The sequence below is a fragment of the Capsicum annuum genome, chromosome 1, assembly GCF_002878395.1.
Source record: "Capsicum annuum cultivar UCD-10X-F1 chromosome 1, UCD10Xv1.1, whole genome shotgun sequence".
Classification (NCBI taxonomy): Eukaryota; Viridiplantae; Streptophyta; class Magnoliopsida; order Solanales; family Solanaceae; genus Capsicum; species Capsicum annuum.
In genome coordinates this window covers 253,550,532-253,611,383 of record NC_061111.1, presented here as the reverse complement: position 1 = coordinate 253,611,383, position 60,852 = coordinate 253,550,532, and the positions used below count along the sequence as shown (strand labels likewise).

Sequence of the window (60,852 nt, the reverse complement as noted above, 5' to 3'; positions counted from 1 at the left end):
TTCAGGGGGGTAATTGGGTATTTTCTATTACTTTAATTGACAAAGCAAACATATAGAAAGGTAAAGGAGAAATATTTTATTCTTTAGACAAAAATGGAGTAATGACTTTTCCCATTTTATAATATAGTATATGCATTCCCTTGTGAAACATAATTGTATTTTTGTTCTTCTGAAGTAACAAAAGTTGTATCATTCAATAAGATTACCTCCGAGCTTGTTGGTAACACAAGAATCAAAATTAAAATTGTTGCACGCACTTAATTTATCAATTTTAAACTTCATGGAACTCATCGTTACTTGTTTGTCCTTTTCTACTACAAATAGTATTTGAAAATATAGAAAATTAAAGTAATTCTTTCCCAGATTCCCTATGTGGAATTTCAGACTGTGTTGCAACCACAGAGCATAATTAGACAGAACCTTGGCTCTGAAATTAATATTAGTGAAAACGTGGAACAAAGAAAAAAAGGCAAAAGAGTTAACGTCGTTTGAATTTGAATGATCCTACATCCACAAGAGAACAACTGAAAAACTGTTTTTATATTATTAACAAAGAAAGGGGAGAGATTCCAAATAAACCTAAGAGAATTTGTAACACCCCGTATTTCGAGCTAGAACGAAAGTCGTCATTTCTACGTGTAGATGTTCCAAAAGTCATAAATCCTATGAAAATTTGATATGTTAATCAATTATGTAGTGTGGGAACCTATTTGAGCATGAATCGAGATCATAGAGGTCCCCTAACTCAAGGTTAAGTTGAAAGCTTTCCTATCGTTCGAGTTTTAGTGAGCGTCGAAACTTGAGTCAACTACAATCGACCATAACTATTTTTATATGATGAGTTGGGTAGCCTACTATATATCAAATGAAATATCTTTGAATTATCTTTTCAACGATACCAATTTTTCCCAAATCCCATATTAGAGCAAAAAGTTATTGCCATTTTACTCCAGCATATCAGTCTGGCAACTGAGTGACGACAATTTTGACGGCTTGTCACAAATCTGACGACTTATCAGAATATATCATCAGCCTTTGGTAGAAACTCATAAATTTTAGCTCTTAGGTGATGACCTGGGCTGACGGGCTATCATAGATCTGACGGCTTATTAACCTTGGTTATTAGCTGAAAATTTCAGCAACTAGGAAGTGATTTTGTAGGGTATTTTGGTCTTTTCCTCACTCCAAAAACCTTTCACACAAATTAAATCACCCCTTAAGTGTTATTAATTCATATATTATCAGTTTTACAATATCTCAATCCTCTCTACTCTCAAGAATAAGATGGAAACTAGGGTTTCCTCCAAGATTAAGAAATCAAGAAAAATCAATCCTTCAGTTCAAGATTTCCAAGAAAACAAATCAGGATTTAAGTTTCCTTCCCTTCAATGGATCAAAAATTCATCCTCCTAAGTGAAGATGTTCAAGAAACGAATCCAGATCCGGGTTTCATCTATCTAGATCCGGATTCCATCTTTCAAACTAAATAATCTTAGGTACGTGGGGTTTATCCTAAACTACATGGGCTTGTTGAAATATTCAAGTATGATTTAAAGATCTATCAAGCATGAATTTATAAAGGGGTTTTTAGATACATGATTTTATTATGCATTATGAATGTTTAAAGATATTGATGATTTGATCTTTAGGCCTTTCTCCCTTAAATTGATTTACATGTATATGTATATGTATGAAAAAAAATCAGATTTGAAGATTGTTTGAGAGCATAAATTATGAAATCCCTCTCTTGTGATGACTTTAAATTTGTGGTCTTGTTGAGAATGATTTGATATGCATGATTTATGGCTTGAAAATAGTTTACTCAAATACCATAGTATTTTGAGCAAGATTTAGAAGCTTTGAGAGGGAGTTTCTTGATATAAATGTATTTTGTTAAAGAGAGAAAGATTTGTATAAGATTAATGCTTTTTACATGACCACCTTGTATCATTTGAAATGTTGTCAAAGAGAGTTGCATACATGTGTTTACATAAGTAATTAAAGAAAGGGTTCTTCGAACTGATTTATTGATATGGTGGTCCCAAATTTATGTTTTGGAAATAGAGATTCTAATATGCTAATAATGTCTCAGAGATGTGACTTGCAAGTCAATGGTATGACGATACCATAAGTATGTATGCCATAACAGAGTATGTTTTCAGAGTATGTCTTCAGAGAATGTTTTCAGTATATGTTTTCAGAGAATGCATATTTTAAAGAGTTAAAAATGGGCATAAAGAGGGTTAGGTGGTTACTCGAAGAAGGCTTGAGTTCAAGTAACTCTTAGCCTAAAACCGTATTTGCCGATACGGGTAGATTATTATTGTACGTTGGCGACGGCCGTGTGGTGTAGTAGATTCAGAGACTCCGACCCTTGCGGCACACTTGGGTTGGGGGCTTGGCTGCCGAGTTAATGAAAGATTCCATATAACCCGTGGAATTTCAGAGTTGTAGGGTATACCACCTAGCGCAGAAGTAAAACAAAGAGTTTTACAGTGTTCAGATGATTTTTCAGAGTCTTTTAAAAATGCCCATGAGATTTCTTAGTATATGATATATTTATGAACTATTTTAAATTGCTCTCATATATGTTGAATACAAATTACTATTTTGGATTTGCTCTGCGTACCAGTACATCTGTATTGACCCTCCTTACCTCTCAGGTTCTGAGGCTCAGTCTAGGGGTCCCGATAAGCAGTAGATAATTCAGACAGCAGATTAGATTGTGCAGTGGTAAGCCTTCTCTATTGCAGAAGGCATGTCCTTTCAAATTATGTCATCTATTACAGTTTTGCCCTACTGGGGGCCTTGTCCCAGTTTTCAGAGAGTTGTTAGATTTTCATGTAGTAAAGATTTTGCAGAAGGTTCTAGATGTTGTTAATGATTTTCGGAATTCATTCCTTATTGTTAAACTTAATACAGAGTATGACCATTTTTCCGTATTAGATCGTAAATTCCGCATTTTATTTTATTATACGAATGTTGTGCATGACTACCAGAAAGAGTAGGATGTCCGCGCCTTCATGGTTCGGGATGTCCGTCATGGCCAGGCACTAGTTCGGGTCGTGACAGAATTGCTTGCTCAACTCCCTAACTCTTACAATATACTTAACTATGGATTTTTGTGATGGTTTTACAATGAAGAATGTCCATCCTTTTATAGATTACAAAAACTTGAGCACCGAGTAATAAAACTTGGCCTCTAAGCACAAAAATAAGAAAAGGAAAATAAATACAAAATTTGTCCTCCACAAATTTTGCTTGCTCTCCAAATTTACTTCCGGACCAAGTAATTTGACATATGAGATTTCTTCCACATGGATTTGATCCCACAAAGAAACCAAACCAACTCTTTCACTTTCAAAGGTATCATTAGTTTGAAGCAACGCCTCTTTCAACATTTCCAGACTAAAGACCTTGGCAGACTGAATTATTATTTAGGTATTCAAGTTGCTCAGTCCAAATCAGGTATTGTTATTTTGCAATGCAAGTATGCCTTAGACATTCTAAAGGAGACGGGTATGATGGGATGTAAGCCTATTGACACTCCCATGGATCAAAATACTAAAATCCTTCATATTGAGGAACTAATGGAGATTTTCTTGTCGCATCGTATTAGTTAAACATAGGAAATGGGTAGATAAACTTGGAGGCACTAACAAGGACATAAGGATAACTGTGATTTATAAAACTTTCTTGAAGAACTACTTCCACACCATGCTAGCCCTCTGAGTTACAATAGCTAACATCTCCGGCGTACAATCAATTGGCTTGATTTCTCCAAATGTTTTCAGACGAACATCCTTCAATGCCGCTTCCAATAAGTTTTTTCTTTTTTCTTCCCTTAATGCCTTTAGATTATAATTGTATTATACTTGTTCACATCAACTTGTCATATGGAGGATACTGTCATATGAAAACATTCTTATGTTTTGATTGCGGAAAGCTTATAGCCGGTTTGTCTATGCTATCATGAGAACAAAGACATAGAAAATCAAGTGCATGTTCTAAATTTTGAATGTACAACTTAAGAATGCTTTAAAATGTTTAAACACCGAAGCAATACCAGTCTATTACAAACAAACAAGATGATCACACAACTCAAATGAAACAAGAAATTACTTGGTGTACAGTCAAGCCATCCAAATATCGGACCCAGGAAGCAGGGATAGTACAAACAAGGAACAATTATCGGCAGAAAAAACTTAAGACATCTGACAGGAAAATACATCACAGCAAAGCGCACCAATTAACTTTAGCTCGAAGCTTTATGTCCTGGTGCAGGAAGTTCCTTCCTCCGCTTTTTAAAATCCCTGAATGAAACAACAAAAAGTGAAGCTCAATACACCAGTTAACATTTGATTGATAACCCAATTACGCTAGTGTTATTAACAATGTTCAAATTTCTTTTTTGTAAAAGCATATGTTTTCACGGGGAGGTAAATGACTTAATTATAATAATGTAATTAAGAAGAATGTTTGTAATATGTATTAACAAACTATGTTAAAGTTGCAATAAGGAGATTACATGTCACATCACCTGAGATGCAGCAGAAATAACGTTAACTTTGATCCTTCTATCATCAAGTTTACGTTTCTTTGTAACAACTCTCTAAATTTGACTTGAAGTTGTCATCATCCCATTCCAGTTGACTCCATCATTCTGATTTTCCTTCTATTATTTTGATATTTTTGGAGGTTTGAATAGAGAGAGGCAACTTCCTTAATCCGTCACAAGCGATCACCTTGAGTTCCTCCAAGTGTTCCCACATACTCTGTGGCTCCCCCAACATTCCTAGTTCTGGTAAGCGATACAACTTTAACTTCCGAACCCTTGGAATTTCTGTGTTGACAAGTGCTACCTGATCACTTGAGTTGCATTGCACATACAACTCTACCAGCTGAAGGCAAACGTTAATTGTAATTTCTTCCAAGTTCTTGGGTACAGAACAAGCTCCACCATCGTTAAAAAGACATGTTAAACTTGCACATTGAGAGATATCCAGTTGGCGTAATTTAGAAAATCTTAGACCCAAATGTTGACCGAAATCAGAAACACTCTTTAAATTATGTACATAACAGAGGTCGAGATATTCCAGATTTGGTCGAATTGTCCACTTCCTCCTTGCACTGGTCCGAAAGAAAAAAGAACAGTCTGAGAGTGCTCCGTTACTGAAGCATTAAAAGTGTTGTATGCAATCAACTTCCTGAGACCCCTGCATTTTTCCAAGTACAAATCTGAAGCAAGCTGCAACATGCCTGAGAGCTCTCCGTTACTGAAAATATCACCCTTTTTGACTTGTTTTATGGTACATATAGTGAATATTCCCCAACTCTAATGTGAAATCCTTTCAATCTAGTCATCCAGGTCCAGGTGTAATCTCTATTGAAACATGATGAGCTATCCACTCTAATAAAAAGATATGTCAGATTGTGTAGAGATGATATCTCATCAAAAGAGGTCGCTCCAAGACAGCTACGCCACATATTTAACATGTCAATGCTAGGAAATTTGAGGAAAAATCCTTTGCTGATGCTCTTCATATTAGAAACAGGCATACTTTTCCCTAAAAAGTATTATAACTTACAGTAGTTAAAAACTTTAAATATCTGCAAAAAAATAACTAATTTGTTATATATTTCTAAAAAAATACGTAAAAAATATATTAATCACAATAATTAACAGCTTAAAATTTTTTTAAAATTATAAAATATTTGATTGACTCTCGAAATTTTATGGGTATCATATTAAAAATTTAAAATATTCTTATACAAATTTCATTAATCTAAATATAATAATATTAGATAATGAAGGGCCTGTTTACGAGCCCAATATTACAGTTTTAAATGTATTTATAAGTATTTAGTTATCTTATCAGAAACAAAAAATTAATCTAATGAATATTATGCATGTAGTTTTTTTTTCGTTTCTTGTAAAATATTTATAGACTAATTTAATAATATTTTTTGTAAAATTATTTGATAATGAATAAAAATATCTTTAAATAGGCTAACAACTTTAAATTTTAACCCATCAAGTTCATGTGTGACAGTATTTTTTGGACAAAGACTAAAATATTAAAAATTTGGAGTATTGAAAATTTTGACAATGTTAGAATTTTCACTTAGAAAGTTTAAACTATAACAAAATAAATATATGAAGAAAAAAATTCAACATTTACCACATAAAAATAAAAAATAATTTTGATTCTATATAAATAGTCTAATATTTCGTGAAAGGAGATTCAAATTATAAATTTATATTTATTTAAAATATTACTTCGTAAATAATGTGGTTAAATAAGTTGGAACTTGTAAGTGAAAATGTTGTTAGCCTCATAAAGGACCCAGTTAGAAAATATAGACAAATAACCTAGAAAAAAAGTGGCTAATGGAGTTCTTTATTGATATGACTATTGACTAATGATTGTACAATTTAAATGTGAAATGACAAATATATCCTTGGTCGTCCTCTAATTCACTTTCTATATAATAAAAAAATAAATACTACTAGATAATGAAGGGCCCGTTTACAGGACCAATATTATAATTTTAAATATATTTATAGTTATTTAATTAATTTTTTTTAAAAAATAATTATTAGTATTTTAAAATAAACATAATGGGAAATGTAAGTAGACATCACACTATGTAATAAAAATATAACTTCTTATTTTTATAAAATAAAATAATAGCTTATAACTTATCAAATAATAGCTTATAACTAATGCTTTAACATTATAAATATATATTTATTAACATTTTTTATAAAATCATACGAAGCAATAAAGGATACTAATCCATACATAAATTAATTTTAAATACATTTAAATTCATTTTATGGGTGTTTAACAAACGAAAATAAGGACTTATTAGACGAACATTTTAATGCATCAAAATGTTAAAGAATTGTCTTTATGTCTTGTCTTACATAAGTCAAAAATAGGAGACTAATTTAATATAATAAGCAAGAAATTTCTTTTAAAGTGATTTGTCTACCTGATGAAAAAATTTACTACCTCAAAGAGAACCAAAAGAATCTACAAAAATTAACATGATATATATTGTAATAATTTAATACGAGGTAGTTAATATTACATTTTAAATTAGTTGTTTAAAATAATTTTAACAGGTGATTAGTAAATAATTATCTTTTCATAAATTATATGTATTGTAAATCTTTGTAATGACATGTATCATGTGAAGTTTTGGAATTATGATGAAATATCTTATTGTGTTTGATAGATAAACACCTATTCAATATTTATGAGTTTTTTTTTACTATTTTACTATAATATAGTAAAAACTTTATGAATGTATGGCCACAATTAATTTCACTTTTTCATCTTTGGGTATTTGCATATCCTTGTATAAACTACGTCTTCCTTATTTCAATTTATATCATTTTGATTAAACATCAAATTTAAGATACATGAAAAAACTTCGCAATGTCTTAAATTAGCCAAATTAATAAACTTTAAATAGAAGAGTATACATTTGTGGACTTTTTGACAAATAAATCAAATTCAACATGAATAAAATATTGATAATCTTATAAAATACTAACCAAATAAAAAATGTCAATTCTTTTTAGAACTGATTAAAAAATATATTTATTATTTGAATTCAGACATAGGATCTATTACAATAGACAATATATTTAATTTTTTTTGCTACATATTAAAATAGAGTTATAGTTGAGGTGTGTGCGATCTATGTGATAGATTACGTCCTTGGTGACATTGAAAAGATTCGATGATATAACTAGTATTCTTCCTCCGTTTTATTTTATGTGACTTATTTTGACCAGACATGAAGATTAAAAATAAGAAAAGAATTGGAGATGTTTACCAAATTATCCTTTATTAAAAATATATATACTATTATCTTTAATTAAGTGAGATCAATAAGGATAAAAGTGTAATTGTCTCTTTAAATGATTACCAAATAAGAAAAGGTGACAATCTCTTTGGGACCTACCAAAAAGAAAATGGCGACTGAGACGGAAGAAGTATCCATTTTTTCATTTAAAATAGAGTTGTGTTAGGGTCCACAATAAAATTATACGAAAATATTAGAAAAATTATGAAAAAAATATTAATACCCTTGGTTATATTTGTAAATGTTAACTTAAACATAAATTAATTATTAATAATTTTAGGCTAAAATAATAAAATATAATAATGAATGTTATACTCAAAAGTAACTTGTTTATTGCGTGAATTAAGTTAAGAGAAAAGAAACCTCGTCTGAACACCATAATTGAAAAAATTATTTAAATGAAACAAACTTTAAATATAATTTCTCTTTAAATTTAAAATTATTCTTCTCATTTGAATCAAGTATATTATTTAAATTTACATTTAAGAAAAAGATTGTGACAAATTCTTCTATATCATAATAAAGTATGAAGAAAACTCATGACTTAAATTACTTTTTAAGATTTAACATATTATATTTTAAAATTATTTAGATATTATGAAAAAGTTCAACTTGAAATTATTTTAGAATGATGTGAACTATATGCATAGATAAATGGCTTCTGTTTTGAAATGGGCCGTTTGGCCCTATTTTGATTTGTACAGATTTTAACTTTTCTTTTCTAATAACTTCAATAATTCGAGGCAAAGCAAAAATTACAATTAATACCTTATCATCTTCCAATATTCGTAGGAGTTCGTTGAGATTCCTTGTTGCAGCTGGCTGGCCTTCTATTGATGATCCCGGGATGTGCGCAACTTTTTTCATCCGGTAAATTTCTACCACCAAATTGGATCCAAAGTTTTCTCCGACCTTTATAAATCTGCATTGTTGATCCCGGATGTTCTTTGCTTGAGCGGAGACTTCCGAGCGAAGGCTGCATTTTGGACACCATTTATATGTAAGTGTCTTATCCGCTGCAATGCTTTCTTGCATAGCTTCCCATTCATTCTCGAGCTTCTAAACATCTTCGATCCACTTAACAACATCTGGTTTTGGCTTATAGCCTTCTCGCACCGCTACTTCCACCTTTGCTTTGACGTCGTCTCTAAACCTTGCTAGCTCCTCCATTTCCTTCCTTAGATTTTCAATTTTTGACGAGAAACGGATGATATTTTCAATCTTAGGATAGATGCATTTACATACAAACTTTTCCACCTCAACAATAATGTCACCTAGTACATTCAAAAGTATATCCATCGAATTAACTCTTAAGGTAAGGAAAAGCAATATGTTTTTGATTAGAGTATTATATATGATGCTCTCAAAGATGATTATTAAACTAATCTTTTCTTCATTATTTATAGCAGAATTTTGAGAGCAAATAGAATAAGAAATGTTCACACCCAATTTTGTCTGTCATCTCTTACATTTGTACTACTCTATTGTTACTATCACCGAACCCACAATATTGACTTGTCACTTATGGTACTATAACATGGACCTGTCACCAATTAACTTTTAATTGATACTACCTCTGTTTTTACTCTCACCCTCCCCACATGACCTTAAGTTGGGTGATTTTGATAGTTTTAAAAAATTGGACGTATAAAATTATATTTTATAAAGTCATTCCGAAAGGCTAAAAAAAAAAAATTAAAAAAAACATGACTAAACATAACTCCAACTTCAAAAAATTTTAGTTTTCAGGGTCAAACGCGTACTTGGTACTACTCTAGTATTACTCTCACAGTCTCACTCACCCCATAATGTGGACTTGTTGCCTCTTAATTGATTCCTGTTTGGCCATAAAAGATTTTCATTTTTTTTTCAAAAAATTATTTCACTTTAATGAAAATTGGAGTGTTTGGCCATGAGAATTTCAAATACTTTTTCCCAACTTGAATTATTGTTGACCCCATTATTTTTATTTATGTTGCTGAAACTATTAATTTTATTCAACAATAGAGTTAATGTCAAACTACCACATCGTCCATTTCTTCCTACTTTCATTGATAAAATACCTCAAAATTAAAGATAACTTCAATCAAAGACCTCAAAATGTTACTGATCAAAATTTAAAAAAAAAAATACTTTTTTTCAAAAAAAATTAAAGAACATGTAAAGAAAAATGTGACGCTTAATATGAAATAAAAAAAATATTATTGTAATTCTATGATGACTTAGAATTAAGCAATCAATCAAACATTAAAACTTATCCTTTCACATTTCATTTCAATGTTGGTCGTCTGGGCAAATTAATTATATAGTACTTGGGTAGGTGAAAGACAATTAAAGTCACTTTAATTATTTTGTCGAAGTTCATGTACTATTTGCTTATACTGTAAGATCAAAAGTTTGGTCGAGAATTATCGAAGGAGGTAATATATACTTTTTCTAGATTCATTTTATGCATTGTTATTTTTTTATCTGTTCATAAAAGAATATCATATTTTTTTATTTTATAACTATTTTAAAAATATAATTTTACTTTAATTTTTATTCACCCAACCCATTTAAAGATAGTAATAGTACATTTTTAATAAATGACAACTAATATATTTCTTAAATTTTATATCTTATCGAAATATATCATTCACGTGGTTCCATCATGACAAGTGTCGGAGTGAAAATGTATAGTCTTATAACGTTCATCAGTACAAATAGAGAGTTAGGTGCAAAAATTGACTCATATAATAGAAGAAATTGATAATACCAATAACCATTTGTCCTTTCAACGATTAGTTTGGTTCTTTAATATACACATATGGTTCTGTAACATATCCCGCGCTTTCGGATTAAAGTTGAATCATTTTTTCTATGTTTATAGATCCGAGCCCAATGATTTATACTTAAATATAAGTGTGAATGAAACTTTCTTAGTGTGGAAATATCCTTGAAGATGAATATACACCATAAGAATCTCCTAGCTCAAAAATTAAGTTGAACACTTTCCTATCGATTAATTTTTAGTTGACAATTTTTCTTGAATCAACTTTCAGTGACTATTTCTCCTAGGATATAAAGAGTCATGTGGCCTACTATGTATCAAATTGAAGCTCTTTGAGTTTTCTTTTCAACACTTCTGACCATTCATCAATCTGAATTTGTAGAAACAAGTTATGAGTATTTGAATGAGGCACTGTCTAGGCTATGCGATCGGGCTTGCGTCGCCTACTTAAGGCCTATGTCATAGGCTGTGCGTCGCACACCTTGGACTGTACCATGGGCTGCGCGCCGCATGGCTAAGGCAAAGTGGCATAAATGCTCCGTTTTTATATTATTTTGAGGGTAATAAGGTCCTTTCACGTCCCATAACCGTCCTTAAACACTTATAGATGGAATTAAAGTCCTTATACATGATTTATCACTCACCGAATCCCTAATTCATCATCTTTAAGCTAAAGAAGGGAAAACAACCTAGGGTTTGAACTCTTAAGCTTCAAAGATAAATTTCTCCACGTTTTCGTCATTGCTAAGGTATGCGGGGCTATCCTAAATCTCATAGGCATAGGTTTTATGATTTTTACAAGCTTTAAAGTTATATATGTACTATATATTTGTAATGAGTTTTGAGAAATTATTTTAAAAGCATGCATCATGAACCCAATTCGATAAAAGTATGTATTTGCCATCGTTTTTTTTTTTTTTTTTTGCATAAAATTGATTTATAATCTCGTTTTGAGTTCCAAAAATGATTTATGAATGTGATTTGTGAAATTTCCTATAATGAAATTATGGTCTTTGCATGACATGAATTGTGAATTGTTTTGAGTGCATGACTTAAGAGTCCCTTTTTAAATCATGAGATTTATGTATAACTAAATGTTAGGGCTGCTTTACGAATGATTATATTTCTCAAGTTATAAATGCTTCTTTATCAGTTATACTTTGTTATTTTACATATTTTCAAAGAGGTTATTCTTATTCCAAAGGATCTTGTGTCCTAATGAAGCAATTGCATGTGATTAAATGATTGAAATGGTCACCGCATGTTTAAGTCTCGAGAAAAGAGTGTGTTTGCATAAGATTTCATGTGTTTTTGAAATGAGAACTCTCTTGTGATGTTATAAATCTTTTGGTGGTCATTTGCATGTTTGAATGAGAAGAGTTGTCGATTTGATATGACAAGAATAACTTGCAAGTCTGGGTATGACGATACCCTGTGATGATATGCCCTTTACAGAATAAGTACTAAATGTTTTTAGCATAAAGTATGATTTAAAAGCACAAAAATTGAGCTTAAAGAGAGTTAGATGGTTACCCGAAGAAGGCTTGAGTTCAGATAACTCGTATCCCGAAATCATGTTTTGCCGATGCGAGACTTATAACATGTTATCCTACATGAGAGGATAATTAGGACATCTCACATGGGTGATTCCTAAGGTATGCTCACATGGGGGTATTACCGATTTTATGAACTCTAATCCTTGAGGAAAACTTGAATTGGGGGCTTGGTCCTCGAGTTAAGGGTGAATTTCATATTGTCCGTAGGATATTAGAAATGTAGGGTGTACCATCTAACTCAGAAGTAAAATAAAGAGTTGAGTCATGATTTCTAGAGGATGTTTTGAAGCCCATTAAATTATGTCCATGTGTTTTCAATTGTTTTATTATGACGTGCTATTCTGAAATGCTCTCACCTATATTGTATAAAAATATATTTTGTTTTTGAATTGTTCTACGTACCAGTACCTTGGTGTATTGACCCCCCTATATTTCAGGTTATGCGGTATAGTCTCATGCTCTATCACATCAGTAGAATACTTAAGATTTGACAGAATTGGTGAGCCATCCATCTTTCGGAAGGCATTTATTTATATGTTGAGTCTTTCAGTATATGGTCCAGCCGAGGGCTTGTCCCGGCCTAGACAATCAGTATCAGTAGAGACTTCATAGACGGTAGTTGAGGTTTCTATTGTCATATCTTGTTGACACATTTCTAATTATAAGTTTTCAATGAACACTGTTATATCTTTCGTACTTTGATTCATGTATGGATTTTTCTTATGATAGTATGATAAGGGTCTCTCGGACCTTCGAGGTTCGGGATACCCGTCGCGACCAGGGCCTCGATCAGGTCATGACAAACTTGGTATCAGAGCACAGGTCATGATCTCAGGGTGTCTACGAAGCCGTGTCTAACAGAGTCTTGCTTATGGGTGTGTTGTGTACCACACTTATAAGCAGGAGGCTACCGGGCATTTAGAAGTTGTTTTTCATTCTTTCATACTCTAGTTCGTGTTATAGCATCGTCCATACGAAAGTTATCCAAATCCCTTCCTTTCTCTAATTTGATGAGAAACAAACAACATTTTCAATCTTAGAATAAATGCATTTCGATACAAACTTTCCCACCACAACAATAATGCCACCTACAACATTAAAATGTATATCCATTGACTAATTCTTAAGGTAAAGAAAATAGATGACTATATATGATGCTCTCAAAGATGATTATTGAACTGATCTTTTCTTCATTATTTATAGCAGAATTTTGAGAGCAAAGTAAGTAGTAAAAAAGAAGGCAAATAGAATAAGTAATATTGGCATCTAATTGTGACTCTCCATGCTTAAAATTAACGTTTTCAGGCTTCCTGATCGCTAAAGAGCACAAAATATAATTTTCACATCTTTTTTGCAATTCTTGATAAATTATTGATAATCATCCTTACTTTAGGATTTTATCAATTTGTTGTCTTATTTTTTATTTTCATAATTTATTGGTAATTCTCTATACATTAGTATTTTTATCAATTCATTATTATTTTAAATATTTTTCACAATCATCTGCACACGTTCATGACATGACATTACAATTCTTCCAAATTAATTACATTTTTCATTCTTTATATCATTCTGTAATTACAAATCAATTTCTACACTTTGCACATTCTGTAAATGCTAATTCAAATCAATTATTTTTACACGATGTAATAATTTAGTGTCTTGTTACATCCCATAAGACTACACAATAATGTCTTATCACATCTGACAACGACCACTCAATGACACTATCCTTTAGATAATAACTTTATCTATTGGTGAAAAGAATGAAACATTTTCATAGTCAAACGGGAGCCAAATAAAAGGCGACAAGTCCATGTTGTGGGGTGGGTGGAAATAATAATAGAGGTAGTACGAGATATTCATGCTTCAACTAAGAAAAAGATTATTTTATTTTCTTCACTTTTTATATTTTCAACTATAATTTAATTATTATGATATATTGTACCAACAAAGACAATAAATCTTAATGAAATAATTGATAATAATGTAATCGAAAATGGGAGAAATATACCACAAACTGTGAAATACAATAATGCTCGAAAACATTATTAATTATTGTGGTACTGTTCTATTATTACTCTCACTCATCCCACAACATGCACTGCATCTCTTAAATTGGTATACTACTCTATTGTTACAATCACCCACCCCACAACATTGACTTGTCACTTCTTATGGTACTATAAAATGTACTTGTCAAAAACTAAATCTTAATTGGTACTACCTCAATTATTACTCTCTCCCATCCCCACAATATGCACCTGTCACCTCTTAATTAGTTTCGATTTGGCTATAGGGATTTTACTCTCTTTTTTTTAAAAAAATTATTTCACTTCACTTTAGTGAATTTATACAACACCAACAGCAAAGACAACATTATTGTCTCCTCTCACATTTGATTGTATCTTATAGATAAATTAGTTAAGTTGAGTGATTTTGATAGTTTTTAAAACTGGAGGTATAAAATTATATTCAGAAAAGGGTCAGAAATACCTTTCAACTATTGAAATTGGTTCAAGAATACCCTTCGTTTATTTATTGGACCAAAAATACTCCTCTATCCACCTTTTTGGCTCAAATATACCCTCACAGTTAACAAAAAAAATTTAAACCATAATTAGAAGTCATATTAAACAAGTGTCGACTTTTTGTTGATTATAAATTAAATTAATTAAAATTTCTATACAAAAACACATAGGAAACATCAGTAATAATTCAAAGTACAACAACTATAGCCTGCAGGTCAAATAGACAACTCAGACAACACATGCATAAATGCCTCTTTGGTTGAGCTAGAACCATCAAGTTTATCTCCAAGAATATAATCACAGACATAAGTTGTCTGCATCAAGGGAAAATTGCCATAGGATAAGCAAGATGAGATTCCGACTCATTATTTCAAGAACAGAATACTTATCGTATGAGGTTGACAAACGCTGAAGGTACAGAAGAACCTGAAAAATATTTTGGTCAGGTAACAGAGAATTAGAAAGTTTTTCCCCTTTGTGAACGAAACTCTAATTGTAGGAAAGAACTACATTGTTAGTTAGTTCCCCTACCCCACCAACCCCCAAACATGTAGTAGCCAAGCTACTTGTATTCTTGGTTAAAGTAGTAACTGGAGTCCACATACCGATTACCGTAACCCAATACAAGGAAGATAGATGTAATTTCTCATACGAGCAGCAACAGCAACGTAACCAGTGTAATTCCACAAGTGGGGTCTAGGGAGAAGAGCAGGTACTATGATATTGTTAAACTAGAAGGGAGGCAAGCAATATCTTGACGCACCTTTGCCAAGTCCCCTCTCAATCATGTCACAATTTAATATAGAAATATCTGGTATGTCCCAATGCAGCTCTTATGTTAAGTCTTACTGTAGCTTTCCCAACATTTGTTGAGAGCATCCAGAGAGACATCTCATAACAACTCAAACTTTACGACATCAACACAATTATGTAACATTATCAGAGGTGCAATTGATTGTTAAATTGATTCCTTCTACCATGTTTAGTTGATGAAATTTTCACTCAAATCCAGAATTTCAAATCCAGCTGTAGCATTCTATAAGGACACGTTATAAAGAGTGCCTATAAAATAATACAAAACCATGAGAAGAGATGTACAAACACTATTTATCTTCTATTCATGCCAGTTAAAAAGAAGCTGAATTAAAGCATTATCTGTTAGAAACTTAAGTAGTCGAAACAAAATACAATCTCATGAGACCAATAGAAGACATACAGGTATATTATGTGAATATGGCGACAGCGACACTTGAAGTGAAACATAGCACAGAAACACCAGCCAAGCCTGCAACCTTCATTTGACAAAAATATAGTAATGAAAATTAACCATAATTTAATTTACAACCAATAAAAAGTTGCCACTTGTTTAATATGATTTCTAATTATGGTTTAAAAAAATTCTATTAATTGTGAGGGTATATTTGAGCCACAAAGGTGGATGGAGAGGTATTTTTGGCCCAATCGGTAAACGAAGGGTATTCTTGAGGCAATTTCTATAGTTGAAGGGTATTTCTGACCCTTTTTAGAATTATATTTAAAAAAGTCGGCCCGAAAGTCTAAAAAAAAGATTCAAAAAGATATGACCAAACACAAATCCAACTCCAAAATATTTTAGTCTTCAGGGCCAAACGACTACTCTATTATTACTCTCACCCATCCCCACAACATTTACTTGTCACCAATTAACTCTTAATTGGTATTACCTCTATTATTACTCTCACCCACCCCACAACACTGACTTGTCGCTAGGGGTGTTCATCGGTCAGTTTGGGTCAGTTATTGGTCAAAATCATAACCAAACCAACTTAGTCGATTTTAAAATTTCTAAAACCAAACCAAACCAAATAAACAAATAAAGGTCAGTTTGGTTCTTGTCGATTTAGTTCGGTTTGGTTCGATTTTTTCGATTTATAACTTTAGCTAATGATAAAAGTTGAAAATTTTAAAAAACAAATCCAATCTAACCTATGAGATGTCAACTGAGTGTTGTATCTAAACCTTGAAACAAAGATGTCAGCTCAGTGTTATACTTCGGCAATCCATGAACGACACCATATGAACGCCTCTAGAAAAATATTTAAAAACGACATTTAACAGAATGATATGATAAAACCCCCGAAAGGTGAACACATAAACTTCTTGCTCAATAAAGTTAAAAAAGAAAGTTAAAATTAGTGATTGTCTAGAGTCGAATAAATCTTAACTATAAATTTCAATATACTACAAGATATTATTTTCATAATTAATATCATTTGTCATTCAAAGTGTGAAATTCATTTAGAATCTCATAATGTACTATCAACTGAATGAAGACATATGACTGAATGTGTTACGACTAAAGTTAAATCATGATTAAAATATAAAATCTAACAAATATTTATATTGTATTTATGAATAATATATAATAGTTATAATATATATATATATATATATATATAGGTTCGGTTTGGTTATTTTATCGGTTATTTTAGAGTTAAACCAAACCAAATTAGTATCGGTTTTTTAAAATTCAAAACCAAACCAAACGAAACCTAACCAAATATCGATTTTTCTAATCGGTTTGGTTAAAAACCAAACCGTGAACACCCCTACTTGTCACCTCTTAATTGGTTCCCGTTCGGCCATAATTTTTTTTATTTTTTATTTTTAAAAAGTTTTTTCACTTTAATGAAATTGGAATGTTTGGCCATGAGAATTCCAAATACTTTTTTCCAACTTTAATTTCAATTTAAATTATTGCTGACCCCATTATTTTTTATTTTTATAAAAACACTCTATTAATTTCATTTGACAATAGAGTTAAATGTCAAACTGCCACATTACCCATTTCTTTCTACCTTCGTCGATAAAAGACCTCAAAATTAAAGACAACTTTAATTAAAGACCTTAAAATGTTCCTAATTAGAGTTTAAAAAATACTTCTTTTTAAAATTTTTTAACGAACATGTAAAGAAAAATATAACGACTAATATGAAAGAAAGAAAATATTATTATAATTCTACGATGACTTAGAATTAAGTAATCAATCAAATATTAAAGCTTACCCTTTCACACTTCATTTCAATGTTGGTAGTTGGTTGTCTAGGCAAATTAATTATATAGTACTTGGGTAGGTGAAAGACGACCAAAGTCATTTTAATTATTTTGTCAAAGTCCATGTACTATTTGCTTATACTGTAGGATTAAAAGTAGGGTCGCCTATACCGTCAAGCCGCTAAAACAATGGCTTTGTGTCCCAATATTATTAGAGCCCCAATTTTTAAGTTAGAAGATAATTCACAATGATAGTATATCCACACAAATAATATCTATGTGATTCTAAAATATTTTTACTAACTAACAATAAAATACACATATGAAGCACAAAATGCATGTACGTCACACGATATGCACGTATATCACACAAGGTGCACATAAAAGTTAATTTTATTGAATATATCTGAAACTTTTTTATTAAAAATTGGCTTTAGGCTACCAAATTTGTTGAGCCGCGCTTGATCAAAAGTTTGATTGCGAATTATTGAAGGAGGTAATATGTACTTTTTCTAGATTCATTTTATGCATCGTTATTTTTTTTGGTCCGTCTAAAAAAGAATGTTGCATTTTTTTATTTGATAATTATTTTAAAAATACAATTTTACTTTAATTCTTATTGATCCAACTCATTTAAAGATAGTAATAGTAAATTTTTTAATAAATGACAACTTAATAAATTTCTTAAACTTTATATCTGATCAAAATATATCATTCACGTGGCTCTACCATGACAAGTGTCAGAGTGGAAATGAATAGTCTTATTACGTTCATCAGTACAAATAGAAAGTTAGGTGCAAAAATTAATTTTAGAAGTTGTTCATTATTATTTGAAATAGGGAAAAGGCTTAACTATGCCACTGAACTATCAGAAATTGCTCACTTATGACATTCATTAAAAGTTGAGCTCATTTATACCATCACCGTTACAAATCGGCCCATCCATGCCATTACTTTTTAACAGATGATTTATAAAAACAGTCTTGCGACGTGGCAGCTTATTAGAGGGCCACGTTATTTTTTTTTTTTTTTTTTTAAATTTTTAAAAAATATATTTTTTTGATCTATTAAAAAGAATCCACACATCTTTTTGATCCATTGAAAATTAGTTTGATCTATGCTTTTAAAATTTGATTAATTTTTCATAAATATATTCTTAAAACATTCTCGTTCGATTCGTTTTTTTGTCATTTTTGACATGTTAAGATTGTTTTCATATTTTACCTTTAATATTAATTATTTTTTTCTTCAAATTAATTTCAAATACAATAGTAAACATCATTTAATAAATATATTATAATAAAATAACTATTTTAATTGACGGACGAGTAACTAAAAGGGAACGGAGAGAGTATACACTCCACGCTTTTTATCACTTTTTTTTTTTTAAAGATTCACGTTAACTAAAGCTTTTGTCATTTTTCAGTTGAAACTGAAGGGATATACAAACATCAAATATTATTATTATATTATTAATAGTTAGCTTCTCATTTTGCCAACTCTACGTATGCTATATATGTCGGCATATTGTCGCCTTTCTGTTTTTGCAATAATAAATGATGATGCATAAAGTGTTATGTACAAATGTTGAATGCTAATTAGGGGCGGCTCAACCCTTTAGGAGAAAAGGCGGCCGCCTAAGACCCCAAAATTTGAGGGGCCTATTTTTGTTTAGTAATAATAAATTACAAATTTTAAGAAATATATTAAATACTATTTATAGAAAAAAATTTATATAAGAAAATAAAACGCAAGACCTTCGTTTGATTTTTGCCTTAGGTCATAAATTTGCTTGAGCCGCCCCTGATGCTGATGATGTCATTCTATGCTTAATAAAAAAATAAAAAATGAAAAAGTTACTTACATTCAACTGACAAAATATTTCATGTATGCTAAGACATACAATATGCTTAATTAGAAATTTCAGTAGTAGATTTTTTTTAAAAAATTCTTTAAATATTTGTTTGATGATGAAAAATTAATCAAATTTTAAAAGTATAGATCAAATTAATTTTTAATGGATCAAAAAATTGGGTGGATTCTTTTTAATGGATCAAAAAAAAATTTAAAAAGAAAACTAATTTTTTTTAATTTTTTTTAAAATGACGTGGCCCTCTAATAAGCTGCCACGTGTCAAGACTGTTTTTAAAAATTGGCTGTTAAAAAGTAATGGCATGGATGCGCCAATTTTGTAACGGCAATGACATAAATGAGCTCAACTTTTAACGGATGACATAAATGATCCATTTCTGATAGTTCAGTGACATATTTGAGCCTTTTCCCTTTGAAATATGTATGATCTGTTTTAGAAAGTGAAAAAGGGAAAATATACTCCTCAAGCGGAAAAAACCCTCATTTAAAAAAAATAGTGCGTATCTACCTTAAATCTTGATGGTCTAATGGTTGGCTGACCTTCTTCTAGATTTGGAGGAGCTGATCTTTTTATAATTGTGATTTTAAGGAATAATTAGATTGGATATCTTCTTCTACTTTCATTTTCTCTCAATGGAGACAATATCAGAGAGAGAAAAAGATATTAAATTAATAATTCGAATTTGGTCCTTATAATAATTGACGAAAAATATTTAACATTAGTTAAAACGTTCATTATTTATTTATTTTTTACTTGTGAATAATAATATTCATAAATTTATCATAATTACCTACAGTTCCGCTACTCCATAACACAAAAGCTTATGTTAAATTTATATTATCCATGTGACGATGATTAATACATTTCTAAAATATGCTCAAAAAGGCTAAAAATGGACATCTCAATTAATTGAACGTTAAATATACTTCGTCAAATATCACATACAAGGATTAAAAAAAAAAAAAGTAAGAAGACAAATTAAATAAAATGTTGCACTACTTTTTTGCATTATTATTTATGTCCATGGCTCACCAAATGGAGGGTTGCAATGAGTTGCTCCTCAAATCTGGAACTTGTTTCCGGATGAACTCACACAACAAGAGCTGGGAGAGATGTAAGCTAAGAAGTTTTGGAATAAAATAAATAGCGGACACAAGAATTTTACGTGAAAACTTCTTGCTCAAGGGAGAAAAATCACGGCCTGCCTCCAGAATTTCTAAGCTTTACTATATCTAAGCAACTTTTGAATACAGACTCCAAGAATTAACCTCCTAATCCGTTGTCTCGTAGCAATAACTCTATTAAAAGAAGACCCAAACAGTAACTCTACTGCCACGAGTTCCAGCTAACTCTAACTAGACACACCAAGCTAACTCTAGCTTGAACAATCACCTAACTTTAGATGATTACAAAGACCTGAGGTTTACACCACAACACCTACCATCAATCATAAGCAAACGTAGACAAACGTTTAAGAACACATTACAAAGACTCAACTACAACAAGAAAATAAAAATATATCTCGATGAACAATCAGTTGTTGCAAAGTGGAGTCTTTAATTCAAGGCTTCAGAGAGATATTTAGTTGTAAGAATATGGAAGCATTCATTTTCTTGTTAAGGAAGATGAGCAATATATAGTATGACACCAGAAAAACCTAGGAGTGATCCCATTGGCTGAGACAAAAGGTGGCAGTAGCTTTTTCACCAACTTTTCTACTTTGCGACGTTGTTGACTGTGATAATGACCGATGAGCCCAACCTGTTCCCTAAGAATTAGCAATATGTTATCGCATAATCTCCAGGAAACAGATCCCAACATACAATTTGTCAATCGTGAAAATTAAAGACTTAACAAAAATAAAGAAAAAGAGAAAGATACAAGATTTAACATGGTCCGAATTTAAATGATCCTACATCCACCTTAGAAAAACTATCTTTATATTATTAACAAAGAAAGAGGAGAGATCCCAAGTACATCTAAGAGATTTGTTCTCTCAACTCTCATCACTTGTAATATATTTAATTATAAATTTTTGGGATGGTTTGACAATATTATGAAGAAGGTCCATCCTTTTATATATTACAAAAAACTTGAGCATTGAGTAATAAAAAAACTTGGCCTCTAAGCACAAAATTAAGAAAAGGAAAATAAATACAAAATTTGTCCCACAAATTTTTGCTTGCTCTCCAAATTTACTTCCTAACCAAGTAATTTGACATATGAGATTTCTTCCACATGGGTTTGACCCCACAAAGAAACCAAACCAACTCTTTCACTTTCAAAGGTATCATTAGATTGAAGCAACACCTCTTCCAACATTTCCAAACTAGAGACCTCAGCAGGCTAAAGTATTTTTAGGTATTGAAGTTGCTCAGTCCAGATCATGTATTGTTATTTGCAACGCAAGTACGCCTTAGACATTCTCAAGAAGACATAAATGATGGGATGTAAGCCTATTGACACTCCTATGAATCCGAATACTAAAGTCCTTCAAATTGAGGGACTAATGGATATTTTCTTGTCGCAATGTATTAGTTACACATAGGCAAGGGGTTAGAATTGACAAACAAAATTGGACTGGTAGATAAACTTGGAGGCACTAAGAAGGACATAAGGATCACTGTGATCTATAAAACTTTCTTGAAGAACTACTTCCACCCCGTGTTGGAGTCCCACATCGGTGGGTTAAAGGGTCCTTGGTCTCCTTATATGGTCTTGGGCAATCCTCCCCTCATGAGCTAGCTTTTGAGGTTGAGTTAGGTCCAAGGTCCATTTCTTTGTCACTCCATGCTGGCCCTCTAGAGTTACAATAGCTAACTTCTCCGGCGTACAATCATTGGCTTGATTTTGCCAAATGTTTTCAGACGAACATCCTTCAATGCCGCTTCCAATAAGTTTTTCTTTTTTCTTCCCTGAATGAAACGACAAAAATTGAAGCCCAATACACTTGTTAACATTTGATTGATAACCCAATCATGCTAGTGTTATTAACAATGTTTAAAAATATTTTTGTAAAAGCATATGTTTTTCCAGGGAGATAAATGACTTGATTATACTAATGTAATTAAGTAGAATATTTGTAATATGTATTAACAAACTATGTTAAAGTTGCAATAAGGAGATTACATAGCACATCACCTGAGATGCAGAGGAAACAACTCAACTTTGATCCTTCTGTCATCAGTTTTGCCTTTCTTTGTAAGAATGCTCTAAATTTGCCTTGAAGTTTTCATCATCCCATTCCAGCTGGCTCCACCATGCTGATTTTCCTTTTATTATTTTGATGTTTTCCGAGGTTTGAATAGAGAGAGGCAACTTCCTTAATCCGTCACAACCGTTCACTGTGAGTTCCTCCAAGTGTTCCCATATACTCTGTGGCTCCCCCAATGATCCTAGTTGGGGAACTTTGTACAAACTTAACTTCAGAACTCTTGGAATTTCTGAGTTGACAAGTGTTGCCTGATCACTTGAGCTGCATCGCACAAACAACTCTACCAGCTGACGGCAATCGTCAACTGTAATTTCTTCCAAGTGCTTGGGTACAGAACAAGTTCCACCATCGTTGAAAAGACATGTTAAACTGGGACAGTAAGAGATGTTCAGTTGGCGTAATTTAGAAAATCTTAAACCCAAATATTGACAGAAAGCAGAAATACTCTTCAAATTTTCTACGGATTCGAGGACGAGATATTCCAGATTTGGCAAAGGGTCAAATTGTCCACTTCCTCCTTCCACTGGTTCGAAAGAACAAAAACAGTAGTATATATTTAGTAGTTTTAATCCATTAAAAGTGTTGTATGAAATCAACTTCCTGAGACCCATACATTTGTCCAAGTACAAATCTGAAGCAAACTGCAACATGCCTGAGAGCTCTCCGTAACTGAAAATTTCACACTTGTAGAATTTTATCACCCTTTTTGACTTGTTGTATGGTATATGTGGTGCATAACATGAAGTTTCCCCAACTTTAATGAGAAATCCTTTCAATCTAGTCATCCAGGTGTAATCTCTATTGAAACATGATGAGTTATCCACTCTAATAGAAAGATAAGTCAGATTCTGTAGAGATGATATCTCATCAAAAGAGGTCGCTCCAAGACAGCTACGCGACAGATTACCGTCGCGAGGAAAAGTTAATAGCCTCGGATTTGTCATATTTAATAGCCTCAGATTTGTCAAATTGTCCATTCCTTGCGGCAGACAACGCAACTCTGTATTATCACAATCAAGCACTTGCAAATTGTGAAGATTAGCAACAGGTGGTAACTTTTTCAAGTTAGAGCAATTTTTTAGTATTAGAGCACGTAGTTGACATAAACTGTTGATGGAAGAAGGCAGTGCTCTAATACTAGTGTTACCCCTCAGATTCAGAACTCTTAGATCTGGAAATGCCAAAAAGAATTCCGGGGGTATTCTGTAGAGGGGTTCATTGTCTTGCAAAAGTAAAGATGTTGTCTTTGGACATTTCGTAAAGCAATCAGGTAGACATTCAATTTCGTTGCTTATGAAAGATATTCTCTTGACAGAAGCTGATATTTTAATACACGATATCTCAGTCAACCCAATTCCAGCTTGAAAAACAAAAGTCTGTTCATTCCCAAAGGTACTAGCTATCCATATGGCAACATCACGAACCACGTCATGCATCTTAACATAATGCATCTTATTGGCTTCTAGCAAGCAGGCATCTTTTAGACTCTCAATCAACGTGATTCCCCTGTTGTAGGCTTCTTCATACATGTCATGTTCACCGAGGATCCCCTCCGCCCACCAGCAATGTATGAGATCATCTGTCGGAATAGCCGCTGGATATAAGGAGCAATATAAGAAACAACTTCGAATATCACCTCTCTTTTTGTTCACATGTTTCCTTCTTTGCTCTGAGGATAATTCAATATCCTGAGATTCTAAAGAATCAAAACTCCACTTGATGACCTTGTAAACCTTATCTTCTACAACTTTGCTATGAGGTTCCGACATGCTAAGTGATTTCAAAGCATCTTCCCATAGCTCGACCTTCGTCTTCCCTCTCATGGATGATCCAACAACAGTGATGGCTAAAGGTAAACCATCACACTCTCTTGCAATTTCCTTTGCCAACGGATGGATTTGCTCCAGATTGACAATATCTCCCACATTTTTGGCAAACAGTTGCCAAGATTCATCCTCTTCCAATGTGTAAACCTTCATTTCGACATCTGTCCTCATTTGCTTACAAACATCCAAAAAACGCGAAGTTATAATGACCTTGCTTCTTGCGGGATATTCAGGTTGGGGCACACCTACATAATCCAAATTTATAGCTTCCCAAACGTCATCCAATATGAGAAGAAAACTCGTTTCTTTCTCGAGCCTTTCACAGATTTTGCTGGCAATGCTTTCTACACTTGCCTCGTTATCTACCGTGAGGTTTAATCTACTGGCAATTTGTTCTTGAATCTTTCTTACGTCTATTGGCGGTTTGGGGACTGTAACCCATATCACAACCCCAAAAGACAGTTTGGAACTTGGCACATTCTTTAAGAGCTCATTGTTCAGATTCTTCACCAATGTAGTTTTCCCAACTCCTCCGGTACCCCACACACCGATGATGCATACCTGAAAGGATTCAAAATCCAAATAACTTTACCCAGCGAAATGAACACACAGGAGAAATTTAGAAAATTAGTGAAATAAGAGCGATGGAGGCTTTGATCACTATAATCTCTTGATCTCAAGTTTGTTAATTTCTTTGCATATGCATTGTGTTCTATTATAAAACAAAATGCATAATATTGAATCGATTAACGTTTAGACAATTTAGTGTGACAAATGTATTCTATGGTTATATTAGCTTCTTAGAATTCCACAAAATGCATATGCTTTTCAAATTTTCTAAAGTATTTTTAAAAGAGATTTTAAGATTTTATTGGAAAGCCTATGTCTCCACTAATTAAAAATACAAGACAAATTAAAAATAGTTGAACTAGTTATGAACAATTTCTTATATAATACTAAATTGTATGACTCATCAAATGGGGATCTTTTGTGAAATGGCCTTTATTAACTGGATAGGATTAACATTCATTTACTTTTTTAAACTCAAAACATAAAGTCTAATAATATATATCCACTTAACAAATTTAACAATTACCAAATTTTCTAAAATTTAGGATTACTAATCTAAGATTTAATTTCAACAATTAATACCTTATCATCTTCCAATAGTCGTAGGAGCTCGTTGAGATTCCTTGTTGCAGCTGGCTGGCCTTCTATTGATGGTCCCGGGATGTGCTCAACTTTTTTCATCTGGTAATTTTCTATCACCAAGTTGGATCCATGGTTTTCTCCGACCTCTTTAAGCCTACAAAGTTGATCTCGGATGTTCCGTGCTTGAGTGGAGACTTCCGAGCGAAGGCTGCATTTTGGACAGCATTTATATGTAAGCGACTTCGCCGCTGTGATGCTTTCTTGCATAGACTCCCATTCTTTCTCCAGCTCATGAACATCTTTGATCCACTTGATAACAGCTGGGTTTGGCTTATAGCCTTCTCGCACCGCTACTTCCACTTTCGCTTCGATATCGTCTCTAAACTCTGTTAGCTGCTCCATTTCCTTCCTCAGATTATCAATATTTAATGAGAAACAAACAACATTTTCAATCTTAGGATAAATGCATCTACACATAAACCTCCCCACCTCAACAACACAAGTAGATACAACAGTAGCTATTATTTCCATTGAATTATTCTGATATGAAAAGATGATCAAATAAGCTAAACTGACTTATTCTTGTTTGTTTGATACAGAATTCTGAGAACTAAAAGAATAAGTATAGAAAAAGGCAATGACAATTATTGGAGTAACACTGTAGAGGCTGAGTTAAAGAAAATGGGTGATATATATTTGTTTTGAGTAAAGCATCCGGTACCCCTGAACTATGATCAAATTTGCTACGACACACTTCAACTTCACAGAGGATCTATTACCCTGAACTTAATTTTAGCGTATTTTTGTCACCCTTTTGTGCTGACATGGCACCTTTTGTCAATCCTTTTAACTGACATGGCACCCTTGACATGGATGCTATTTTATGTAATAAAGGTGTCACGCCATCATAAAAGGATGACAAAAATATGCTAGAATTGAGTTCAGGGGTGACAATATTTGGTGAGAGTTTTTGTTAAAGTCACATGACATTATTTTTGTTAAAAGTTGAGGGTATATATGCATCACATGTTTAACGAGGGTATATCAACTCTAAATCTTAAAGCTAAGAGATAAGATAAGAAGCACTACTTTTGGTTTCCAAAAAGGAAGAAAGCATGTCCATTGTACAGTAACATAAAAAAGGCAGAATTATTGGAGCAACTTTCAATTTGGACCACTCATGAGTGTCTTTTAACGTCTCAGAAAGATTCTTTATTTGCAAAAATAAATCGAGAAAAATATGTAAATTCAATTGGACAGGTGTCTCGTTAGGATTGGTAAGGTAAGTATAACCAACACCTGAACCAATCTCGTGTTATAAATTTGCCAAAAACAACAACATACTCAGTGAAATTCTAACGAATATTAATCCAGGTGTCAGCAAGACAGCTACATCACTGCTGCAGCACTACTAGCCAAAACAGGGAATACAACTTAGAGCTGTATGCGTTTCCCTTTGATTGTTAAATCAGCACAGCACAGCACGGACCTGATTCCTTGAATTCTTGTTTGTAAATCATCAAAACTAAAACACAACAAGCTTCTTTCTCTAGTTCATGCTATTTAAGGGTAATCACAATCTACACCTTCGTTAAAGTTTAGTAAAACGGTTGTTTAACTTAGGACGCGAATTGTCGATTTTACAGTTTTAAAAGGAAAAGTCTCAAATATGCCATCGAATTATCAGAAATGGCTCATTTATTCCATCCGTTAAAAGTTTGCCTCGTTTATGTCATCGCAGTTACTAAACAAGTTCATCCATGCCATTACTTGTTAACGGTGGTTTTTTAAAAAGAGCTTTGCCATGTGCCGTGTTACTAGAGATCAAACTCAATAACTTTGGTCGAGGTCCTGCATTTCTCTTAATATGTTCGTTGAGTAAGTACAAATAATCAATTTAGAACGTCTCAACAACTTAGAAGAACTAAATTTCGAACCCATAAACTTCAACTTCGAGCTCGGACTATGTGCAACAGGATTCCCTTGTTAATAATTTGAACTTTACGGGATCCTATTACTACCCTGAACTAAATTTTAGCTATTTTTGTCAACCTTTTTAGCTGACGTGGCGCCTTTGAAGTGGGCTCCATTTTATGCAATAAAAGTACCACGTCAGCACAAAAAAGTGACAAAAATACGCTAAAAATGAGTTCGGGGGAGGGCTAATAGAACCCCTGTGAAGTTGAAGTTTGTTGTAGCAACTTTGGCAATAGTTCGGGGGGTTACTGGATGCTTAACTCAATATTTTCAGAAGTGTGATTTTCAAGCATGCTAAAATGGAAAAAAGGACAAATCCATTGGTGACACATGTACAATAACATAAGAAAGAAGAGAAAATAAGCTATAGGGTGCGTTTGGTAAGGATGAAAACGTTTTCTCATGTTCGGTTGGTTAAATAATTTGGAAAATATTTCATTAGCAATTTTCCCTTAATGTCTTTAGCTTATATTATGTTACACTTATTCATATGAACTTGTCATAGGGAAGTTGCTGTCTTGTGAAAACGTTCTTCAACTTTCTTGGTCGAAACAAGAAATTACTCAGTGTACAATCAAGCAATCAAAATATTAGAACCAGAAAGCAGGAATGGTACAAACAAGAAACAGTTATTGGTGGGAAAAAATTAACGACATCTGAAAGTAAATACATCACAGCAAACTCGACCGATTAACTTTAGCTCCAAACACTGTCTCTCTGGTTCCTTCCTTTGCTTTCTTTTAGATCTCTGAATGAAGCCACAAAAAGTGAAGATCAATACATAGTAGAGAACAAATAATCAAATATAATATCATCGACAACTGAGAAATGTGAAAGTTAATAGGCATATCACCTGAAACTGTCCGTAGGTAAAACCACTCTAGGACTCCTTTTTTTACTTTAACGTTGGTGGTTTGAATAGAGGAAGGCAACTTCTTGTGTTCGATTCGATCACAATTGATCACCTCGTGCTCCTTCAGGTGTTCCCACATACTCTGCGGCTCCCCCAACGATCCAAATTTTGGCAAGTTTCTCAACACTAACCTCTGAACTCTTGGAGTTTCTGAGTTGACGTGTGTGGCCTTAGTTGGACTGCGTTGCACTAACAACTGTACCAGCTCAGGACAAAAGGTAATTGAAATGTCTTCCAACTGCTTGGGTACAGAAAAATCTCTACCAACAGTAAAAAGACATGTTAAACTTGCACAAAAGTGTATTTCTAGTTGACGTAATTTAGACAATCTTAGACCCAAAAGTTTACTGAAATCAGAAACACACTTCAAGTTATCTACAGAAACGAGGTTGATATGTTCCAGATTTGGCAGAGGGTCAAACTGTGGACTTCCTCCTGGAGGTCCGAAATCGCAAGAACATCTCTCTATGTGTAGTGATTTTAATCCATCAAATCTGTTGTATGAAATCAACTTCCTGAAACCCATGCATTCGTGCAAGTACAAATCTGAAGCAAACTGCAACATGCCTGAGAGCTCTCCATTACTGAAGATTTCACACTTGGAGACGCTTATCATCCTTCTTGACTTGTTTATTTGTACACGCGTTGGAGTATTCCCAACTTCAATGTGAAATATTTTCAATCTAGACATCCAGGTGTGGTCTCGGTTGAAAATCGATGAGCTATCCACTCTAATAAAAAGAGAAGTCAGATTGTGTAGAGATGATATCTCATCAAAAGAAGTTGCTCCAATAAGACTTAATGGCCTCAGATTTGTCATTTCTCTATCCAGCATGTCTAACATTTCAATGCTGGGCAATTTGAGGAAAAATCCTTTACTCATGTTCTTCAATTCAGCAACGGGCAGATTAAATACCTTCAGAGTTGTCAACTTGTCCATTCCGTAAGGCAGACAACATAACCTCGTACTATCACAATCAAGCAATTGCAAATTGCAAAGTTTACCAATAGGTGGTAACTCTGTCAACATGTGGCAATTTTGTAGTATTAGAGCACGCAGTTGGCGTAAACTATTGATGGAAGAAGGCAATGCTCTAATACCAGCTCCACTCAGATTCAAAACTCTTAGAGCTGGAAATGCCAAAAGGAATTCATGGGGAATTTTCTCGAGGGGTTCATTGTCTTGCAAAAGTAAAGATGTTGTCTCTGGGCATTTCGTGAAGTAATCCGGTAGACACTCAATTTCGTTACTTACGAAAGATATTCTCCTGACAGAAGACGATACTTTAATATGTGATATCTCAGCCAACCCAACTCCAGCTTGAATAAAATAATTGTGTTCATTCCAGGAGGAATTAGCTTTCGATATCGCAAAATCACGAACCACATCATGCATCTTCAGATAATCCTTCTTATGGGGTTCTAGCATGCAGGCATCTTTTAGTCTCTCAACCATTTCGATTCCCTTGTTGTAGGCTTCGTCATATGTGTCATTTTCACCAAGTAACCCCTCGGCCCACCAGCAATGTATGAGATCATCTATTGGAACAGCCACCGGATATAAGGAGCAATAAAAGAAACAACTTTGAATATCCAGAGATTCTAAAGAATCGTAACTCCACTTGATGACATTGTAAACCTTATTTACTACATTTTGGTTATAAGGTTCAGACCTTCTAAGTGAATCCAAAGCATTTTCCCAGAGCTCGACCCTTGTATTCCCTCTCATAGATGTTGCAATAACAGTGATTGCTAAAGGTAAACCACCACACTGGCTTGCAATATCCCTTGCCAATGGTTGAATATGCTCCAAATTGGCACAATCTCCGGCATTTTTGACAAACAATTCCCAAGATTCATCCTCATTCAACGTGGTAACCTTCATTTCGACGTTTGCTCTCATTTGCCTACAAACCTCCAAAGAGCGAGTAGTAATAATGACCTTACTTCTTGCGGGAACTACAGGTTGGGGCACACCTACATCATCCAAATTTATACCTTTCCAAACATCATCTAGTATGAGAAGGAAACTCTTTTCTTCCTTGAGCCTTTGATAGATTTTTCTGGCAATGCTTTCTACACTTGCCTCGTTATCTACCTGTAGGTTTAGTCTACTGGCAATTTGTGCTTGAATCTTTCTGATGTTTATTGGCGGTTTGGGCACTGTAACCCATACCACAACACCAAAAGACAGTTTGGAACTTGACACATTCTTTAGGAGCTCATTGTTCAAATTCTTTACCAATGTAGTTTTCCCAACTCCTCCGGTACCCCACACACCGATGATGCTTACCTGAAAGGATTCTAGTGAAAGATGCATCAATGGTCACATAGAAGAAATGTAGAAAACTAGAGAAACAAAGACGTAGGAGGCTTTGATCAGTTAGTCATAATTTCTTGATCTCACAACAACAACAATACCAGTGTATTCCCACATAGTGGGGTCTGGGAGGTAAAATGTACGTAAAATGCACGCAGTCCATACAACTACCTCCGAAGAAGTAGAGAGGCTGCTTACAATAGACCCCCGGCTCAAGACAAAGGACAGTAAGCAAAGTCGTAATAAAACATGAAACAAGATGGAATAACAGAAATAAGATACCCACAAAATAATACTATACACTAACAAACCAAAGGCACCAACCATACTCAAACCCTCCTAACTAGAAGCTCCAAACTATGGACACATCCCTAATACTACTAACCTGGCTACACCAAAGCTCTCCTAACTACTGGTTTGGAGGAGGGCGATTGTTCCAGGTATTCCATCCATTCGAGAGTAACTAAGATGTATCGTGACTTAAGACAACAATACTAGTGGGGTGAAATGTGGAAGGATGTAGTGGATTTTATATATTGTTGCCTTTGTTTCCAGCAGGTGAAGGCTGAGCATTTGAGACCTGGTGAAATGCTTTAGAGAAAGTCTAATCACCTCCTTCCCGTATTTCTTTTGCCTAATTCTACCCCGCCTGAAATCATCCAAAGATAACCTCTTACACCTACGAACTGGGGCATCTATGCCCCTCCTCATCACATGCCCAAACCATCCCAGCCACACTTTCCACATCTTGCCTTCGGCCGAAGCCACCTCCACTGTCTCCTAGATAGTCTGATTCCTAACCCTATCTCCCCTAGTATGTCAACACATCCAACTCAACATCCTCATTTCCGTCACCTTCAACTTTTGAATGTGGAAGTTCTTGATTGGCCAATACTCTACTCTATACAACATGGCCGGCCGGACTGTCACTCTGTAGAATTTGGCTTTAAGCTTGGGAGGCACCTTCTTATCACATAACTATAACACCCCGTATTTTTGGGCTAGAGTTTAGACGGTCGTTCCTACGTATATAGGCCCGAACTGAATTATTCTTTATTAACATACGTGTGGTAATCACTCCTATCGTAATGCCCATAAAAAAATTCTAGAGTCGATTTCATTTTTAGTGTTATGTTTGAGGGCTAACAACTAGAATATTTTTCTAAGTGTAGAATAAAGACTTAAGTTTGATTTTTAACTCTTAATCTTTGGGATACAAATTTTCAACCTTTCCGACATCCGTTTTTGGATTTTCTTGTTACGTCGCGATGGGGCAAGGTTTTAGTACGTCTCGGAGGAATTTTGGAATTTTTAGACAAGCCTAAGGTTGTGTTTGGGTTGGAAAAATAGTAGCTCTCCGTGATAAGGGGGCGCCGCCCAGCATAGAGAGCCTCTCTAAGCAAGGCGCCACCCTGGTTAGGGAGCCTCTCAGAGCAGGGCGCTGCCCTGCCAGTCCTGTGGGTGCCTAGTCTTCAGCTTCCAAACTCCGAACATTTGAGGGTATTTTGATCATTTTTCCTTACCCCTCTCTTCTTAAACACGAGATTTAATCCCTCCAAACCCTAAGATATCATTATTTTCATCCAAATTAAGCAAGAACACAACCTAGGTTTTTGTTGGAGAAGTCAAGAGAGCTCGAGATTCAACCGTGGATTTTCAAAACTGATTAGAGATTCGGAATCCCCAATCTGCAAGCTTCAAGAATCATCCATTATTTTGTGAAATAGAGGTGCGTGGGGGTTTATCCTAAAAACTACATGGGCTTAGAAATTATTAAAGCATGTATTTTATGGATGTCTTGAAAATTATATCATTGATATGCATTTTGAAAAGTTTTAATACTACTACTGCTTTGGTCTTGTGGCCTTTACTCCTAAGATTGATTTATATATATACGTATATGTATGAATTTTAGATTAAAGATTGTTGAGAGCATGAATTATGAACTCCCTCTCTTGAATTGAATTAAAGATTGTGGTTTGTGATTTTGAAAGATGTTTTTGTTGCAATACTCTGGCATTTGTACATGATTTGGAATTGTGAGAGGGTTTTCTTGATATAAATGTGTCCTCGTGATTATGAGAAAGAATTATATGTGCTTACATGAGATTTGAGAAAAAGATTTATTGCATTGAATTATTGAAATGCGAGTTTTAAAACTTGTGTCTTGGATACAGAGATTTATGACAGACTAATAATGGCTCAGAGATGTGACTTTCAAGTCAATGGTATGACGATACCATATGTATTTATACCATGACAGATTATGTTTTCAAAGTATGTTTTCAGAGTATGTTTTCGGAGTATATTTTCGGAGTATGTTGTATATTTTCGGAGTACGTTTTCAGATTATGTTTTCAGAGTATGTCTTCGAATATGTTTTCAAAGAATGCATATTTTCATAGAGTTTTAAAAAGGGGCTTAAAGAGTGTTAGGTGGTTACCCGAAGAAGGCGTGAGTTTAAGCAACTCTTAGCCCGAAACCGTATTTGCCGATACAGGTAGATTATTATTGTACGCTGGCGACGACCATGTGGCATAGTAGAGTTAGAGACTCCGACCCTTGCGGCACACTTGGGTTGGGGGCTTAGCTGCCGAGTTAATGGTAGTTTTCACAAAGACCGTGGAATTTTCAGAATTGTAGGGTATACCACCTAGCGCAGAAGTAGTACAAAGAGTGTATCAGATTTCTGATGTTGTCATAAAGTCCTTTAAAATGCCCATGAGATTTCTTACTATACGATTGCTTATGAACGGTTTTGAACTGCTCTCATATATGTATTTGCTCTGTGCACCAGTAATTTTGTACTGATCCCGTCCCCCTCCAACCATCTCAAGTTCTGAGGCTCAGTCTAGGGGTCCAGACAAGCAGTAGATAAATTCTGATCCCAGATCAGACTTGTGCAGTGGTGAGCTTTCTATTTTTCAGAAGGCCTGTTTAGTTCTTGGATATTTATCTATAGTCATGTTTTGGTCTACTGGGGGTCTTGTCCTAGTTTTCAGATAGCTTGATTTGTTTATAGTAGAGATTTCGCAGACTGAGTCAGACAGTATTCAGATTTGATCATGTTTTCGTAATATTTTAATGTGCATGATTACCAGATAGATAGGGGTGTGTCGGGCCTTCATGGTTCGGAATGCTCGTAACGGACAGGGCCTCAGTTCTAGTCGTGATAATAACACTCCCAAGGCAAACCTCCACTTCATCCATCCTGCCCTAATATGGTGAGAGACATCCTCGTCAATCTCTCCATTCTCCTGAATCATTGACCCAAGATACTTATAACTATCCCTCTTACAAATAACCTAGGAATCCAACCTCACTACCACCCCGTCCTCAAGTCATTAAACTTGCATTCTATGTACTCCGCCTTAGTCCTACTCAACCTGAACCCTTTAGACTCAAGGGTTTGCCTTCAAACCTCCAATTTATCATCCCCACCTCCCACCCCGCGTCTCATCAATCAAAAATAAATTATCCTTAAATAGCATACCCCGAGGCATCTCTCCTTGAATACGCCGTGTCAACACATCCATCACTAAGGCAAATAAAAAATGGGCTAAGAGTCGATCCATGGTGCAACCCTTTCAAGACAAAGAAATGCTCTGAATTTCCTCCCTATGTCCTCACTCGAGTCTTCTCTTCATCATACATGTCCTTAATCGATCTGATGTACGCCACCGGAACCCCTCTCACCTCCAAGCATCTCCAAAGAGCCTCCCTAGGTACTTTGTCGTACACCTTCTCCAGGTCAATGAATTCCATGTGTAAGTCCCTCTTCCTAAACTACTCCACCAGTCTCCGCACCAGATCAATTGCCTCTGACTACAAGGCATAAATCCAAACTGATTTTGTTAAATTAATTGTAACGCCTCGTAAGTTTATAGGCTCACGATTTTGGAAAATAACGGGCTTAAAAGCATAAATAAGATGTCTTTAGGGATATTAGTATATGTTATCAATCTATGAAAGAGTGTGTGTTTTAACTTTTAAAGTCTCTTATTCTTGTCTGAAACATGTAAAGATTTGATGCTTATGTTTTATAAATTACGAATGTTATATTATAACCTTTTATGGAATCTTGGACCTTTAACTTAATGTTAGGATCGATTCGCGATTATACTCACTAGATCTGGCGGAAAAGATGAAAGCTAGAGAGAAATTTCGTGAAGAGAGAGAAAGAAAGAGAAATCTGTTTTCGTGGTAACACCCGTAGGTAAACTCCACGGCGGACGGGCTATTTTTGTTAATGATTCGGAGTATGTACAATTACGCAGAGAAATGGAGAATAAAAGGTACAGTGCTACAATGGCTTGAACCGCATGAACATTAATATATAATCAGAACATTACATATTAATCAGGCTCCACACCTAACATTTAAGCCTTATTAAATGGTAACTACAAAATGAGTTACGAGTGGCTTGACTAAAAAACAGGTCGAGACATTAATCTCCATTTAACCTCCTTAAGAAACGCAATAGTAACACCATATTTGCAATAGAAAAAAAAAATATAATTTCGACTAAAAAGTATGTGGACTATAAAATCTGATTAGACATGAATTAGTGAAAATAACAACTATCAAATCATAAAATATTTAGAATTAAATCTTGGATTAGTTTTTAACAACTATCACATCATAAAATATTTAGAATTAAATCTTGGATTAGTTTCAACATTACCTCATCATCTTCCAATAGTCGTAGGAGTTCGTTGAGATTCCTTGTTGCTGCAGATTGGCCTTCTATTGATGTTCCGGGTATGAACTCAACTTTTTTCATCTGGTACTTTTCTACCTCCAAATTGGATCCAAAGTTTTCTCCAACCTCTATAAGCTTGCATAGTTGATTTCGGATGTTCTGTGATTGAGTGGAGATTTTTGAGCGAAGGCTGAATTTTGGACAACATTTATTTGAAAGCGTCTTAGCTGCTTCAATGCTTTCTTGCATAGATTCCCATTCTTTTGACAGCTCGTGAACGTCATCGATCCACTTGATAACATCTGGTTTTGGCTTATAGCCTTCTTCCTCGGCTTTTTCCACCTTCTCTTTGATATCATCTCGAAACTTTGCTACCTTCTCCATTTCCTCCTTGAGATTTTCAATATTTATTGAGAATCGAAAAATATTTTCAATCTTGTGATAGATGGATTTAGATACAAACTTTCCCACTTCAACAACAATGTCACCTACAGCATTAGGAAGTATATCCATTGAATAATTCTTAAGGTATAGAAAAAACAACTGTTTCTGATTAGAATGCTATGATGCTCTCAAAGATGATCAATTAAACTGATTGATTCTTCTTTATTTATAGCACAACTTTGAAAGAAAACAAAAAGAAAAAGTAAAAAAAAAGAATGTGAATAGAATAAGTAAAATTGAAGGCAAATACAATTACTTTAATTCACAAAGCAAACATATAGGAAGGGAAAGAAGAAATACTTTATTCTTTAGACAAGAGTGGAGTAATGACTTTTCCCATTTTATAATATAGTATATGCCTTCCCTTGTGAAACATGATTGTATTTTTGTTCTTCCGAAGTAACAAAAGTTGTATCATTCAATAAGATTAGCTCTGGGCTTGTTGGCATAGTCTTAAGTCCCTATTCTAAACAGACCTAAAACTTTTGCTTTTTCTTGTTCCAATTACAGAAAAAGCAAAAGGAAAAGGAAAAGGCGGGAAGACGATATTGGTGCAATGGGTTGAAAATTATGCCTTTTATGCGCCGGACTCCGTGCCTAGCAACAAATATTATGTATGATTTCAAATTACTAGAAATGAAGAATGCTTTATTCAGCTAATTAAAGATAAAGACCAAAAAAGACATAGAATCCCTTACAAACTTTAGCATACCTCAATTGATCTTAACGTTTATTTGTGTTTGGATTTGGTCTATTTTTGAAGAAAAAAGAAAATATTGTGGTCTCGAAAGACCTTCCATCCCTTGAAATCCATGTAGCCCTAACAAAAAAGGGCACAACGGAGAAAAAGATCTATATAAACGATACCAGTTAGCAGGGAGTATATTGTAGACATGTGAGTGAGCTTACTTTTGATAACGAGTATGATCTTATTTTACGGATGCATTAATTTTCTATCTTTTGTTTATGTATACATAGTTCGAGTCAAAGACAATGGTTCCGTTGAGCTCATAAAAGTGTTTCTGATCAGAATGCTAAACTCTCAAAGCTTATCAAGTGAAGCTAAACTGAATACTTCTTCTTTGTTTAAGGCACTACTTAAGGACAATCATTAATCCATTTTATATTATTGTTGTGGAGCCTCTTCATTCTTGTGCAGATAGGAGAAGAATAATTCCTTTAATTTTAATTTAACTACTTTAGACAACCTTTCTTTTTCCAACTATTTAATTGACAAAGCAAAAGTTTAGGAAGGAAAAGACGAAAAGGAATGTGGCCAGCAAGAGAGTTTCAGATTATATAAATGATGTAATAAGCACTACTTTTGCAATTATTCTTGAGAAATGAGTGAAGCAACGGCTTTCCCTAATTTTGCAAAAAAAAGGAAAAGAGAAAAGATAGGAAGCAAAGACAAACATATAGGAAGCAAAAGAAGAAAAGGAAAGCCACTAGCAATTCAGAAGTTCGTGAGAAATTGCCAGTGATATAATAAGCATTACGTACTTTTGCTAAGTTTCCCGTAAATTTTATCTTGTTATGCCCTTTTTATCATTGCTGTTTCATAAGACATGAAATGGTGATTGCGCAACTATACTTTGCTCAAAAACAGAATGAAGTACTGTTTGCTGGACCTCACTGTTTACGATGTTTCGTGCAACAGTTTTTTCAAAAAGGATGTGTACCTGTGTAACGCCCCGCAATTCGGGCTACAATATAGACCATGATTTCGATGTGTTGCTAATCCCGAAGCCATAAAATCCAATGTCAATACGGCATGTTAATTATTGTGTAGCATGTGAATCCGCTCAAGCTTGAATTTAGACCATAGAGGTCCTTCAACTCAAGGACGAGTTGGAACTATTTCGATCGACTAAATTTTAGTGGACGTTGTAAAGTGTGTCAGCTTCCTTCAACCATAACTCTCTGTATATGTCGAATTAGGGAACCTACTATGTGTCAAATGATAGGTATTCGAGTTAGCTTTCCAACGATACCAATTTGACTAAAATCCGACACCCGAGCAAGAAGTTATGACCTTTCAAAGTGATAAGCGACGCCTAACCAATCGCCCATGGCCACCGGAAAGCATAGGCGATAGCCTAGGCAGCGCCTACATGAACATAGGCGATAGCCTAGGCGGCGCCTATGTAAACATAGGCGATAGCCTAGGCGGTGCCTATGTGAAGATAGGCAATGGGATGGGCGGCGCCTATGTAAGGAATTCTGGTGATTTAAACACTCCGTGTTGAGGACAAAGTGGTCCTTTTCCACCCTTACTTAGCCCTAAAACACGAGATTTAGTTCCAAGGACCCCAAAATACATATTCTTTCATCAAAAGTGCTCAAGATTCTCCTTAGGGTTTCAAAAATAAAAAACCCAAATAGTTCAATAGTTCAAGATTTGACGGTACGTTTTCAAAGATAATTACATATTTGGAATCAACAATCCGCAAGCTTCAAGAAACACCTATTATCCTTGGAAATAGAGGTACGTGGGGTTATCCAAAAATCTCATGGGTGTAGTCTTTATGAACATGCATGCTTTTAAATGAAGGTTTTTAATCAAATGCTAATATCTTGCTTTCAATATGATTTATAAGTCATTTTCTTTATGTCATGGGAATTGTTTGCCTATATACTTCAATGGTTGAAACCATGCATATGTGATTTGAGATTTTCCATGGAAGTTGATAAATATGAATGATAAATTATTTTCAAATTCCCATGATAATGTTTCGATACTCCATATTATATTGTGATCAACAAAAGAGAGCATGAATTTGAAATAAATATTCTTCACCACTTGTAAATGATGAAGCACCTTGGTTTTTACATGATTATGCATATGTGGATGTGATATTGATGACTTGCAAGTCGCATATGATGATACCCTACAGAATACGATACGTGATTGAATTAAATGAAATTTGAATGCACTGATTTTACATGAGAAAGGTGGATGCCCGAAGAAGGCGTTTGAGACACAAGGGCTCATTGCTGGAATAACATGTTTGCCGACACGAAATATTGGTACCAGGCTAAGCGATCTGTGTACTTGAATTCATGTCATTCCTAAATTGGGACTATAGGTAGGAGACCGAGCCAAGTGATCTTCGGCACTACCATTGGGTTGATACACCATGCTGTGTGGTCTTGAGTTTCTCTCCCTCACTTATACTCTAATCTCGGTGGCAACCGAGGTTTGACAGTTGGTGTAAATTATGTAGGGTATTCCACCTAGCTCAGTTGCATTTCATTATTGATGAGAAAAACTATTGCATTACACCCATGTGCTTTCAAATGATTTGATATGAAATTGCTTTATAATGGCTCTCAACTATACTTTGTAAAAATATTATGTTTTGTTTTGATATCTCTGCGTGCCAGTACTTTTGTACTGGCTCCCTTTCCTCTCCAATCTCCCAGGTTCAGAGGCCCAGTCTAGGGGTCAAGAGAATCAGTAGATCATTCAGACAGAGTTGCAGAGACAAGTGGTGAGCCTTCTATGTTTTGGATGGTCTTAGGTCCTGCAGTCCTTTTATCTTATATTCAGTTTTGGGGGTCTGCTGGGGGCCTTGTCCCAGTTTTCAGATAGACATTGTTTCAGTCATGTAGTATAGATTTTGCAGACGGTTTTAGAGATGCTGATTTAGATTGTCGGACATTATTCCCTATTTTCATTTTCATATTATTCTTGACCATGCTTCCGTTATATTGTGTTTCTTCCACATTACTTTGATCATATGAATTAGGTGCATGATTATCAGACAGATAGGGGTGTTTTGGGTCTCCATGGTTCGAAATGCCCGTCAAGGCCAGGCCCTAGTTCAGGTCGTGACAAACTTGGTATCAAAGTATTGTTCATGGTCCCAGGGTGTCTGCGAAATCGCGTCGGGTAGAGTCATGTTCAAGTCATGTCTGGGAGTCCCTCTAGTCCCGACCAGTCCACCTCGGGCTCCGCGGACTTATGTCAACCGTCCCCCAACTGCTCAGGGAGACATTTCAAATGCAGATTCAGACGGTCTATTCATATGCTGACACAGTTGGTAGCCAACCAAGCTCAATGATCGGAAGATGTTGGGTCTGCATCTGTTACATCTGAGGATACTAGAGTCGGACATTTCATGAAGATGAACCCACCTAAGTTCACTGGCACCAAGGTGGAGGAAGATCCACAGGAGTTCATGGATGAGATGGAAAAAATCTTTAAGGTGATGCATGTGGATGAGGTTGAAGGGGTGGAGTTAGCAACCTATCAGCTCAAGGACATTGCGAGTCAGTGGTATGCCGACTGGGAAGATAAAAAAGGTGAAAGTGCTGAGCCCATAGTTTGGGGAGAATTTGTGGAAGCCTTCCTTGATCGATTCTTTCCTCTGGAGTTGAGGGAGGCCAAAGAGGAAGAGTTTATGAATCTGAAGCAGGGCAGTATGAGTGTCCAGGAGTACACTTTGAAGTTTAATAAACTAGCCCGCTATGCACCAGAGTTGAATAGTAATATGAGGGCCCGAATGAGGAAATTTGCATCTGGCCTTGCTGATGACCTGGTACTTAAGTGCCAGGGGGCTATGTTGAATAAGGAGTTAGACTTTGCTCAACTGACTGTTCATATACATCAAGTGGAAGAGAAGAAGAAAAAGATTGCTGAATCTAGAGAGAAAGACAGACAGGCTAAGAGAGCTAGATCTGCGGACCAGTACCAGAGTCAGCCGCAGAGTAGTAACTAGGGTAATAGGTGGTCAAACAAGATGAAGTTTTGGAATAATGCACAGTCAGCAGCCAGCGCCCCAGCAACCAGACCACCGACATACAGACAAACTCAGAGTTTTCAGACTCCTCATAGGTCCAAAGCTCTAGGTACACAATCTCAGGGAAGTGTGGCCCAGCAGTGTCGTACTCGTCCGCAGTGTGAGGTTTGCGAAAGGAAAATCATCTAGGGAAGTGCTGGTTTAAGGGGAGAAACTGCTATACTTGTGGCAAAGTGGGTCACCTTCAAAGAGATTGTCCATCTGCTGGAATAAATGCGGGGGAGGGGGGGGGGGGGGGCTAAGTCCCAAGCCACCTCTACAACTTCTTTTCCAAAAGGTGCCCCTTCAGCTGCTTGAAGCAGTCGCAATCAGTTATATTCTTTGACTAACCGCTAGGAGGCGGAAGCTTCACCAGATGTTATCACCGATATGTTATGAATCTTTTCTCCTGATGTTTATGTATTGCTTGATCCCGGGTCTACTTTATCTTATGTGACCCCTTATGTGGCTGTTGGTTTTGGGTTTGAGCCCAAAGTTATTGTAGAACCCTTCTCTATTTTTACTCCTTTAGGTGATTCTTTTGTTGCTAAAAGGGTATATAGAAATTATGTCGTGTCTATTCATGGTAGAGAAACTGTGGCAGACCTTATAGAACTGGATATGATAGACTTTGTGCCATCCTTGGGATGGACTGGCTCCACTCGTGTTATGCCACCCTTGATTGCAGAACCCGAAAGGTCACTTTTTCTTTCCCGAATGAGACACTATTTGTTTGGGCAGGGAGTTCTGTGGAACCTAGAGGTCACTTTATCTCTTATCTTAGATCCCAAAAGCTTATCTCCAAAGGTTGTATGTATCACCTAATCTGAGTAAAAGATTCAAAAGTTGGAAACCTTTCTCTACAGTCCCTGTGGTGAATGAATTCCCAGAAGTCTTTCCTTAAGATCTCCCAAGGATACCCCCTGATAGGCAGATAAATTTTGGCCTTGATGTGTTACCATACACTCCTCCTATTTCTATTCCACCATATAGAATGGCTCCTGCGGAACTAAAGGAGTTAAAGGAACAGCTTGCAGACCTCCTAGACAAAGGTTTTATTCGTCCTAGTGTTTTCCCATGGGGTGCACCCGTGCTCTTTCGTGCGAAAGAAGGACGGGTCCCTTCGGATGTACATAGACTACCGTCAGCTGAATAAGGTCACAATTAAAAATAAATATCCTCTTTGTAGGATTGACGACCTTTTTGACCAACTTTAGGGTGCCAAGTGATTTTCAAAAGTAGACCTTCATTTGAGTTATCATCAGTTGAAATTTAGGGAGTCAGACATACCCAAGACAGACTTTCGAACCAGATATGGTCACTACAAATTTCTAGTCATGTCCTTCGGGTTGACTAACGCCCCTGCAGCCTTCATGGATCTTATGAATAGAGTGTTCCGTCAGTTTCTTAACTTATTCGTCATTGTATTTATTAATGATATTTTGATCTATTCTAAGAGTAAAGAGGATCACGCCAATCACCTCCGAATTATCCTTCAGACCCTTAAGGATCATCAGCTGTATGCCAAATTTTCTACGTGTGAATTCTGGTTAGACACTATTGCTTTCCTAGGGCATATTGTGTCTAGTGACGGGATAAGAGTGGATCCCCAGAAAGTTGAAGCAGTGAGAAAATGGCCCAGACCCACGACTCCAACTGATATTCAGAGCTTCTTGGGTTTGGAGAGGTATTACAGAAGGTTCGTAGAGAGTTTTTCTTCCATAGCTGCTCCGCTTACTAAACTGACTCAGAAAAAGATGAAGTTTATGTGGTCTAACTTGTGTGAAAATAGTTTTGAGAAATTGAAGGACAAGCTGACTACTGCTCCTATTTTGACCCTTCCCGAGGGTGTAGATGATTTTGTGGTTTATTATGATGTGTCCCGTGTGGGACTTGGTTGTGTATTGATGCAGCGTGGTAAGGTGATAGCTTATGCATCTAGGCAGTTAAAGGTGCATGAGCGCAATTACCCTACTTATGACTTGGAGTTAGCAACCGTGGTGTTTGCACTTAGAATCTGGAGGAACTATTTCTATGGAGTGTATGTTGATATTTATACTGACCATAAAAGTTTACAGTATGTTTTCTCACAGAAAGAATTGAACCTCAGGCAGAGACATTGGATGGAGATTTTGAAAGACTATGATATGAGTTTGCATTACCATCCGGGCAAGGCAAATATTGTAGTCGACTCCCTCAGCAGGTTATCTATGGGCAGCCTTTCTCATGTAGAAGAAGGAAAGAAAGAGATGATGAAGGATATTCACCGCCTTGCAAATCTGGAAGTGCGACTCTTAGATTCCGAAGATGGAGGGGTGATTGATCATGAGTTAGCTAAGTCATCTCTTTGTGCTGAAGTTAAGGAGAAGCAGGTTGAAGATCCCATCTTGATGCAAATCAAGAAAGATGTGGGTCAACAAAAGGTTATGTCGTTTGAAATTAGTGGTGATGGTATTCTGAGATTTCAGGGTAGTTTGTGTGTTTTGAATGTCGATGGGCTACGGGAAAGAATCCTTAATGAGGCACACACTTCAAGGTATGTCATTCACCCAGGCTCTACTAAGATGTACCATGATCTGAAAACCTTGTATTGGTGGAATAACATGAAACGTGATGTAGCTGATTTTGTGTCCAAGTGTTTGAACTGTCAGCAAGTGAAGGTAGAACACATGAGGGCGGGTGGTACTTCCCAAGAGATAACCCTTCCTTTATGGAAATGGGAGATTATAAATATGAACTTCATTATAGGACTTTCGAGATCCCGAAACCAATATGATTCTATATGGGTGATTGTAGATCGGTTGACCAAGTCAACCCACTTTTTGGCTGTGAAGACTAATTATTCGGGAGAGGTTTATGCTAAGGTTTACATTAAGGAGATAGTTCGATTGCATGGGGCACCGGTGTCCATTATATTCGACAGAGGTACGCAGTTTTCATCACAGTTTTGGAGATCCTTTCAGAAGGGTTTAGGTACACAAGTGAATTTGAGCACAACTTTCCACCCTCAGACGGATGGGTAAGTTGAGCGCACCATTCAGACCCTCAAATATATGTTGAGGGCATGCGTCATTGATTTCAAAGGTAGTTGGGTAGATCAACTGCCATTGGTTGAATTCACCTACAATAATAGCTACAATGCGAGCATCAAGATGGATCCTTTTGAGGCCTTGTATGGAAGGAGATGTAGGTCTCCGATAGGATGGTATGAAGTGGGTGAGACTCAGTTATATAGGCCTGATCTTGTCCATCAGGCGATGGAGAAAGTAAAAATCATTAGAGAACGACTCAAGACTGGTCAGAGTCGTCAAAAGTCCTATGCCGATGTTCAGAGAAGAGTACTAGAGTTTGAAATTGGTGATTGGGTGTTTCTCAAGGTTTCTCCTATGAAAGGAGTTATGTAGGGCCACATCAGATTTTGAAAAAGATTGGTACAGTTGCATATGAGTTAGAATTGCCTGCAAGTTTGGGTTTCGTTCATCTGGTATTCCATGTATCCATGTTGAAGAAATGCATTGGAGATCATTCTATGGTATTGCCAGTAGAGGGTATCAAAGTGACAGACTCCTTGTCTTACGAAGAAGAGCCCGTTGAAATTTTAGATCGCCAAGTTCGAAAGCTGATGAACAAAGAGATAGCCTCAGTAAAGGTATTGTGGAGGAATCAGGAAGTTGAAGAAGCAACTTGGGAATCAGAAGATGACATGAGAATCAGATATCCCAATTTGTTTGCTTTGATGGAGGGGGAGACAAAAGGTACTATTCCTATCGTATCTTTCCTAGTCCTTTATTATGCTTGAAATCATGTCTATCTTTGTCCCGCATCATCATTCGGGGATGAATGATCCCAAGGGGGGATAATGTAATGTCCCGCAATTCGGGCTACAATATAGACAATGATTTTAATGCGTTGCTAATCCCGAAGCCATAAAATCCTATGCCAATACGTCATGTTAATTATTGTATAGCATTTGAATCCTCTCAAGCTTGAATTTAGACCATAGAGGTCCTTCAACTCAAGGACGACTTGGAACTATTTCGATCGACTAAGTTTTAGTGGACGTTGTAAAGTGTGTCAGCTTCCTTCGACTATAACTTTCTATATATGTCGAATTAGGGAACCTAATATGTGTTAAATGATAGGTATTCGAGTTAGATTTCCAACGATTCCAATTTGACTAAAATCTGACACCTGAGCAAGAAGTTATGACCTTTCAAACTGATAAGTGACGCCTAACAACTTGCCCATGGCCACTGGAAAACATAGGCGATAGCCTAGGCGGCACCTATGTGAACATAGGCGATAGCCTAGGCGGTGCCTATGTGAACATAGGCAATGGGATGGGCGGCGCCTATGTAAGGAATTCTGATATTTAAACACTCCGTGTTGAGGACAAAGTGGTCCTTTTCCACCTTTACTTAGCCCTAAAACACGAGATTTAATTCCAAGGACCCCAAAATACATATTCTTTCATCAAAATTTCTCAAGATTCTCCTTAGGGTTTCAAAAATAAAAAACCCAAATAGTTCATTAGTTCAAGATTTGACAGTACGTTTTCAAAGATAATTACATATTTGGAATCAACAATCCGCAAGCTTCAAGAAACACCTATTATCCTTAGAAATAGAGGTACGTGGGGTTATCCGAAAATCTCATGGGGGTATTCTTTATGAACATGCATGCTTTTAAATGGGGGTTTTCAATCAAATGCTAATATCTTGCTTTCAATATGATTTCTAAGTCATTTTCTTTATGTCATGAGAATTGTTTGCCTATATACTTCAATGGTTGAAACCATGCATATGTGATTTGAGATTTTCCATGGAAGTTGGTAAATAAGAATGATAAATTATTTTCAAATTCCCATGATAATTTTTCGATACTCCATATTATATTGTGATCAACAAAAGAGAGCATGAATTTGAAATAAATATTGTTCACTACTTGTAAATGATGAAGCACCTTGGTTTTTACATGATTATGCATATGTGGATGTGATATTGATGACTTGTAAGTCGGGTATGACGATAGCCTACAGAATACGATACGTGATTGAATTAAATGAAATTTGAATGCATTGATTTTACATGAGAAAGGTGGATGCCCGAAGAAGGCGTTTGAGACACAAGGGCTCATCGCTGGAATAACTTGTTTGCTGACACAGTATATTGGTACCAGGCTAAGCGATCTATGTACTTGACTTCATGTCATTCCCAAATTGGGACTATAGGTAGGAGCCTAATCCAAGTGATCTTGGGCACTACCATTGGGTTGAGACACCATGCTGTGTGGTCTTGAGTGTCTCTCCCTCACTTATACTCTAATCTCGGCGGCAACCGAGGTTTGACAGTTGGTGTAAATATGTAGGGTATTCCACCTAGCTCAGTTGCATTTCATTACTGATGAGAAAAACTATTGCATTACACCCATGTGCTTTCAAATGATTTGATACGAAATTGCTTTATAATGGCTCTCAACTATACTTTGTAAAAATATTATGTTTTATTTTGATATCTCTGCGTGCCAGTACTTTTGTGCTGACCCCCTCCCCTCTCCAACCTCCTAGGTTCAGAGGCCCAGTCTAGGGGTTAAGAGAATCAGTAGATCATTCAGACAGAGTTGCAGAGACAAGTGGTGAGCCTTCTATGTTTCGTAAGGTCTTATGTCCTGCAGTCCTTTTATCTTATATTTAGTTTTGGGGGTCTGTTGGTGGCCTTGTCCCAATTTTCAGATAGACATTGTTTTAGTCATGTAGTATAGATTTCGCAGACGGTTTTAGAGATGTTGATTTAGATTGTGGGACACTATTCCCCATTTTCACTTTCATATGATTCTTGACCATGTTTCCGTTATATTGTGTTTCTTCCTCATTACTTTGATCATATAAATTAGATGCATGATTATCAGAGAGATAGGGGTGTTTTGGGTCTCCATGGTTCAAAATGCTCATCACGGCCAGGCCCTAGTTTGGGTCATGACAACCTGATATAATGAGAACTGTAGGAAGTTCCATCTTCAAGCTTAGTTGAGCTTCTTTGCCCTCACTCATGCTATTTAACAAAATAAGAGACAATCGGTTAAATTAACATTATTTATGTGTGCCTGTCTTCAGGCATGCTCGTAACGTGGTCTTTGTGAAGGTGGATTTGCCCTTTCCTCTGCCTATTAAGACCACTGTCAAAACAGATCATCATTGACGATGTAGAAATTAAGACTTCCAAGGTAAGCATACTGAATTTTGCCATTACAAAATGTCAACTCTTGCATCATATTTGGTTCTATACATCAGGGTATATTTGCAGGAAGTTGGTTGGACTTACTGTTAGCGGAAACGTGAAATAAAGAACAAGAGAAAATACACAAGATTTAATGTGGTTCAGATCCAAATGATCCTACATCCACATTAGAACAACTGTCTTTATATTATTAACAAATAAGGGAGAGAGATCCCAAGTACACCTAAGTGAATTGCCCTCTCAACTCTCTACTCTTACAATATATTTAACTATAAATTTTTGGGATGGTTTTACAATAAAGAATGTCCTCTGTAAAAACTTAGGCACGGAGTAACAAAACATGACCTCTAAGCACAAAATTAATAAAGGGGAAATAAATACAAAGTTTGTCCTCTGCAAATTTTTGTTTGTTCTCCAAATTTACTTCCTAACCAAGTAATTTGACATATGAGATTTCTTCACATGGGTTTGACCCCACAAAGAAACCAAACCAACTATTCACTGTCAAAGGTATTATTAGTTTTTAGCAACGCCTCTTTCAGCATTTCCAGACTAAAGACCTCAGTAAGCTGAAATATTTTTTAGGTATTGTTATTTGCAACGCAAGTATGCCTTAGACATTCTCAAGTAGACAGGAATGATGGGATAAGGTGATGTAAACCTATTAACACACCTATGGATCCGAATACTAAAATTCTTCATATGAGGGACTAATGGAGATTTTCTTGTCGCAATGTATTAGTTACACATAGGAAAGGGGTTAGAATTGACAAACAAAATCGGACTGGTAGATAAACTTGCAGGCACTAACAAGGTGATCTATAGAACTTTCTTGAAGAACTACTTCCACACCATGCTAGCCCTCTAGAGTTACAATATCTAACATCTCCGGAGTACAATCAATTGGCTTGATTTTGCCAAATGTTTTCAGACGAACATCCTTCAATGCCGCTTCCAATAATTTTTTCTTTTTTATTCCCGTAATGCCTTTAGATTACAACTGTGTTATACTTATTAATATCAACTTGTCATACAGAGGTTATAGCTGATTTTGAAAACTTTCTTATGTTTTGATTGCGGAAAGCTTATAGCTGGTTTGTCTATGTTATCTTGAGAACAACGACAGAGAAAATCAAGTGCATGTGCTACATTTTGAATGCACAACTTAAGAATGCTTTAAAATGTTTAAACACCGAAGCAATACCAGTTTATTACAAATAAACAAGATGATAACACAACACAAATGAAACAAGAAATTACTCGGTGTACAACCAAGCCATCCAAATATCGGAACAAGGAAGCAAGGATAGTACAAACAAGGAGTAGTTGTCGGCAGAAAAAACTTAAAAGAGATCTGACAGGAAAATACATCACCGCGAACTGCACCGATTAACTTTAGCGCGAAACATTATGTTCTGGTGTAGGAAGCTCCTTCATCTGACTGAAGCAACAAAAAGTGAAGCTAAATACGCTTGCTAACATTTGAATGATAACCCAATTATTCTAGTATTATTAACAGTGTTTAAGAATATTTTTCACTATCTAAGAAAACAACGAAAAGAAAACCCTTGATTTCCTTTTTGTAAAAGCATAAATTTTTCCAGGGACGAAAATGACTTAATTATAGTAATGTAATTAAGTAGAATGTTTGTAATATGTATTAACAAAACTATGTTAAAGTTGCAACACTATAATTAAGTAGAATGTTTGTAATATGTATTAACAAAACTATGTTAAAGTTGCAACAAGGAGAATACATGGCATGGGAAACTAATTGAAATTATTAAGAAGTTTATCAGTGTGCCATGATGTTTGAGTGAGCAAACTAGGAATAAATTAAGGGCATATGCAAGCTAAACTATTGAATGGTGAGGGCATAGTGAGGTAATTATTAATGACATATCTACTTAATTTTGAATACTTAAAGTGCATATTTGAACCTTTACCATATAATTTATTTTACTTTTAATAGAATTTATTTTACTTTTAATCCAAAACATTAAAGCAACAGGTGAAATAACCATGAAGGCCCAAATTAGCTCTGCAAAAAGAGGATGTTAGAGGTCAAATAATCAAATATAATACCATCGATGATTGAAAATATGAAAGTTAATTGGCACATTACCTGAGATGCAGCGGAAGCAACATCAACTTTGATCCTTCTGCCATCAGTTTTACCATTTTTTGTAACAACGCTCTAAATTTGACTTGAAGTTTTCATCATCCCATTCCAGTTGGCTCCACCATTCTGATCCTCCTTCTATTATTTTGATGTTTTTGGAGGTTTGAATAGAGAAAGACAACTTCCTTAATCCGTCACAATAGCTCACTGTGAGTTCCTCCAAGTGTTCCCACATACTCTGTGGCTCCCCCAACGTTGCAAGTTCTGGTAAGTCGTGCAACTTTAACTTCTGGACTCTTGGAATTTCTGAGTTGACAAGTCTTGCCTGATCACTTGAGCTGCATTGCACATACAACTCTACCAGCTGATAGCAATGGTTAATCATAATCTCTTCTAAGTGCTTGGGTACAGAACAAACTTCACCATCGTTGAAAAGACATGTTAAACTTGCACATCGAGAGATATTCAGTTGGCTTAATTTGGAAAATCTTACACTCAAATATTGACCGAAATCAGAAACACTCTTTAAATTTTTTACCAAATAGAGGTCGAGATATTCCAGATTGGGCAAAGGGTCAAATTGTCCACTTTCACCTTCCACTTGTCCGAAAGAACAAGAACAACGCACTATATTTAGTAATTTTAATCCATTAAAAGTGTTGTATGAAATCAACTTCCTGAGACCCATGCATTCGTTCTAGTACAAATCTGAAGCAAACTGCAACATGCCTGAGAGCTCTCCGTTACTGAAAATTTCACACTTGTTGACATTTATCACCCTTTTTGACTTGTTGTATGGTACATAAATTGAAGTTTCTCCAACTTCAACGAGAAATCCTTTCAATCTAGTCATCCAGGTGTAATCTCTATTGAAAAATGATGAGCTATCCACTCCGATAGAAAGATAAGTCAGATTGTGTAGAGATGATATCTCATTAAAAGAGGTCGCTCCAAGACAGCTACACGACATATTTAACATTTCAATGCTAGGCAAATTGAGAAAAAATCCTTCGCTGATGCTCAAATCAGCAACACACATATTTAATAGCCTCAGATTTGTCAAATTGTCCATTCTTTGCGGCAGACAACGTAACTCTGTATTTTCACAATCGAGCACTTGCAAATTGTGAAGATTAGCAACAGGTGCTAATTCTTTCAACTCAAAGCAACGCTGTACTATTAGAGCACGTAGTTGACATAAACTATTGATGGAAGAAGGCAGTTCTGTAATGCCAGTTTGACTCAGATTCAGAACTCTTAGAGCTGGAAATGCCAAAAGAATTCGTGGGGTATTTCTTAAGGGGTTGATTGTCTTGCAAAAGTAAAGATGTAGTCTTTGGACATTTCGTGAAGCAATCAGGTAGACATTCAATTTTGTTGCTTACGAAAGATATTCTCTTGACAGAAGCTGATCAGTGAAATTAGTGAAATAAAAACATTGGAGACTTTGATCACAATAATCTCTTGATCTCAAGTTTGTTAATTTCTTTGCATATGCATTGTGTTCTATTATAAAAAAAAATGAATAACGACTGTCTTAAAATTGAATCGATTAACGTTTAGATAATTAAGTGTAAAGGGCAGCCCGGTACACTAAAACTACCGCTATGCGTGGTGTCCGGGGAAGGGCCCCACCACAAGGATGTATTGTAGAGACTTACCTTGCATTTATGAACCCGTAACCTCCTAGTCATATGGCAGCAACCCGTGACAAATGTATTCAATGGTTATATTAGCTTCTTAGAATTCTACAAAATTTTCACCTCACCCTAAATTTCAATCAGGGCTTTTCAAATTTTCTAAAGGATTTTTACAAGAGATTTTAAGACACATCGTTTCTATTGGAAGGCATTTGCCTCCACAAATTAAAAATACAAGACAAAATAAAAAATTAGGGTTTGTTGTTGATAAAATAGTTGAACTAGTTATGATTTTTTTCTTATATAATAATACGAAATTGTATGAATGAGGGGATCTTTTGTTAAATGGTAAGTCTTCTTTTCAACTAAATATACTATAATTTTTTTTTTTTAAGGGAAATGACCAATTTTTGAGATAGATATAGACAGATCAAATATCAATCCAACAGATCGATTATTGATCCGACCTATATATGGACAGATCGATTATCACTACGACAGATGAGAAAATAGAAGTCGGCATTTTGCTATAGGATTAACATTCATTTTTTTGTTAACTCAAACATTATGTCTAGTAATATCCACTTAACAAATTTAACAATTACCAAATTCTCTAAAATTTAATTTCAACAATTAATACCTTATCATCTTCCAATAGATGGAGGAGTTCGCTGAGATTCCTTGTTGCTGTTGACTGGCCTTCTATTGATGGTACCAGGATGTGGTCAACTTTTTTCACCCGGTAATTTTCTACCACCAAATTGGATCCAAAGTTTTCTCCGACCTTTATAAGCCTGCATTGTTGATCTCGGATTTACTTTGCTTGAGTGGAGACTTCCGAGCGAAGGCTGCATTTTGGACAACATTTATACGCAAGCATCTTAGCCGCTGCAATGCTTTCTTGCATAACTTCCCATTCATTCTCGAGCTTCTGAACATCTTCTATCCACTTGGTAACATCTGGTTTTGGCTTATAGCCTTCTCCCTCGGCTCCTTCCACCTTCTCTTTGATATCGTCTCTAAACTTTGTTAGCTACTCCATTCCCTTCCCCAGATTTTCAATTTTTGATGAGAAACAGATGATATTTTCAATCTTAGGATAGATGCATTTGGATACGAACTTTCCCAACTCAACAAGAATGCCACCTACGGAATTAGAAAGTATATCCATTGACAAACTCTTGAGGCAAAGAAAGAAAAATGAGTTTATGATCAGACTGCTAAACTCTCAAAGATTATCAAGTGAAGCTAACTGACTACTTAAGCAAAATCATTAATCAGTTTTATATTATTGTTGTGGAGCCTGTTCATTCTTGTGCAGATAGGAGAAGAATATTGCTTTTTAGAAAACCGTTCTTTTCCAATATAAAGTTAAAAATATTTGTTGATCCATCCACTTTCAACTAGAGATCTCTGACTCGAGTCGCTGATTGGAGTAACTCCAGGTAGAAAACACTGCACATATTAGATGGTTAAGCTAAATAAAAGAAGAATAATTTAACCTGTGATGAAGTTGCAAGATAAATATTAGCACAGTAACTCTGTCTTGGTGCAACAGGTAAAGTAGCTGCCATGTGATCAGGAGGTCACAGGTTCAAGCCTTGAAAACAAGAGGCAAGGCTGCATATAATAGGTCCTTGTGGTCAGGCCCATCCTCAAACCCTGAGCTAAAGCTCTGTCTTTGTTAAAGCGAATTCCAGGAAAATCTTAAGTTTTAAAACAGTTGTTGTGGAGCCTCTTTATTCTTGTGCAGATAGGAGAAGAATGATTCCTTTTATTTTAATATAAGTACTTTGGACAACCTTTCTTTTGCCAACTATTTAATTGACAAAGCAAAAGTATAAGAAGGAACAAAAGGAATGTTGCCAGCAAGAGAGTTTTGCAATTATTCTTGAGAAATGAGTGAAGCAACGGATTTCCCTAATTTTGCAAAGAAAAGGAAAAGAGAAGACAAAGACAAATATTACTTAACTGAAAAAGACAAACATATAGGAAGAAAAAGAAGAAAAGGAAAGCCACTAGCAATTCCTCTTAAATTGCCACATAGGGCGTGTGCGTCTACTTGTTCAGCAATTCTTGTGAAATTGCCAGTGATATAATAAGCATTATGTACTTTTGCTAAGTTTCCCACAAATTTTATCTTGTTATGCCCTTTTTATCATTGCTGTTTCATAAGAACATGAAATGGTGATTGCGCAACTATACTTTGCTTAAACACAGAATGAAGAAGTACTATTTGCTGGACCTCACTGTTTACGATGTTTCGTGCAACAGATTTGTCAAAAAGGATGTGTACCTGATATAATGAGAACTATAGGAAGTTCCATCTTCAAGCTTAATTGAACTTTTTGCCCTCACTCATGCTATTTAACGTCAACCTGACTTTGCACATAATTAACACGATTTCAATGTGCTGTCACATTACACTAATTTCATCGATTGAGATTTATTTCTTTAGAACCAAATCAGGAGATGTTAATTAATCTTCTGTTGCCTATTTTATCTCTCATATGCTTTCACTACTAAAAAAAAGAGAAAAACCGACCACAAAAGTCGACCACATGTGGTCGGTTTCCCCCTATTTCCGACCAAAAAACCGATCAAAATTTTTGGTCGAAAAAGTAGTGGTAGCTTTTTAAAAACCGACCACAAGTGGTCGGTTTTATATTAAATTAATTAATTAATTAATTAATTCAAAAATTGACCACTTGTGGTCGGTTTTATATTAAATTAATTAATTAATTTATTCAAAAACCGACCATCTGTGGTCGGTTTTTTATTAAATTAATTAATTAATTTAATTAAAAAACGAGTTTTTGAATAAATAAATTAATTAGTTAAAATTAAAACCGACCACCTGTGATCGGTTTTAATTAAATTTAATAAATTAATTTTAATAAAAACCAACCACAAGTGGTTGGTTTTCTGGAAATAGTTCAAAACCAACCACACATGGTCGGTTTTCTGCAGAAGTTATGTTGGAAAACCTACCACTTGTGGTCAGTTTTCTGCAAAATAAGTCCAAGTGGTCGGTTTTTCTGAGAATTTATAAAAAAAAATAAAATTGAAAAACCCAAATACAGCATGCAACAACAACAATATACAGCAGTATCCAACAACAAAATGTCATCATTATTTCAACAAAAAATCAACCATAGTTTCAACAACCATAGTTTCAAACAACAAAATGTCAAAAACATACAAAAGTCAAAACTACAAGTCATCATCATCGAATTCGTCATCCTCTTCCATGTCCTCATCCGTGCTGAAATCATCGAGGGGGCCTAGACCCTTTGCAGCCCGATCTGCATCACCAGGACACGGAGGAATAACCCCTGCAGTCTGAATGAAAGTACTCAACTGCTGCTGCATCTTCCTGAATCATGATGTTGTTGCCTTCTCTGCCTTCTTTTGCCTCTCTCTCGGTTGAACAAGCTTTTTAGTGAGTTCAAAAACTTTATTTTGTAGTCTTTCAATGGTTTTTGTATCAACCAAAGAGCTAGAGTATGCAGGGCTAGACAAACTCCTAAACTATCGCCAAAATATTGTTTAGGGCATCCGTAGTAATTTCCTCTATTTGCAGGACCCGAAGCTTGTTTCATTAACTCATTCCGTACATGATCAGGTATTGGGTCACCCTGACTTTCAGGAGGCTGACAACTATGATACTCACCAACAAGACGCATAAATTTGTCCTATATTCAAAGTAAAGTTAATACTAACAGTCAAAAAATACTAAAGTAGTTATAATTGAATAATGTCAATTTTGTGAAAAAGATTTATAAATTCAAAATTTGTTTCTTACGTGGACAGATTTTGCATAGTTGGGTTTTTTTTTTTCAGATGAGTCTCCTCGAAAAGCTCATCATCTGATACTTTTCTACCCCTTTCTTTTTCCTGTATATGAAAAAAATATCATTGTTCAAATAATTAAAAAATTCAAATAGAAAGGAAGAAATAAATATCACGACCCGAACCTAGGTCCTAGCCGTGACGAGCATCCCGAACCGTAAAGACCCAGAACACCCTTCTCTATCTGGTAATCATGCACAATATTCATAATACAAAAGAAAATGCGGAATTTGGAATGTAATATGGAAACATGGTCAAACCTGAAAATTTATCTAAATAATAATATCTGACATCAGTCTACGAAATCTCTACTAAGAACTAAACAAAACTGTCCGAACAACTGGGACAAGGCCCTCAGTAGACCAAAACATAACTACTGATAATTAACTTACAATTCAACAGGCCTTCTGAAGTAAAGAAGGCTCACCACTGCTCGACCTGATCTGCAATATGAATTTTTCTACTGCTTATCTAGACCCCTAGACTGAGCCTCAGAACCTGAGAGGTTGGAGGGGGGAGGCTGTAATACCCGTTGAAATTTTGTGCGTAAACGTGTTGGGTTCTATCTTCTAGAATGAATTATAAATTTTTCGTGTGAAATGTCTTAGATTATGAGCAACCATTGCGTAGAGTATCGAATAAAATTTCCAACGATATGTGGATCATCCAAAATGGACACCCGAGCGATGAGTTATGAACATTCCGATCGAACCGTGAATAGTAGTGAACAGTAAAACGTACAGGAAAAAGTACTGAGGCCTGACGTATTTTTTCTCCAACTTTAAACGATCATAACTCATTATACATAATTATCTGGGTGATCTACTATATATCAACGGAAATCTCTGCGAGTCCTCCTTCAAATGAAATTAGTTTCATCCAATTTGTCTATCGGAGCAAAAAGTTATGGTCGATCTACTTCAGCCTATTAGAAGTGAATTTTTGGGTCAACTTCAAACAATCATAACTCCTCGTACACAGTGATCTGGGTGAGATACTATATATCAACGGAAATATATGAGAGTCCTTTTTCTAATGAAATTAGTTTCATCCAATTTGAATATCGGAGTAAAACGTTATGATTGATCTACTTCAGACTATCAAAACAGTCCACCAAAGGACAGATTCGAGATTTTTTTTGATTTTTAGGGGCGTTTTGGTCATTCTCTCTCACCCAAAATCCGTCCAAACCCTATATTAAAGCCTATTAGAAGCATTATATGTTATATTTCATCAAACTCCCTAAAAAAGAAAACCCTAAGCTCCTACATCCAACTTCAAGAACCTCCAAATTCACCATTAATTCTGCAAATTTATTCAAGATTCTAAGTTCCTAGTTCAAGAACTCCAAGAACCATCATTCAAAGGCACGATTAATATCTCAAAAACGAGTATCGATCTAAAGTTCATCATTCAAGGTATGTGGGGTTTTTCAATAAGAACACTCTTTCATTCTTGTGCCCAAAAGTAATTTTCTTTACAAAGGCATGATTTTTATTTGCTTTTTATGAATTTGAAGCATGAACCCATATCTTATGATGATTATTATGAAATCTTGATGTTTATGATTTTGAAAGATGAATTTACATGTGTGGTGATATGAAGCATAAATCTTGAACAATATTTATCATGATTTTGATATTTGGGTCGTGAATCCCCATTGGAAATTGTGTTTTTTTTTGAGAAAGTGTGTGTTATAAGCACGTTGATGTTGAATATTTGAGATATTTTGAATGATTTGACCTTTTGGTCTTAATGGAGTTGTTTTGAACTCGAGTGTGAAAGAAATCCACAATGTAGTTGATTTTGATAGATGGGAAGCAGGATAGCTCCCGATGTATATTTATATATTACTGAAATTGTTTAGTCGTGGATTGTCTTTGAAATAATCTGAGCTAAGTCCGGGAGAAATCTTTAGCACCGAGTAAGAGGTATAAAGCGACCTTACTTCCTTAGAACTACGTGCCCCTGTAGGAGTGATCTTGAGGCTGATTTATATAGTGATCACTAGTTTGTGTAGATTTGATATGGATAGTCCTACTCTGATGGCAAGGATAGGATGGATCTCTACAACGTGGGTTGTACGTTGGACTCCATGTAGCTCACATGGTTTATGTCGATTATAGGATCTCCCAGTGTGTGTGTGTTTCTTTGTCTCTATGGTGAATGGTGAAGTGATTTGAAAGTGGAATTGTGAAAGTTATTCTTTCGAAAGATTTAAATGATATTTACATTATGAGAATTGATATTCTTGATGAACTGAAAGTGATTGACAAATTATATGATGACTCACATGTGTTATTGTACTTATTTCATCCTCTCATGATTATGATAATACAACTGAATATACCCCCATATACTCGGTTCCTTTCCATGGTACTGACCCACATCTTCAGATGTGGGCTGTATTTTCTCAGAATGTAGGTTCAGGTTCTCATTTCCAGGTTCGACAGTGATTCTTCAGGCACGCTGTTCTACATCCTCTGTTGTGGTCAGTCCTCATATTCTGAGGACGTGATGTCTAATGTTGGTTTCAAAGAATTGTTTATATTTGATAACTGAGTATGAGTCAGTTGGGGCATGTCTTAATGGCTCACTGGTTTTTTTGATTTTCTTAGAGGCTTGTCAGACTAGTATAGATGTTGGGAGTTGACTAATAAGTCGTATTTTGTTATCTTTCTGAAATTCTTTTATTCTTGGATGATGATTACTCTATTGATATTTGAGGATTATTTATGGAAACCCCGTTGATTTGTGTTTAACTGAATGAAAATGGCTCAAAGGGTTAGCTTGGGGCTACTCGTAGCCTCAAGCACTATGTGACGCTCCAGGACCCATTTTCTGGGGCGTTACAAACTTGGTATCAGAGCCTAAGTTTTAAGGTGTCCTAGGGAGTCTGACAAGCCGTGTTAAGTAGAGTATTGATTATCGGTGTGTAGCGCGCCACATCTATGAGCAAGAGGCTACAAGATGTTTTAGGAAAAAGTGTGATTCTTTCTTTCAGAAGTATATCGTGCTTAAAGTGTCTCTATCTGCTATTGATTAGTGCTCTCCTCTTTCGGAAATATCCTTCCACGTCGAGTGAGAATAAATAATGATGGTCAGCAACCTCAACCCGCTGACCCATTGAATGAAAATGTGTCTCATGCTGAATTTTGGATAGCCTTTCAGGCGCTGGCCCAAGCTGTTACTGTAAATGTTCAGGCCAACCCGGCCCCAGCACCACAGCAGCAGGGAGGTGATTCAGCTGCTGCCAGGATCTGTGACTTTATGTGGATGAATCCGCCAGAATTCTATGGGTCCAAGTCTGATGAGGATCCACGGTTATTTTTAGAGGAGATGCAGAAGATTACTCAGATGATGTATGTATCTGAGGAACATAGTGTGGAGTTGGCTGCTATAGTTTGAAAGACCTTGCTTATGACTGGGTTGTTGCTTGGAGGAAAGGTAGAGGTGAGAGAGCTATCTCTACAACTTGGCAAGAGTTCCAGGATGCATTCCTTGATAAGTTTTTCCCTTTGGAAATGTGGGAGGCAAAGGTGGAAGAGTTTATGAACCTGCGACAGGGCTCTATGACTGTTAGGGAGTACTGTCCAAAGTTCAATCAGTTGGCTAAGTATGCTCCTGACTTAGTGGCTGATAATAAAGCTAGTATAAGTAAGTTTGTTACTGGAGTGTCTAGTTATGTGGTTAAGGAGTGTAGGTCTACTATGCTGAATAGTGAGATAAATCTTTCTAGGTTATGACTCATGCCCAATAGATTGAGGAAGACAAGATTAAGGAGAGAGATAGAATGAGAGGAAATAAGAGAGCTAGGTCCGAGCAGCACGGATAGGGTCAGACTAGATCGCAGGAAGGAAGTCGCCCTCAGTATTAGGATTGTTCGTCTATACCAGCACCGTCATCTGCTAGTGCTCCTATGCCTAGAGGTAGGTAGGAGCAAGGTACCAGGTCATATGCATCCAGGTCCCAGTATAGTGCTAGCAGTAAGCCAAATCGTCCCCTGTGTCCTAAGTGTGGTAGGGCTCATTCGGGTGAGTGTTGGGGTAAGAAGAGGGGTTTTTTCTGGTGTGGTGACATGGGTTACAGAGTTAGAGATTGTCCACAGGATGGACAAGGGTGTTGCGACTATCGCCCTCAGACCCAGACTCAGACTGTTAGTACTCCAGTTTCAGTGACTCGCCCAGCCCCAGCTCAGGGTGTTTTTTCTAGCAATGCTGGCGGGCAACGCCAGAATAGATTCTATGTTTTATCGTCTCACCAGGAATAGGAGGACTCTCTCGATGTTGTTACTGGTATGCTTCGTATATTTCAGTTTGATGTGTATGCTTTGTTGGATCCTGGATCCAGTTTCTCATATGTTACACCTTTGATTGCTGTGAATTTCAAATGAGTCCTAAGATTATTCCTGAGCCTATCCTAGTTTCTACCCTAGTGGGTGATTATATTATTGCCCAGTGTATAAAAAGTGTCCTGTTACCGTTCTTCATAGAGTCTTGTTGGCTGATCTGATTGAGTTAGACATGGTAGATTTTGATGTGATTCTGGGTATGGACTGGCTGTATTCTTCTTATGCCTCTATTGATTGTCGGACCCGAGTGGTCAAGTTTCAATTTTTGGGTGCATCCATATTTGAGTGGTCTGGGAATTTTGTGTCACCCAAGAGTCATTTTATCTCTTACCTCAAAGCTAGAAAGCTTATTTCCAAGTGGTGTATTTACCATTTGGTTAGAGTCAAAGACACTAAGTCTGAGACACCAACTCTCCAGTCTGTTAACGTCGTCAATGAGTTTTCTGATGTCTTTCCGAATGATCTCCCAGGGATACCTCCTGATAGAGAGATAGAGTTCGGGATTGATCTTCTTCCCAATACTCAGCCCATTTCTGTTCCTTCTTACCATATGGCCCCTACAGAACTTAAGGAGTTGAAAGAGCAACTCAAAGATCTATTAGATAAGGGTTTCATAAGGCCCAGTATTTCTCCTTGGAGTGCTCCTATGTTGTTTGTGAGAACGAAAGATGGCTCTTTATGTATGTGCATTGATTATCGCCAATTGAATAAAGTCACCGTAAAAAATAAGTACCCCCTTCCGAGAATAGATAATTTGTTTGACCAATTGCAAGGTGCAAGTTATTTCTCAAAGATAGACCTTCGTTCCGGCTATCATCAACTTAAAGTTAGGGAGTGTGACATCCCGAAAACCATTTTCTAAACTCGTTATGCCATTTTGAGTTTCTTGTTATGTCTTCGGGTTAACTAATTCCCCAAAAACTTTTATGGACCTCATGAATCGAGTGTTCAGATCATATCTGATATGTTTGTTATAGTGTTCTTCGATGATATACTGGTGTGCTCCCATAGTGAGGATGAATATCTTGATCATCTCTGAACTATCTTGCAAACCCTTAGAGATCACAAGTTATTTGCCAAGTTCATTAAGTGTGAGTTTTGGCAAAGGTCAGTTGCTTTTCTGGGTCATACCATTTCTTCCAAGGGTATTAGAGTTGATCCCCAAAAGACAGAAGCTGTTAGAAATTGTCCTAAACCTATTTCTTCGACTGATATCCGAAGTTTATTGGGTTTAGCTGGCTATTACCGCTGCTTTATTGAGGGTTTATCCTCTATAGCATCTCCTATGACTCAGTTCACCTAAAAAAAAGTGAAGTTCTTGTGGTCCGAATCTTGTGAGAAGTGTTTTTAGGAGTTGAAGACTCGACTTATTTCAGCCCCTGTTTTGACTTTGCCTGATGGTGTTGATGGTTTTGTGGTGTACTATGATGCTTCGAGAGTTGGGTTGGGTTGCGTATTGATGTAGAAGGGTAAGATGATAGCTTATGCTTCTAGACAGTTGAAACCCCATGAGAAAAATTACCCCACCCATGACCTTGAGTTGGCTGCTGTTGTGTTTGCTTTGAAAATCTGGAGACACTATTTGTATGATGTCCATGTTGATGTTTTCATTGATCATAAGAATCTGCAGTATGTGTTTACCCAGAGAGAATTGAATCTTAGGAAGAGACAATGG

At 35.6% G+C, this 60,852-nt stretch overlaps 2 protein-coding genes and 2 long non-coding RNA genes across 6 annotated transcripts; all 4 read right to left on the bottom strand.

The window, feature by feature from the left end:
- Positions 1 to 4,027: 4,027 nt before the first annotated feature.
- On the bottom strand, positions 4,028 to 9,358 carry LOC107850948. Of its 2 annotated transcripts, none has more exons than XR_007048992.1 (3): positions 8,650 to 9,358; positions 4,541 to 5,567; positions 4,028 to 4,313 (listed from the first exon to the last, which is right to left on the bottom strand). It is a non-coding gene; the product is annotated as an uncharacterized LOC107850948 (long non-coding RNA). The 2 variants fall into 2 exon arrangements; XR_007048997.1 differs by having other exon boundaries at positions 4,541 to 5,610; positions 8,650 to 9,315.
- A 12,656-nt stretch (positions 9,359 to 22,014) lies between these two features.
- On the bottom strand, positions 22,015 to 26,953 carry LOC124885356 (disease resistance protein At4g27190-like). Of its 2 annotated transcripts, XM_047401997.1 has the most exons (4): positions 25,837 to 26,952; positions 23,472 to 25,245; positions 22,786 to 23,381; positions 22,015 to 22,559 (listed from the first exon to the last, which is right to left on the bottom strand). In XM_047401997.1, the coding sequence occupies exons 1-3, from the start codon at positions 26,365 to 26,367 to the stop codon at positions 22,828 to 22,830; spliced, it is 2,859 nt and encodes a 952-aa protein (XP_047257953.1). In that variant the 5' UTR covers positions 26,368 to 26,952; the 3' UTR covers positions 22,015 to 22,559; positions 22,786 to 22,827. The 2 variants fall into 2 exon arrangements, with proteins under 2 accessions (XP_047257953.1, XP_047257947.1); XM_047401991.1 differs by having other exon boundaries at positions 22,786 to 25,245; positions 25,837 to 26,953.
- A 1,374-nt stretch (positions 26,954 to 28,327) lies between these two features.
- Positions 28,328 to 36,396, bottom strand: LOC107851121 (disease resistance protein At4g27190). Its single transcript, XM_016696041.2, has 3 exons — positions 35,731 to 36,396; positions 28,667 to 31,019; positions 28,328 to 28,561 (listed from the first exon to the last, which is right to left on the bottom strand). Exons 1-3 carry the CDS (start codon positions 36,259 to 36,261, stop codon positions 28,554 to 28,556), a joined length of 2,892 nt encoding a protein of 963 aa, XP_016551527.2. The 5' UTR covers positions 36,262 to 36,396; the 3' UTR covers positions 28,328 to 28,553.
- An 11,962-nt stretch (positions 36,397 to 48,358) lies between these two features.
- On the bottom strand, positions 48,359 to 52,870 carry LOC124890135. Its single transcript, XR_007048975.1, has 3 exons — positions 52,477 to 52,870; positions 49,338 to 52,120; positions 48,359 to 48,653 (listed from the first exon to the last, which is right to left on the bottom strand). It is a non-coding gene; the product is annotated as an uncharacterized LOC124890135 (long non-coding RNA).
- Between the last annotated feature and the right edge of the window lie 7,982 nt (positions 52,871 to 60,852).

Bases quoted from the DNA above. Each gene is read 5' to 3' on its own strand.
- LOC124885356 (XM_047401991.1), bottom strand. From the start codon at position 26,367: ATGGAAATAATAGCTACTGTTGTATCTACTTGTGTTGTTGAGGTGGGG. The intron at 25,246-25,836 runs GTATTAATTGTT...GAATCCTTTCAG, and splicing joins GACTATTGGAAGATGATAAG to GTATGCATCATCGGTGTGTG.
- LOC107851121 (XM_016696041.2), bottom strand. From the start codon at position 36,261: ATGGATATACTTCCTAATGCTGTAGGTGACATTGTTGTTGAAGTGGGA. The intron at 31,020-35,730 runs GTAATGTTGAAA...GAATCCTTTCAG, and splicing joins GACTATTGGAAGATGATGAG to GTAAGCATCATCGGTGTGTG.